Below are 60,948 nucleotides of genomic sequence, written 5' to 3' on the forward strand. Positions count from 1 at the left end.
GGGCAGCCTGGGACCCACCCCTCGCCCTGCTGGTGGGAGGCAGGTGGGTGAAGGAGACAGCCCTGGGATGTGACGGCAGCTGCCCGGCCCCGCCCAGCCCCGCCTCTGTGCTGGGAGCGACCGAGGTGACCACGGCCTGGCCAGAACCCCCTCTAAGGCCACGCCCAGGTCACTGCGTGTCTCACTCGCCCGGCAGGGAAGGGCTCGGGGCACAGGCAGCAAAAGTTCGTTGTTTCCAAACTTTCTAGAATAGGATTAGAGGGAATCTCCACCTTCTTTTTCTCTAGATTAATTTTATTTATTTATTGAAAGGCAGAGTGACAGAGAGAGACAGAAACAGAAAGAGATCTCCCAGCACCCCCCAAATGACCACAGCAGCCGGGGCTGGGCCAGGCCGAAGCCAGGAGCTCCATCCGGGTCTCCCACGTGGGTGCAGGGACGCCAGCGCTTGGGCATCTTCCGACGCCATCCCAGGTGCGTCAGCAGGGAGCTGGATCGGAAGTGGAGCAGCCGGGACTCGAACCTGTGCTCTGATCCAGGATCCGGTGTCGCAGGGGGAGGCTTAGCCCTCAGCGCCACAGCGCCGGCCCCAGCTTCCGCTCTGTAGGTTTTCTGGGTAGCACGTTGCCGACCTGTGTGCCAGCTCTCTGGGTCTCTCCTAGTGACCTCTGTCGGCCGCAGGGACAGGCCTTTCACAGCCATGGCCGAGCCGTCCAGGGTCCCCGAAGCCCGGCTCACGCACCCCTCCTCTGCCTGGGTGTCCCGGTGTCCCCGCACGTTTGCTAATGGCTTAGCTATGGTTGACACCTTGCCTCACTCACGCGTGCTGAGGAGGGGGCCTGCTCCCTGCTCCCCTCCAGCCACGGGTATCTGCCTCCCCTCGGCGAGCCCCGCCCCTCCCCGCCACCCCGCAGCCTGCACGCCACCCCTCCTCCCCACAGGCCTCCCGGTCCCTTCCCAGCCGGGACACCAGCCCATGTTCCATGCAATCAGGACACCACAGCCAGCGGCCCCAGCGTGGGGGGTCCCTGTGCCCCTGCCGTGGACCCCAGACCTCGCGGCTGCTGGCCGGGGCGCCAGCCTGGGCAGCTCCGGGCACCTCCAGTCTCCCTGCTCTGTGTCTCCCTTTCCCCGCCGCCGCCCCAGCCTCCATCAGCCCCTGAGCACAGGGGACCAGCCCTGCCGTCCCCTCCCCGGCCCTGTGGCTGCTGTTTGCTCAGCAGAGTTTCGGGGTGCTGTGTTCCCCAAATCCCTGACATCGGGAGCACCCTCCCTCTGCACCCAGGAACCCCTGCAGGGCGGCCGGGAGGGACCGGGCACGGAGCTGTGTGATGCCCGGCTCCCCAGGTTCCGGCTGCGTGGCCCTCTGTGCCGAGGACGCGGGTAATGCTAACCGCGTTCTCACCAACCAGAGGACGCACACAGAACAGCCCAGGCGGCACCGCGGGCCGTGCCTGCACAGAGACCGTGTGTCCCGGCACCTGCTGCTCCTGTCACCGCTTCACTGATGGGCACTGGTGGCCGTCACTGCGACACAGGAGGGCCGGGTCAGAGCACCCTGGAGACCCCATCTCCTGCTGCTCCTGTCTCTCCATGAGTAAGACGTCCGCCCCCGGCCCCCGGCCCTGCGTGGCCCAGCCTGCACGGCTCTCCCCTCTCCCTTGCCTGTCCACATCCAGTGAGAGCCAGGCCCCCTCCCCTGAGGCCAGGCAGGCCTGTGTCCTCTGCGCCGTGCCCGGGGGAGTCTCCCACGGGTCCCCTACCCCACATCCCAGAATACTGTGCAGAGTCCCCTCCACGGGGGAGCCAGCAGGTGCGGGGGAGGGGGGACAGCGGGCCTCTGAGCTCCGGGGATGGCCAAGCCCTCCCCCAAAACCCCATGCAGGGCGCCTGCAAACCCAGGGGCCTGGTGTCGGGCCGGGCGCCCGGTGCCGCTGGTGGGCACCCTGTCACCCCTCAGCCGAGGCGCTGGGGCACTGGAAGCCGCCGGAGCCGCGGTGCAGGGGCCGCTGCCCGCAGGCGACCTTGGCTTTCTGGAGGGGGGCACAGGACAGCCCGGCAGCAGAGGGGGCCACAGAGCGACAGCCACAAGCCAAGGCGAGCGGCCTCGGGCGGAGCCGGGACCACAGCCAGTGACGACACAGCATGAGGAGGGGTCCGAGGGAGACCCCTGCCCCTGCCCACCCCACCGCCATCTGCCAGGCTGACGCTTCTTCCTGCTCTCAGCTGAGACCCGGAGCTGAGCTCCCGCTGTGGCCGTGCACCTCCCTCAGCCTTAGTTTTCCCATCTGTGAAATTGGTTCAAGGCCTTGTGGTCCGGGAGAGGTCGGGGGTGCAGGGGGCTCGAGTCCTCACCCCGCCATGGCCTGCGTGGGACCCTGGGGTGGCCTCCCCAGGGGACGAGGCCACAGCCGCCTGCGGCCAACCACAGCCGTCCCCTCCCTCCCAGCAGGTGCCAGCACAGGTGACGGAGACACTTTAATCAGCGCGCCACGTCTGTGGCCACGTCTGCAGCCACGTCTGCAGCCACGTGACCACATCAAGAGCCAGGAGCCCAGGGCGCGGCCGGAGCGCTAGTACTTGAGCAGCCAGCGCGGCCTGTGTGAGCTCAGAGACGCAAAGTAGGACCACCACCATGGCTTGCCCCCTGCAGCCGGCTGCCTACGCGCCCCAAGGGGCTCGAGGCCGGGCTCTGTAGGCTCCCCCCAAGGGCCAGCGCCGTCCAGCGGGTCTCGGGGCCCGGCCCTGGCTCTCCGCGCCCCAAGAAGGCCCTGTTTGGACCCCAGCCCCAGGGGCTGCAGGATGAAGTCCACGCGGCCAGCTTTCCTCATGCGGAGCGGGATGGTGACCTTCTTGATGACCTTGGAGTAGCCGGGCGCCTGGGCGATGACGATGTGGGAGCCCGGGGGCAGCAGCCTCCAGTAGTCACCGTCGGGGGCTGGGGGCGAACAGAATAAAAGGACCCTCGCCGGGGCCGCGGACACGGGGTGGGGGAGGCCAGCAGGGGCCCAGGCGGGGACTTCTGCTCCTCTCTGCACCTGCCTGGGTGGTCTCCCTGCCTGTTCCCTCAACCAGACTCCTACCCACACCTCAGAGCCCTGCCTAGGGCTGCCTCTGCTCTGAAGACCCCACTGAGCAGCCCCAGCCCCACTCCCCCCCAGACCCCTCACTCCCGAGGGCAGCCGGAGCCGGGGCTGGGCACGGGACGCGCCGTTCATCCACGGGGCGAGGACGCTGGGGTATGAACAAGGGGCTCAGGGGCAGGTGAGACCCGAGAGGGAGGTGGCTCCCAGGTGTTCAGAGCAGGGCCAGGCGGGAGCCGGCTCCTCCCCAGCACGTGGCTGCCTCCCAGTGAGCACCGAGCACCCAGCACCAGGAACAGGCTCCTCCCCAACACGTGGCTGCCTCCCAGTGAGCACCGAGCACCTAGCACCAGGAACAGACTCCTCCCCGACACATGGCTGCCTCCCAGTGAGCACCGAGCACCTAACACCAGGAACAGGCTCCTCCCCGGCACGTGGCTGCCTCCTGGCGAGCACTGAGCACCTAGCACCAGGAACAGGCTCCTCCCCGACACGTGGCTGCCTCCCAGTGAACACTGAGCACCTAGCACCAGGAACAGGCTCCTCCCCGACACGTGTCTGCCTCCCAGTGAACACTGAGCACCTAGCACCAGGAACAGGCTCCTCCCCGGCACGTGGCTGCCTCCTGGCGAGCACTGAGCACCTAGCACCAGGAACAGGCTCCTCCCCGACACGTGGCTGCCTCCCAGTGAGCACCGAGCACCTAGCACCAGGAACAGGCTCCTCCCCGACACGTGGCTGCCTCCCAGTGAGCACTGAGCACCTAGCACCAGGAACAGGCTCCTCCCCGACACGTGGCTGCCTCCTGGGAAGCACTGAACACTGGGAGTGGCTCACCTGTGGTGATGTCATGTCGGATGCCCTTGACTGAGATGCGGGCGTTCTTGACTGGCTTGCCAAATTTGTCCATCACCACGCCCTTGATGCCACGGTGCACCTGCAGACAGGGAGGAGGCGTGGAGCCGGTGCCAGCTGCCGGGCGGTTTTGAGCAGGGCACTCCCCGCTCTGTGCCTCCATTTCCCCAGGTGGCAGGCCACGCCCTCCCGATCCACCCCACGCGTCCCGGGTGTGCAGGGACCCCACGTTCTGCCCGACTCGGCTCCTGGCCCCCAGTGTCCCTGTCATGACTTCTCAGCTCCCGCCCCCCTTTCCGGCTGCAGAGAGGACACAGGGGACAGCCTGCACTCTGGCGACAGCCCTGGCACCGGGTGAGCTGCCCTGGCCCTCAGCGTGTATCCCTGTCTGCACACGTCCTGCGATTCCACACCCCCGGGACTTTCCACAGAGCAGCCCCCCACAGAGCCACCTGCTCCAGGACAGCCTTGAAGAGACAGTGACCAGCCCGACTGCCCTCGCTCCATCCAGCAAAAACAGCACGGGCGCCGAGGTTGGAGGGGACCGGGACCCCTGGGTGAGGGGACGCAGAGCGGCAAGGCGACCCCCTGCAAGCCGGCATGAGTGTCCAGCCACGCGAGGGACACAGATGGGTTTGCTGCTTCCCAAGTCAGAGCACGGGGCAGACCGGGAGTGCAGCGGGAGGGGTGTCGCTCTGGGGCCGGCGCTGTGACACAGCCGGTTAGCGCCGCCTGCGACAGCGACTTCCCACACAAGTGCAGACTGGAATCCCGGCTGCGCCACTTCCTGTCCAGCTCCCTGCTAATGCACCCGGAAAGCAGCGGCTCCCGGCCACCACCGTGGGAGACCCGGATGAAGCGCCTGGCTTCACCCTGGCCCGGCGCCAGCTGTTCCAGCCATTTGGGGAGTGACACGTGTCTCCCCTTCCGCCCTCTCTCTGTAACTCTGCCTTTGAAATAAATATTTAAAAATAGATGAAATTTTTTAAAAATATAAAAGTAGCAGCCACTTGGGACGCCCACCCCTCACCTCGGAGCGGCTGGGTTGGGTCCTGGCTCTCATTCCAATGTCCTGCTGCCCTCCGAAGCATCAGTACTCGGGCCCCTGCCTCCCACCTGGGAGACCTGGGTGGAGTCCCTGGCTCCCGGCTTTGCCCTGGCCCAGCCCTGGCTGTGGAGTGAGCCAGCGGATGGAAGATCAATCCATCGGTCCATCAATCAGTCCATCTATCTCTGCCTTTCAAAATAAGCGCAAATACTCTTTTTAATCGAAGCTGGAAGCAAGCGTTGAAGCCGAAGAGACTTCTCACCCTGCTCATCTTCACACGGACACAGCCACAAAAACCCCAGGGAGCGCAGAGCCGGGGGCCCAGGGCGCGGCCGGACCACCGCCAACTCCGCCCTCCCGCGGGGGTCTGTTCTTCTCCAGGGCAAACACAGACTCCACCCAGGGCCCGTGGGCAGTTTGCTGCTTTGCTCCTCTGCTTCCCACACCATCAAATGGGCGCCAGTAGAGCGCCAGCCCCCCAAAAGCTTGCGTGGGGCCGAAGGGGTGGGGCAACAAGGACCCCGGCCGCCCCGCCCCTCCGTGGCTCCTCCGCCTGTCCGTTCAGAGCCCCCTCGCCGGCTCCCTTCAGGGCCTTCTACACTCAGCCCGCCCTCTTCCTCCAGGCAGCCCTCCCTGGTGTCCATCCAGGTCAGCTCCGGGCTCCGCTCTCCCAGGCACGCCGCGTGCAGGGTTTTGGCCATCCGCGCTCGGGCGCCGCAGGGTCATCTCCGTGCGCAGCAGGAGCCGGGGAGGAGATGGCCGCCCCGCCCCCGACACCCGCCCAGGCCTGCTGAGCGTCACCGCGGGAGGGACTTCAATTGGCCCCGACAGGCGCGATGCTTATCAGAGGGCAGCGCCCGGTGGTCCTGGGGCGGCGTCTCGGAGCCAGGGCGCGTGCTGCCGGCGGCCTGTGCGCCATTAAATCTTCATCTCCCAAGACTTCACGAGCAATATCCACGGAGGAATCCCAGACGCACGGAAGGCTCCTCGGGACTCATCTCCACCAGACGGCCATAAAACTGCACGCGAGCCAGGGCCTGGCCCAAGGAGCGTGGGCCACCGGCACAGCCGCGGGAAGGGACTCCAGCCGCGCCACAGGCCTGGGGAAGCTCTGCCTGGCCCTGGCAGCTTCCAGAACGTTCTAGCAGCAGGAGCTCACACACAGGACAGGCAGCCTGGGGCTCGGGCTCTGAGACGCCGCCGGGCCACCTCCCTGATCCTCTGTCGCCCCTGAGCCCTGGGGGTGAACGGGCAGCCCCCATGCGCCCGCGTGACGCCCCGCGCGCTGACCTGCACCTGCACAGCAGGCAGAGTCTTCAAGACGCCTGGGAGAAGCAGCAGACGCCTGCACTCCCCAGCATCTCCACCTCTGACCGCACACGAGCCCTCAGCACCCTACCGCACCCCCCCCCCGGGGAGGCCACACACACCCCGGGCATCGGCGCCTGGGGACTGGGGCTCAGACCCCACTCCCCGCCCACCTGCCTGCTCCCCGGGGGGGGGGGCCGCAGCTGCCCTCAGCCAGGCCACGGCCCACCCCTGCACAGCGCCCTACCCGTCGCCACGGCCACGCCCCTCGCTCTGGCCCCCGGGGCCCCGCCCTCTGCTCAGCTCTCCCGTTGCCCGGCTTCTCCCACTCCTTTAAGACAAAGCCCAGGAGCTAGCTCCTCCAGGGAGGGCTGGGCCGGGGCGGGGCAGGGACCCCCCCCCCCCCCGGCTCACCATCTCCACGAAGCTCAGCAGTGACTCCTTGTTGTGCTGCCACAGCGTGTACAGGGCCTCCTCGGGCGGGAACTTCACGCAGCCCAGCTCCACCGTGATCTCAAAGCAGTTGCTGTGCAGGTAGTTGAAGTCGGACATGCCTGCGGCACGGAGGCGAGCCCGTCAGGCCCCGCTGCCCCTCTCCCCGCGGAGCCAGGCGTGGTCTCGAATCCCCCCTTCCCGGGGCGTGGGGCGCTGGACGTCTGCGGGTCGGGCGTCGTAGTCCCTGTCCTCACCGCACGGAGCAGTGGGCGAGGCGCAGGCCTCAGCACCCACCCTCGGCATTCCCACGGGAGGGGTGGGGGCGCAGCCGCACGGCGAGCCCCACCCTGTCCTCTGACCTGACCCGATTGCTCCTGGGGGGCTGGCAGCAGCTGGCACCACACGGGCCCCTGCCCAGGGGGCCCCGAGGACACCAGACTCCCAGGGACGTCCACTGAGCTGGACACTGGGTGGATGAGGCTCTTACTACCCCCATGGGGCAGCTGGGGCTGGGCACCCACGCCGCGTGCAGCCCCCTCCCACTCTGCCAGCTGTGTCTGCTGTGGCCACAGCCACCTCCTCCCCAGGGCAGCTCCTCCCGTGTGGCCGCCTCCGCTCCATTGGGCCCCAGCCCCGCTCGCCGGCCTCTGTGCCTGCCCTGGGTCATGGTGGCTGCGGGACGGGGCCTCTCTCAGCTCAGCTCCCTGGGGCCCTGTGTGAGAGTCAGAAAAACTGCGCCCCCGAGATCTGGGGGAGCGAGGAGCTGCCTTTCGGGGGGTGAGGGGGAGGCTGCAGGTGCGGGGCGTGGCTCTGGGACACGCAGAGGGGGTGCCCCCAGCCGAGGGCACAAGAGGAGTGAGGAGACACAGCCGCAGCCTGAGCCCTGCCCGCCTCGGGCCCTGCACCAGGCCAAGGCCTCCTCGCCCTCGGTCAGTGCTGGGGGTGGGGCACACCCAGGGGTCTGACCCAGCAGGGGCCGCTCTGGGCACCCACGCAGCTCCCCGAGGGCAGCCTTGGCACACAGAGGTTTGGGTGCCGGTGAAGCAGAGGATCCGGGGAAGGCACAGACCCCGCCCCAGGGCCTCCTGTGGGGCTGCTCCGGGCCCAAGAGCGCCCCGGTGTCGGGCACACACAGTGCTAGCACCCCGCATTCTCTGCAGGGTCACGGGGCCTCGTGCTGCCTCCCCCAGCCCACTCAGCCCCTACAGGGCAGGACGGTGGGGTGTGAGAGCTCAGAGAACAAACCCAACACCCCCATGGCCACACCTCCATGACCACACCCTGAGCCACACCCATGACCACACCCCATGGCCACACCTCCATGACCACACCCCGGGCCACACCCATGGTCACACCCCATGGTCACACCTCCATGACCACACCGCAGGCCACACCCATGACCACACCCCATGGCTACGCCTCCACAGCCACACCTCCATGACCATACCCCAGAGCCACACCCATGGCCACACCTCCATGACCACACCCCAGGCCACACCCATGACCACACCCCATGGCTACGCCTCCACAGCCACACCTCCATGACCATACCCCAGAGCCACACCCATGGCCACACCTCCATGGCCACAACCCGAGGGCCACACCCGTGACCACACCCATAATCACACCCAGGGCCACACCCCGGGGCCATACCCCAGGGCCACACCCATAACCACACCCATGACCACACCTCATGGCCACACCTCCATGACCACAACCCCAGGGCCACACCCATGACCACAACCCCAGGGCCACACCCATGACCATACCCTGTGGCTACGCCCCCACAGACATACCTCCATGACCACACCCCAGGCCACGTCCATGACCACACCTCAGGGCCACGCCCATGACACACCCCGGGGCCACACCCATGACACACCTCAGGGCCACGCCCATGACACACCCCTGGCCACACCCATGACCGCACCCCTGGGGCCGCACCCCATGACCACACCCCATGGCACATCCCCATGACCACACCCATGACACACCTCAGGGCCACGCCCATGACACACCCCCGGGGCCACGCCCATGACCGCACCCCAGGGCCACACCCATGGCCGCACCCCAGGCCACGTCCATGACCACACCCCAGGCCACACCCATGACACACCTCAGGGCCACGCCCATGACACACCCCCAGGGCCACACCCATGGCCGCACCCCAGGGCCACGCCCATGACCGCACCCCTGGGGCCGCACCTCCCGTGAAGCTGTACCAGTCAGCCCCGTTGATGATGCTGCCCCGCGTCAGGAAGTTGCCTCCACACCTGTTCTCCGACCTGTCCATCATCATGGGGTGCGCGTCGGCGTAGGCTCTGGCCAGCAGCTTGAACATCTGCCAAGCACGAGCGAGAGGTGTTCCCTTGGCCACAGGACCAGCCTCGCAGAACACCTCGGAGAGGGGCCAGGAGGGGCGGGGCTGCCCAGCCGACGCCTGCGGCACAGGTGCAGCGAGGAGGTCCCGGAGGACAAAGGCCCGGAGGCGGCGGGCCACCTGTGGTGGCTGAGCCCCTGCACGCGTGTGGGCTGTGTCTCGGGGACACTCCTCAGCGGCGCTGGTGGAGGAGGCAGTGTGCCGTGGGGGTGGGGTGGAGGCGGGGCCAGCCGCATTTCCAGGAAGTTTCTCTCCCCACCAGACCTCACTATGAATAACGACCCTGGCTCCTCTGCCCGGCCCGGCGGCAGCTGCCGGATTCACCTGCAGGAAGCCCCTGCCCCGCCCGCCCACGCCTGGACCGCAGGCGTCTCCACCGCCTGGCCCAGGGCTGGGCCTGTCTGCTGTGGCGGGGATCCCGGGGTGCAGGGGCCTCCCCGCCCACACACACCCCTCTGGGGTGGGGTCTCAGCTCTCCACAAGCCCCAGGAGGGCACCGGGTCTGACCAGGTGCTGCAGGGACCCTCCTGCACAGCCTGGGCTCCGTCAGAAAGGGGGACACTGGGTGGGCAGGGCTCGGTGGCAGGGGGCCGCTGTGGCCCAGGGCGAGGGTCTCTCCAAGGCTGGGGTCCCAGGACCTGGCTGGGGGAGGCAGAGGCTGGGTCCAGGTTCTCAGAGGGGAGGCGTTGCGGTGCTGGCCCTGCAGGGGGAAGCTGAGCAGCCAAGCCCAGCACTCCCGTCCTCCGCTCCCCGGGGCTGGCACATCGGGACCCAGGCATGGTCTGCTGTGTGCAGCGGGCCCCCCTCCGGCTGAACCAGGTCACAGGGGCTGCAGGTGCCGCCTGCAGGTGGACAGTGGGGTCTGCTACACACATGCACTGCCCGCCGTGTCTCTCCACCCCCCAGCCCCACTACCCATCTGACAATGGGCCTGCCGGTGGGGCCAGGGTCCCTCTCTGCTGCTCCCCAGGCCTCCCCCCACCCCTGCCCCGTCTGCTGGGCTAAGGCACAGAAGGCAGCTGCTCCGACGGGCCCCAGACCCCGGCGGTGTGAGAGCCGCAGGCTGGGCTCAAGGCGCTCCCCGCCCAGAGCGTGGACACAGGCACACTCGGAGCTGCCGGGAGGGCTGGCGGGGACGGAGGCAGGGACCCAGGGGCACTGGCCCGAGGACCCCACCTGCTCGCTCCTGCCTGTGGGGCCCGTGGCAGGCTGCAGCCACGCCAGTGCCTGGGGTGTGGGCAACAGGGCAGGATTCCAGAGCAGGGACAGGTGCCGTCCCCAGCCTTGGATCTCGGCTGGAGGTGGCGGAAGTGGGGGGGAGGGGGGTCCTTGGACGCCCCACCAGCCAGCCCCTCCCGTCTGCGTCTCTCCTGGGACGCTCAGGCTTCCACAGAGACCACCGCAGCTGTGGAGCCGCAGGGTCATCGACCCGCGACTGATGGCTGGTGGGGGTGGGGGTGGGGGTGGGGGCGTTTGCTCTGGCTCTGGTGGGACGCATTGAGGTGAGCTGCCCCGGCCCTGGGCGTCTGTGGAGGGGCTCCTGCCGCCAGCGCCTGCCCAGGGAGGGGGCGGGCGACCGCGGGGACAGCAGCACCTGTGCCGACCCTGCCCGAGCTCCAAGCCCAGAGCGAGTGAAAGAATGGGGGGGGGGGCTATGACGGCGCAGCACAAGCACACCAGCGACCCCCGGGCTCTCCTGCGGGCGGGCCTGGTCCAGCCACCCCCCACCCCACTTTCCCCCGGCCACGCCCCTGCCGCGGGGCCGCCCTCTCCCCGGTGTTGGGGCCGGGGTGGGGCCGGGCTGGGGGTCTGCGTGTTGGCTATGGGGAGAGCAGGGGGGGCGGGAGGCCACGGTCGCCCGCGGGGCTGCGAAGGGCAGGGCCAGAATTCCGACCGCGCCCCCTGCGCGGACTCCCGCGGAGCCGCACGTGGTAAACGACGGGGGTGGGGGGTGATGCGGGACCCCGCCGGGGCGCCACGCACGCGGCAGCACTGCCCTCTGCCGGCGGCGCTGGGCACTGCGCCCTCGTCCAGCAGGCAAGGCGGGCACCCGGCCAGGGTGGCAGCCCCAGGCTCCCAAATGGGGACAGGTGGGTGGGCCGGGGAGCTCAGGGCAGGGGCGGGCTGGAGGCCTCCGGGGCAGGGGGCGTGGAACAGGGCGTGGAGAGGCTGGGGGCACAGGGACTCCTGCCCAGCGCCCACCCCCGCCCTCCCCACGGGCTCACCTTCTCGTCGGGCGTGGGGGAAAACATCTTTTCCTCGTGGGGGTGCTTGGACAGGTCGAAGGGGTAGGACACCACCAGGTCGCCCCCGTGGAGGCTGGCCGACAGCACGAAGGGCGCCGTGCGCATCCACTTCATTATGGCCTTCGTCTCGGGCGCCACCTGCCAGGGGCGGGGCCGCCCTCAGCACTCAATGCCCACCAGGAACCCCTCCCTGGCCTCCCGGGCTGTCACCTCGTCCCAGCAGCCTTCCAGGGCCCTCAGAGGCTGGGATGCCTGTTCCGGACTGTCCTCGGTCCCTGCACTGAGCCAGTGACACAGCTGCAGGTGCACCAGCCCCTGGGACGGGCAGCTCCTTGGGGGAGAGCCCCTGGCCCACCCCGTGCACAGGCTGGGGGAGGCGTACTCGGATGGACAGAGCACCATGGGGCTAGCCAGAGGCGGGGGCCACCTGCCCGGGGCTGGGTGTTTTCCACGCTATTCCCCAAACCCCACTGGAGCCCGCGAGGAGCTGCCCCCACTTCACAGACTGGAAATTTGGGCTTAGAGGAGCCGGGGGACCCCTGGGAGGCCCACAGAGGGGCTGGCCCTGAGCCCGGCGACGCCTACCTTACCCCACCAGTAGTGCTGCGGGATGGGGATGTGGTCAGTGCGGGAGCCGCGGGTCGCCGCCAGCCGGTAGTACTCGGACGTCAGGTCCGGGAAGTTGCGGTTCAAGTCCAGGTTCTGTGCGTTCTGCCTCCCACTCGTCCATCCATTGTAGCCTGCACCCTGGACGACAGGTCAGCCCGGCCAGGGTCAGCGCCCAGACTGAGGCTTGGCATGGCCGCCGGTCAGAGCTGGGCTCCAGCCTCCCTCTGGCTCTGAGCCGCGAGCTCGCTCGTGTCTGCCAGCCCCTCCTCCACCCCCTTCCTCCCTCCCTCCCACCTGCCCCCCTGCCACCTCACAAGGGTCACCCACGCTGCCCTCCGCACCTGCCTGCGCTCTGGTCCAGGACACGCCCGTGGGGGCTTCCCTGACCCCCGCAGCAGCCCAGTCACCTGCCCCTCTCCTCCCTCGCAGGCGCCACTTGCGTGATTCACCGTAATTCACCGCACCCGGCAGGGCTGCTGGCGGCCTCCCCGCCCCCCAAGCTGGTGCTGCTGCCTGTGGAACCCAACCTCCCGGCACAGGTGCCACGGTCGCCGCTAATAAAACCGGGAGCAGGTGAGCGAGCGTGGAGGGCGGCAGACCACGCCCTCCGGGCTGCCAGGCGCCCACCTCAGCAGCCGCCACCTCGTAGCCGTCGGGGTTCATGGAGGGCAGCAGGTGGATGCGGGTGGTGTTGAGCAGCCGCTGGACGCGGGCGTTGCCCAGCAGGTACTCGTTGCACAGGTACTGCGCCAGGTACAGCAGCATCTCCCGGCCCGCCACCTCGTTGCCATGGATGTTGCCAATGAGCTTCACCTCAGGCTCCACTGGGGGAGGGACGGAGACACGGGGGTCAGCGCAGAGCCCTGGGGCCCAGGGGCTCGAGGCCGCCTCAGCGAGGATGCCCAGGCGTGCCGGGCTTGTTCACGCTCATTCCTTGGGGCCCTGCCACCCGCGTGGGAGACCAGCATGGAGCTCCTGGCTCCTGGCTCTGGCGTGGTCCAGCCCCAGCTCTGTGGGTGTTTGGGGAGTGTGTATGTGTGTGTGTGAGAGAGGGAGTGTGTGTGTGTCTCCATCTCTATCATTCTGCTTTTCAAATAAATAAATAAATAAATCTTTAAAAAATAATAATAAGGTATGCTATCTCTGGTCCATGTGAATTTCATTGGCAGCCACATCTCACATTTGAGTAACAAGTCAAGATACACATTGGTACTTAGCTGGAAGTAACCCTCAATGGATGGGTGGACAGGTGGATGGACAGATGGGAGGGAGGGACTGGTGGGGGAGTGAATAGATGGATGGAGGAATGGGTGGGTGGGCTGGTGGCTGGATGGATTGGTGGGTAGATGGATGGATGGGTGGGTGGATGGGTGGATAGATCGGTGGGTGGATGGACTGGTGGGTGGACGGATGGTTTAGTGGACGGGTGGGTGAACAGATAGAGATGTGGGTGGGTAGATAGGTGGGTGGACGGGTGGACAGATGGACAGAGATGTGGATGGATGGGTGCATTGTTAGGTAGATCAATGGATTTGTAGATGGAAGGGTGGGTGGGTGGGTGGACAGATGGATGGAGACGTGGACGGGTGGGTACATGGATTCGGAGCCTGTTAGGCTTGCTGCTGTGGCGTGGGCACGTCAGCCCTCCCGAGTCACACACTTCCCTCGTGGAGAAGGCATCGCCCCGACTGCGTGCAGTCCAGTAGCCTTCGGCCCTGGGAGTGGAAGCCACGTCCCTCAGTCTTCCCAGTCCGAGGCTTTGCATCTCACACGCAGATGCTGCGGGTCCACGCACGATCGGAGAGCCCCGGCCATCAGCCCCAAACATCCAGAGCTGGGGGGCCCTGGAGACCCCTGTCGCCAGATGACCCCAACCCCTGCTGGGAGATAACACCACTGACCCCTGGGTTCCCAGTGTCCACACTACGGGCCCAGGGCGGTGAGGACGGGCTGAGGCGACCTGCCAGCCACGAGGTGCTGTGTGTGCCCGGGAGTGGATGTGGCTTTTTAAATGGAAAACGGCTTCAGTCCCCGAGGAGTCCCGGAGCTCAGAGCAAAAACCACCAGGTCTGCACTTGGTGGGGCAGGCACCAGGCCCGGCGCCGTGTGCCTCCGGCACCCGGGGCTCAGCGCTCCGGGAGCGTCGCGACCGCGGCTCTGCCCCTCCCGGGAGGCGCCCTCCTCCCTCTGCCCTCCCCCCACCCCGACTCCCTGCGTCTGTGCGGATTGTCCATCCGCTCCAGCCCTGCTCTGCCCTGGCGGGACAGCCTGGTCTCCCCAGCCCAAAGGCTACCGGGTGTCAGGCTGTCCCCGGGACGCCCGCCCGCCCGCCTTACTCAGCTCGTGCTGGCCCGGGCGGCTGGAGAACTCGATGACCAGCAGCTCCTTGCCCTCGAAGCTGCGGCCGATGCTGTAGGTCTTGGCCACGTGGGCGCAGCGGGCTGCCGTCCGCCGCAGCACCCGCACCATCTGGGCGTAGGAGTGGTGGGCGAAGCGGATGAAGGTGGGCGGCAGGCCCGAGGGCGGTGCCTCCTCGGGCTCCAGGGCACCTGGGGAAGCGTGGGGGGGGGGGTGCTGGGGTCAGCTGGGCGGGGCTGCCACGTGCTCCCCTATGGCCGGAGCTGCCCGCTGCCCGCTGCCCGCGGCCTCTGCCACCTCCTGGGCCCACCTGGCCACTGGCAGCGCCCTCGCCCCCTTCGTCCGCGGCACTGCAGCCGCCTGGGAGTGGGGCCTCCCTGCCAAACCCCATCTCTGTTTGGAGCTAAAACGCCCCAGAGCAACGGCCCCAGCAACAAAGGGGCGTGGGGCCACGCTTCCGGAACACAGAGCAGCACGAAGCGCAGGAGGGGGCCCCCTGGACGCTCGGCCCTGGGGCCGGCCGGCGGGCTCTGAGCCGTCTCCGCGTCTGGCTGGCAGTAGCCACGTCCGCGTTCTGCCGGGGGGCCTGGCAGCACTGGGAGAGGCCCCGCCCTGTGACTGCTGCCCCGTGCCGGCCGGCCACGGTGACTGAAGGGCAGGATGGAGAGAGGGCAGCTCCTAAGCCGGCGGCTTTTCCACCTGCTCCCTAGAGCAGCGGCCTCCGGGGACTGAGGCCCGGCTAGCGCACGGCAAGGACCCGGCTCTTGTCCCCGCGCCTCCGGTGCCCTGCTGATCAGATGCTGATGGGAAAGAGAGCAGGCGAAAGCAGCAATATGGTGACAGAAATGCCCGGAGTAACCTCCAACGCCGGTTCCCCCCCCACCCCACGCAGACACCACCCACCCACCCCCGCACCTGCGTGGGAGCCAGGAGCAGTCCGAGGGCTGGAGGCTCTGAGGGGAGCTGGGATCAGCCTGAGCCCACCCCCCCATGGCTCTGCCCCCCAGAGCAGTCTCATTCCGCTGGCCCCCCGAGTCCCAGCGCGGAGCCCAGTGTTGTGTGGACCCAGCCATGCACCTGCAGTGAATGACCTGGGGCCATCGGCCCTGGCTCCCCCCACACAAGGCAGGGGTCTGAGCCCCTCTCCACCACAGTGGGGGTCTCACATCCTGGGAAGCCCCCCGGGACCTGGCTCCTGGCGCTGTCCCGTGCGGCACACGCTGCTAGATTTCTGTTTAAACTCACAGGGAAACAGGGGGCCTGGGTCCTGCTGGCCACACTGCAGGTGCTCAGGGGCCACACGTGCCGACCATGGCTGCTGCCGTGGCCCCAGCACACAGGCAGCCCCCTGGCCTCTGGACGCCTCCTCCTCACTGCCTGTGTGCGCAGTGGCCCCCGGGGGCTGGAGGGACACAAGGGGCTCCCCCACAGCACTGCCCCCAGGTGCCTCAGGACCCCTAGGCACAGCTCCCAGGACCAAGGCCCAGGGTGCCCTGGGCCTGCCCATTCCACCCCCAGCCCTCTGTGCCCCCGAGGAGGCAAATCTGTCTCGGGGCAGCCCTCGCACGGTCCCCAGAGCCTCCTGCCCGGGCCTCTGGGGCAGCTCCTGCCCACCCTGGGCCGGGCCCCAGCCCACGCCCAGCAGCTTCCTGAGGGAGCCTGGCTGGGGCCGGTCCGGGCCAGCCTCGCCCACTCCCACTGTGCCCTGAGCCCACGTGGAGGCGCCCTCTGACCCACGCCTTCCTCTGCATCCAGCGAGGGGGCGCCCGGCCTGCCCAGGTCCCTGCGTCTGGCCCCCCTGCCGGGCCCCCCCTACCCCGCAGCGCCTGCAGGGGGTCGTGGCAGCCCTCGTCCTCGTCCGCAAAGTAGTGGCGGCAGTCGAGGAAGTATGGCCAGGCCATGTCGATGGCGTCGAAGGCCGGCTGGCAGCTCTCCCGCAGCGCCTCGCACACGCGCCTGCAGGGCCTGCGCGCCCGGCCGCCCTCGCACGGGGGCGCCAGCACGGCGCAGCCCAGCAGCCGCAGCTCGGGGTTGCACTGGCCCTCCAGCAGGTGGTGCAGGACGCTCAGCAGGATGTACTCGGAGCTGGCCTCCACCGCCTCCCGCGACCGGTGCTCCAGCAGGGTGGGCAGAGCCGTCCGGTTGTAGGCGGCGTCGGCGCAGGTCCTCAGCTGCAGGTCCACGCAGGTGGCTGAGGGGGGCAGGCAGGGGCAGCGGTCACTCCCGGCCAGGGCACCCACGGTCGGCCAGGGCACCAGGGCCTGCGAGAGACACCGGAGGAGGCTCCTGCGCCTGATCCTGAGTGGGCAAACGGGCGCAGGAGAGCCGGCCTGGGCTAGGGGGCGGGGAGGAGGCCGGCTGGGCCGCAGCCACAGGTGCACGGCCCCTGGAGACTCCGCCCCCAGGCGAAACCCTGCCCGGGACACGGCCACCTCTGCGTGGGGAGTCTGGCCCCTGGCGATGGGCGGGAAAAGGCAGCAGGGCTTGGGGGGCGGGGTCCCCAGGCCCCCACACCAGGGCAGGCTCCGCCTCTCCCAGCTCCAGAGGCCCCTGGCTCCATGCCCGTAGCTGTGCCCCAGGGAGCAGGGGCAGAGCCCGGAGGGGACAGCCGGAGGGGACAGCCGGAGGTGGACCCTGTGCCCCTGGGTCTCCTTGGAGCTGAGTGACGGGCCCTGTCACTCGTGCCCACCTTGGGAACGCCAGCCCTCTAGCGGGCTCGGGAGGGCACGTGGGGGTGGGGAGGGGTGCACCACTCGGGAGACACACGGGGGCCGGTACCTACCGCTGTCTGCAGCCCGCGGCCTGCGGCACTCACCTGCGGAGGACACGGCACCGCGTTAGGGACGCGCAGCCCTGCGCCCACTCACCCGTGCCCCTGCCACCATGGCGGCTCCCCCTGTCCCTGCAGGCACCTCCCTTCTCAGGCGAGGGGCTGAGCGGCTGGGGGCTCCCAGCGCTGGGGGCGCAGCACAGGGCCCCCCATCCTGCCCTGGGGACATGAAGCCCCTCCACGGTGGCGCCCAGCTCCAGGCAGCCCAGTCCCGGCCCCAACCTCCCGCGGCTCTGACCCCCACAAAGCCCCCTCCAAGGCCCAGGCGCGTGCAGGGCCCAGCCTCAGAGCCACCGCCCAGCTGCCGGCCACGGGCGGGGACGACGGGGACCAAAGAAAGGGCAGCAGGAGGCTGGGAGGGGCTTGGGGGCTCCAGCAGCCGGGGCTGGGGAAACCCCTCATCCTGAGCCCACTGGACACCCTGCCAGGCCACGTAGCCTGGAAGGCGGCCCCCCAGGTGGGGACAGAGCTGCAGCGGCCCCAGGTCTGCCCTGCTGGCCACACAGCTCCCGCTCCTGAGCCTTCCTGGTGCTCGGTTCCCCCGTGGAGGGGGCAGCCACAGCCCCCAGCCCCCGCACCAGCCAATTCCCCGAGCCTCAGGCGAGGACTGTGCCTCTGTTTCCTTGCAGGTCTGCTGGACGGGGAGCTGGCGTGGTGCCGGGTGGCCAGGGTGTGCCCGGTGAGCAGGGGCAGGGGCTGCCCATCGGACAGGTGCACCTGGGCAGCCGGGACCAGCACAGGTGGGAGACAGAGGGAGGGGCTGTCACCGAGCAGCACACACCAGGGCCGACCACGCCCCTGGCTCCAGGGGCTGCAAGCCGGGCTCTGAGGGAGCGCGCATCGGCCTCGCCCAGCTCCGGGTGGTCTGGGAGTCCCTCAGCTGTGGCCGCAGCCCTCCGACTGTCACAGGACCCCCCCCAAGTGTCCATCTACGTCCAGTTCTGTCCCAGGCATCACGCTCGGGGCCTGCCCTAACCCAGGTGACCCCGTCTTCTACAAAAACTCCGTCTCCAAGGAAGCTCAGGGCCACGGGCTCCAGACCTGCCACCTCGGAACCGCCGGGAGTGCGAAAGGCAGACCTGGAGGGTATAAAACCAGGCTGGACACGGCCGCCCCCACTGGGGGACCCCGAGGCCAAGTGTCATCACCCCATCCTAAGACAAGGGAAATCGCCTGGCTTTAACTGAATGACACATTAGCCTGCGCTGCCAGGAATAGGCCACAAGGTGGCAGCAGTTCTCCGCCCTCCCGAGCCCACAGCAGAATGAACCCAGACAGGGCAGGACATCACACAGCACAGAGGAGTCGGAGCTTGAACCCAGAGCCCGGGCCCCAGGCTCCCGCCAGCCAAGGGAGGAGGCCGAGGGCAGAGGGAGCGTCCAGGCCGGCCCTGAGCTCCTGGGGTGGCAGCTTTCGGGCACAGGGGCTGGACACTGCCTGCCGGCCTTGCCTGCGCCGGCTATGGTCTGGATACGGGACTCAGCTTGTACCCCCGTCTGCAAGGAGAGACCACGGGCTGGGGCCGCGGCCACACTCAGCACCAGCCGGGCCAGTGGCCCACCTGCTGGGTGAGGACAGGGCAGGTCAGGGGAAGCTCCCTGGAGGGGACGGCACGGTCTCCGACAAGCACGTGGTTCTAGGATTTCCTAGGATCTTTGGGGGGGGGGAGTTGCAGGGAGGGGGCGTCCATCAGTGACCCACACGCGTGAACATGCATGCAACACGCACGCACGCACACACGGCCATGCACCTGCCTGGCCTGGGCTCCTCTGCAAAGCCCCGGCTGAAGGATGGCGAGCAAGAGCGGCCGCGGCTCCTGCGCGTGGAGCCTTCGGTTCCCGGCACAGCTGCGGGGCCGGTGCCGGCCGAGGGGCTCCGAGGGGCTGGATCTGACCCTGCTGGGCCCTCGCATCCCAGAGCCCCACCCCCGGCCTCCAGGGGAGCGGGGTGCCACCGGCCGCGGGGACCCTCTCAGCGAGCCCTCGCACACGGGCACAAGCCCCCACCAGGCACAGCACCCCTCCCCATCCCCCACTTCCGGGACGGCGTCCACACCGCAGCCCCTAGCGGACGGGCGGAGCGGAAAGTTGGCGGCTGCCAAGGCCTCCCCATTCCTGGAAGGACCCAGGGCCGCGCTGGCCTCTCCCCTAGCCCTGGCCCGGCACCTGCTGGCTGGGACCTCGCCACAGGGGTGCCCCCTCCTGCTGCTCCCCGTCCTGCAAAGGACCTTGCCCCTGGCCCCCCCAGAGTCCCTCCACTGCGCCCTGGCCGGGGGTCCCATCTCCCTGCACGTGCAGAGCCCGACGCCCCCTCCCGGGCAAAGGCTCCTCCACCAGCCACGACCACAAGCCCACTCTGGGTCCCCAGCGCCACGTCCTACCCCCAGTGGGCGCGGGGCAGGGGGCCTCACCGGCAGGGTCCTGGGCAGGCTGGCACCCCGGCTGGAGGGCGGCCACGGCGGCAGCCAGGACGGCCAGGAGCAGCATGGTGGGCGCGGCGGCCGGCGAGGGCCCAGTGATGTGGCACTCGGGCCGCCCGGCTCTGCGCGCGCTCCGGCTCCCGCCCCCAGCGCAGGGGGGGGCCTGGGCGAGGGCGCGGAGTCGGGTTACAGCGGGCAGCACCAGACACCACCGCGAAGGGATGCAGCTGGGGGCGTGGGAGAGCAGATAAGCAGGGCGGCCCCCTCCCCGCCGCCCCTTCTCCAGGGCGGGGACCGCCCCCGCCGCCAGCTCGGGGTCCCGCCCACCGCCCACAAGCCGCGTGAACTCCCACGGACTGGCCTCGGTCTTGGCAGATGAGGGCGGGAGGGAGCGTGCCCCCAGCGTGGACACAGGGGGAGGTCTCTGTGTGGGAAGTTGGTGGGGCGGGGAGACCACAGGGGCCAGGCCCCCTCCGGGTTTTGCTGGCGGTGGGACCCAGCCCTTGGTCTGCTCTGGGGAGCCGGAGACCCTCCCACCGCCCATGCCTGTGTCGCCCAGGGCCACCGGGACCCAGGATCTCAGCCCCCAGGTGAGGAAGACGGCCCCCAGGCCCCTCCCGGGGAAGGGCCACCTGGTGCCCGTCCAGGTGTGCACACAGCTGCCCGCCAGCCAGAGTGCACCTGCAGGCAGCAGGCCCCGCGTCATTACCCACAGCCTGCACCGCCGAGCCCCTGCACCAGGTGCCCCTCTGCCAGGTGAGGCCCAGGGACGGCAGCGGGGGGCGGGGAGGGGTGTCCCAGCTCCTGCCCCCTCCCCGGGCCTGAGCCGGCCCACACCGCAGGAGGGCGGAGCTCAGGTCAAGCCCTCCCTCTGCCCCCTCCCCCGCCGGCTGTGCTCCTGTGCCAGGCGGCCACCCACAGGGGCACCCGAGGTTTGCGGGCCCCCTGCCTCCACCCCAGGGGCCGGCGGGGCTGGCGCTGGGAGCCCAGAGCTCCAGAGAGCTCTGCCTTCCTGGTGATCAGGTTTCCAGTCCTGGAGAAGGAGAGCAGCTCTGAGTAAGTTGTTTACTGGGCCACCGGGCACTTGGGACCTGACGCTGTTTTGCAACACGTCTAAGCTCACGTGAAAAGTATTTTTTTAATTAAAAAAAAGAGAGAGAGAGAGAGAGAGAGACCAGGGCCTAAGGCAAAGACAGCCGCGAGAGTGAGCCCCGCGGGCAGGCAGCACAGTGCGGGGAGAGGGTCTCGAGGCCCACGCAGGGGGGGCCGGAACCCCCTGCAGGGGCCTGTGCCACAGTGTTCTAGAAAGTTCCATGTGGGGGCAGGCTAAGCCACCATCTGCAGCACCAGCATCCCATAGGGGCGCCAGTTTGAGTCTCAGATCCAGCCCAGCTCCCTGTTAATGCACCTGGGAAGGCAGTGGAGGACGGGCCAAGTGCCTGGGCCCCTGCACCTGCGTGGGAGACCCCAAGGAAGCTCCTGGCTCCTGGCTTCAGCCTGGCCCAGCCCAGCCATTGCAGCCATTTGGGGAGTGCATCAGCGGAAGGAAGATTCTCTCTCTCTCTCTCTCTCTCTCTCTGCCTCTCAAATACATAACTACATTTTAAAAAGAAAGAAAATCCCACGGGGGCTCTTGGGGACGCGAGCAGGAGAGGAGGCAGCTGCCGTCCGCCGTAAGCCGGGTTGTCACCGCAGGTTTTATCCCGGCAAGGGCGTGGGGGCCCGGCCCAGGCCTGGCCCCGGGGTGGAGAGAGGCTGCAGCGAGGAGGCCACGCGTGGGCTCTGGGGCCCCCACTGCTTCCCGGGTGCTCCTCGCCTTCCCCGGGGAGCACGGGGGTCAGTGCTGACCACCTCCTGACTGCTGGCCTACGGTCACCACGCCTCCCTCATGCGAGCAGGGCTGGGTGACCTGCGAGCAGCCCCCGGGGTGCCTCTTGGGGACAGGCGCTGGGGAACCAGCCGAGCCGTGCCCGGGTATTGGGGAAGGAATTCATCGAGCAGCTCCCGTGGGGTCTGCTTGGTGCCAAGCATGCTGCGTGGCCACATGTGCAGGAGAGGCCGTGGGCGAGGTCAGGGCAGTGTGTGTGGGACCCGTGCAGGGCCCTGGCCAGGAGCACAGGGGGACAGGAGGGACGGGGCAGGGCAGAGAGCGGGGGTCGGGGTCACTGTTAACCAGGCCGGAGCCACGGGCGCCCCCTGGGTCCCCTTCCTGGCACCGGTGGGACCCCCATGGGCACAAGGCCCCTCACAGCCCCTCTGGGAAGTGGTGGGGGAAGGGCCCGGAGACAGAGTCCAGTCCCGGGAGCCAGGAGGCCAAGGCTGGAGCCCCCTACCCCAGCCGCTCCTCCCCACCACCCCTGCCAATCCCCGCCCCAACACCCGCCACGCCCTTCTCCCCCCCACCCCCACCCCACCCCCGGCACCTCGACCACATCCCCAGCCACTCGCTGTTCAGGGGACTCCAAGTGGCAGCTCTGGGGCAGGACCAGAGCCCCAACCACTGGGCTCCCCGGCCAGGCAGGCAGAAGTCATCCTCTGTGCCCGGAAGCCTTCGTGGGCAGGACATGGTGGCATGGCGCCAAGGGGTCAGCAGCCGACCAGCCGAGGGCCAGGCCCCTGCGGAGGGCGCCCCAGTGGTGACGAAGGCCCGGCTCCGGCGACAGTGACGGCGCCCACGCAAACAGGAACTTGTGTTCATGGGTGGAAGTTTCTGGAAGCAGATGTCCTGAGACCCTGCACGATCGGGGAGAGCTGGGAGCCACGGCCACATGGTGAGGGCTCGGGCCTGGCGGCCTGCCCGTGCTGTAACCACCTCCACCCTGCAGCCCACAGAATCCAGCTCGGAGAAGCCAGGGAGCCTCCCCAGCCCGGCCCGGCCCGGCCCGGGCCTCTCACTCGTGTCTGTGCTGAGGTCGGCTCAGACCCGGAAGGGGAAGGGACCAGGCTCAGAACAGGAGGAATGGGCGGGGGAGGGGCGGGCCAGTAGTGGCCATTCTGCTTCCTGTCTCCCGCTGGCAGAGGGGTCAGAGGTCACGGCTTTGACTCAGGGCGCTCAGAAGGCCGGGGTGTCCCCTGGGGAGGACGATGGGGGCTTGCACAGTTTGGCTGGGTCACTCAGCAGTTGGGGGACCACCTGCTGGGCACCCACAAACAGCTGGGGCACCTGAGCCCTCCCTCTCAGCACAGCCAATCCGGGGGAGACAGGGGCCAGCAGGCAGCCCCCCAACACTACAGTGAGGACAGGGAGAGGCCGCACGGGGACCCTGCTTTCATTAAAAGGCTGGGGGGGCGGAGTCAGAGGGGAGCGCGGCCGTCTGGGTCGGAGTTGGTGCAAATGCAGGCCCCCCCCGCACACCTGTGTGCACACACACACATGCACACGCGCACACACACACACACACACAAGCCCGACACAGGAACCAGCAGCACATCACAGCTGAGTGCACCAGGGCACGGCACAGTTTGAGCTAAAAGGTAAAAGCCCGACCCCAGGTGACCCAACCTCCTCAGGGCCAGGACCACCGACTCTCAGGGCCACCGCCGTCAGCAGGTCCTTCCGGGGACCACCCAGGGCCACCAAAGAGCCCCAGTCATCCCGGAGGATTGCACGGTGGGAGCAGGGGCCTCACACAGGGCTCCCCACCGCCGGCCGCCCCAGGCGGTTCTCACCCGATAGGCGCCGGGACCAAGCTCTCCAGGGCAGCGGAAGGGAGCCGCGGCACTGCCCGGGGCCTCCAGCCCAGGTCCAGGAGATGTGGTGGCCTCAGGCTGCCCAAGTGACCTTGAAACCTCCCGGGCTTGGGAAGAGCTGGACGCTGGGTCACACAGACCCCACTCTGGCCGTGCCTAGTCTCCGTCTCCCCATCCGTGGGATGGGACGGGGCGGGGGCCGATGACACCTCCATCCCAGGGTCAGGAGCTGAGGCCCCGGGCCTCGGGTGTGGAGAAGGGGCCCTGCAGGTGTCAGCGTCCTTCGCTCCCCCAGTCAGGAGACCCCCGAGGTCTGCCCCACTGCTGCTGAGCCCCCTCAGCTCCTGGGCAGGGGACCCACCTGCTCTGGACATGGGACAGCACAGACGGCAAGGACCCACTGATGCTGGCTGCCCGGCAGCCTCTTCTGCCCACTGGGGTGGCGCCGGCCCAGGCTGGGGAGACAGAGGACAGGAGTGTGGGGAGGGGCAGAGCCTGAGCCCAGAGCCCAGGGGGCCGGTGAGGGTGGGCACAGGACAGGGTAGGGTCAGGAAGAAGCTCCAGCTACTGGAGGTGGGGACAGGACCAGAGCAAGGACGCCGGAAGTGCTGGGTTTGGTTTTCGAAATTGAAAGTTGGCTCCGAGGGCGGAGGACACTACGTGAGGCCCCTGCCTGAGGGGCGGGGCTTGGATCCTCAGGGAGGCGGCTGTCACCAGGACCGCATGAGCAGAACAACGCCTGGTGGGTCCCAGAGGAGGCACCTTGGGGTGAGGACCCCAGCTGGAGATTCCGGGCACTGACGCGCGCCCAGCAGTGAGCAGACAGCTCAGGGCGCGGGCAGGGGGCACCTCCCCAAGACGTGAGACCCTGGTCACGGCAAGGACCCAGGGTCAGCAGCAGACAGATACCCAGGAGGGCTCCGACCTGCGCCCCGAATCGGGAAGCTCTGCAGAAGGCCTGGGGTGGCCCAGACCTCGCAGCTCAGGCCAAGGCCGCCCGTGCATGGGCACTAACCAAGACGGGGGTGAGGGAGCCGTGAGGAAGCCCCCAAGTGGGCGAATGTCCGGGGCGGGGGCAGCGACAGTGACAGCGCCCACAGGGTCTTGCCAGGCAGCTGCACAGGGTCACGGTGCAGCCCAGGGCCTGGGGTGCAGGTCGACCGGCAGCGCCAGCGCCCGCATGGTGCCGAGGTCGAGGCGGCCACAGTGGCCGTGTGCTGCCCACAGCACCTGGAGAGAAGTGAGGCGGGGCTCAGAGCTGCAGGGGAGTGGCGCGTGGAACCTGTGGTTAAGCCTGAGGGGCGGAGCCAGAGAAGGTGCTGCTGTGGCCCGGCCACGGCAAGGCCAGCGGCTGTGCCCACGCAAAGGCCAGGAGCAGGTGGGCGTCGCAGGAAGCCCACAGCCCTGCGGGGAACCTCCCTGGATGCCAGGAAGCCGGCGACGTGAAGGGCGTGTCGCCAGCGGCCAGCAGCAGGTGGCCCGGAGACAAGTCCATCAGGAAGACGCCCGAGGCCAGTGGGGCGGCAGCGACACGGCCAGCGCCAGGGCCAACAGCCCTGCCGGGAGACCCATGACACTAGGGACGCGGCGGGTGCGCCTCCGACAGGCAGCGGCGGGGGCCGCGCTCAGGGCTTGGCTCCCGGCGCAGGCCGGGGAAAGCGCAGCGGCCGAGCGGACGGGCCCGCAGCTTCCCGCAGATCCAGATCTTGTGGGCAGCGCCCAGGGCAGCGCGCGCCAAGCGGCAGCAGGCGCAGGGTCCCGGGCGCCCAGCCAGGCGCGCTGCGCTGCGGGGCCGGAGCGGCCTGCGGCGGCGCTGTCCAGGGTGCTGAGCGCGCTCGCCGTCCTCGCGCCCCCCGCGCCCGGCTCCCGCGGCTGAGCGCGGCGCGAGGGCACGTGGCGCGGAGTTGGCGGTCTCTAGCTGCTTGCCTGGTGCTCCCGTTCCTGCTCGTCACGTGGCGGGACGGATCCGCCCCCGTGCTCGCGACCCGGCCGGTCCCGCAGGGGTCACACTCAGCCCGAGCCTCCCGCAGGGACGCATCCGCGGTCAAGGTGCCTGCGAGCCGGCTGATTCCTCCGCTCAGGCCTCGTCCCTCTTCTTCCCAACGCTGGCACCAGCCCGGAGGGTCTGTGGCTGGGGCAGCTGGGCCAGGGCAGAGGGAACCCCCCGGGAGCCAGAGACAAAGCATAGTGGCCTCCGGCTTGCACAAGGGCTGGTCAACCCTGAGGAACCAAGAAGGGCAGCAGGAAGTGGGAATGAGGCTGGGAACGGGGCAGGGAGCAGAGGTCAACCCAGAGGGAAAGGGGAGGGGCTGCCTGGGGGTGGGCAGCAGGTGAAACACGGCCGGCCGGCCTGGGAGCCAGGGCTGTGCCCTTCCGCCTGGCTCCGGTGGCTCTGTCAATCTTCCCCCCTCGGCTGTCCCCACTCAGTGAGCTCGCTCCCCGTGGCTGCGTGGCAGGGCGAGGGTAAGTGAAGGGGCCTGGGACCTGTTGGTTCCAGAAAGCTTTGTCTTTCTCTCCCACGGCGCAGCACCGACGTGGCACCCTTGGCCCAAGGCAGCAAGGACCAGAGAGAGGGCGGGTTGCGGGGGCGCCGTCGGCTGGACTGCTGGAGCTGGCCCTGAACCCAGCCACGTGGCCTGGGCAGACACTGGACCTTCCTGGGCCTCGCGTCCTCACCTGTGAGGTGGGAGTTCAGTAGAAACGGCACCAGCCTCGCCCGGCTGGGGTTGGGGTTCAAGTGACGCGGATCCGTGCGGTGCTCAGCAGGGCCCGCACGCACTGAGCTCTCGGAGACACGCCCGCCTTCGCCGGAGCCCCACTGCTTCACCGGGGAAGATGCGGCACGGCCGAGCGTCCCTGCCAAGGCCACAGAAAAAAACGTCAGGACAGCCCCAAGCCGGCCCCCAGGGGCCCCGCCACCTGCTCTCAAACCCGAGAGTTTTCCCCAAGTCTGTGTTGCAATGTCAGAATCTTCCCGACTTCCCAGAGCAGACACAGCCGTGCAGCAGAGGCAGAGGAGGGAGCGGCATGCGTGTGCGCATGTATGCACGGCACGCGTACATGTGTGCATGTACACGTGTGTGGGTGTATGCATATCAGTGTGTTGCATGTATACCTGTGTGTGCATGTGTGTGCATGTGTGTGCCTTGTGCACGCCCACACGTGGTCCCCGCAGCCCCAGGCTGCAGGGCAGTGGGGCCCTGCTGGGAAGCATGGATGTGGCCGGGCTGTGAATTCCCTCCTTAGCCGAGCTCTGCCTTTAACCGTTCCCTGCAGCCCTGAGCCCAGTCCTCAGCCCGCGTGGGCCGTGGCCGGAGAAGATTCCTTTGTGACTTCCAACTTCCTCAAGGCCACTTGTGGAATTCTTTTTAAGATTTATTTATTTATTTGAAAGAGTTACACAGAGAGAGGGAGAGAGGGAGGGAGGGAGGGGGGAGGGAGAGAATCTTCCATCTTCTGGTTCACTCCCCAGATGGCTACAATGGCCCAGGCTGGGCCAGGATGGAGCCAGGAGCTTCTCCCAGGTCTCCCACGTGGGTGCAGGGGTCCAAGCACTCGGGCCACCCTCCGCTGCCTTCCCAGGTTGTTAGCAGAGAGCTGGATGGGAGTGGAGCAGGCAGGACTCAAACTGGCGCCCGTATGGGATGCCGGCGCTGCAGGCGGCGGCTTTACCGCTGTGCCCCAACGCCGGCCCTGTGGAATTTTCAAACAAGCCTTGTGGTTCTGGCGTGTGACTCCCTGCTCGACCCAGGGCTCCAAAGGCAGACACGCGTGTGCAGGTGCACGCACGCCTCACACACACACTCAGGGCTGAGGGCCGCGTGCTGCTCAGGGCAGTTTTGCGAGTTCTCCTTAAGCTCGGCCGCACCCCCGTTGGCCCCAGGATCCCCACGCGGCTGGGAGAGCCGTCCTCCCCCAGGGGCTCTGAGGTCACGCCCTCACCCTCAGCTGCCTTACACCTGCTTCTGTGAGGCCCGGTCCCTCCGCGGCTGCTGGCCTGGTCTCTGGCCTCCGGGTCAGGGCAGGGCTCCTGTCCAGTGAGAGGGACATTCAGTGACCCTCAGGGTGTCAGAGGTATGGTGGGAAAGATGGGGAGGGCCTCCACCACCGTGACAGCGGGTCAGACCCAGCGCCGACCCTCAGGCTGTGGGCTCATGGGGGCCAGGCACTGTCACCGTCATCTTTCCAGGCTCACCAAGGCCATTCGCGCCTGCCAAATCCCCCTGGGCCTGCCCCCAGTGTCCCCCAAGAATCTGCCCCTCCCACAAGCTGGGACCCCATGTCTTTCCCCCCACCACGAAACTCCTGGCTCCCTTGGCGGGTCACAGGCGCCCAGGGCCTCCCAGCTCCCGCCCTGCTGAGGTGAGAGCCCACACCCCACTCCCTGGCCGCCGTCTCCCCCTTGGTTGCGAGTGGCTCAATGTTGGAACACGCGCCTCGTCCATCCAGCAGCCAGTGGGGGGCCAGGGGCTCTCCACGGAGCAGGGCGGGGCAGCAAGGCACCCGGGTTCTGAGAGTCCCCCGTGGGAGTCAGCAACACAAGGCTGGGGCCGACCCCCAGCCACAGGACACGTGCCGGCCACGGCGGGCAGCTCTGCCGCAGGCTGGAGAAACAGCCTCTCACCCAGCCCCGGCCCCGGCCCTGGTTTCCAGGCCCTGATGGTCACTCGCCTGCCTCCCCCAGACCTTCCAGGCACTGAGGGCACGCACAGAGGCTGCTGCTCCCGCCCCATCCCCCAGCCCAGCTGAGGACCCACCACCCTCCTCACATGCCCCAGCCCCACCCTCTGCACCCAGCTGTGCCTGCGTGGCCACCATGGCTGCCCTCAGTTTGCAGAGAGCTCACAGCAGGGGGCAGCGCAGTGAGCACCGCCCCCCACGTCTGGACGGGAGACCCCAGCAGGGCAGGGGTGGAGGGCGGGCTCCGGGCAGGCGGGTGTCCTGGGCGCCCTCCTGGACGGCCAGGGCGGGCAGCGGCCGAGGGTCTTGGGGCTTCTTGCATATTCTCGGAGAGGCAGGGGGTCTGGGGGGCCCCGTCCTCCTGGCTTCCCACTGCCGAGGGAGCGACTAGCAGCCTCGCCCAGCGCCGGAACAGCCCTTCCGAGCTCGGCCGCTGCCGCCGTGTGCAGCCCCGGTCAGGCTCCCAAATCCACGCCTCGGCACCCGGGACCAAGCTAACCGTGAGACTTGAACTCTCAGTGTCGTGAATTCCAAGACAAAGTACAGAGACTCCGAAAAAGAAGCCGTGGAAAGCCCTGGCTGGAAGGAAGGCGCGAGGGGAGACGCGGGTGGACACTGGGAGGGGGCGTGGTTTCCGCGAGCCCCTGGCCGTGTGGAGGGTGGGGCCAGGGTCCATGCAGAGCACCTGCGGGGGGTCCCCTACGGCGCCGGCCGCGTCCACAGAAGCCACGCACAGGGTCCGCCGCGCACAGGGCCTGCAGTCCCGCAGGGGCGGGGGAGGGGCGGGCCCACGCCTGCACCCCGGGGCCGCTCCACGGCCACCTCACCAGCCCTGGGGCTCAGCTTGGCCTCCCACAGCTGGGCCTGGCCCGGGCAGCAGCCGGCGCCCTCCCCCGCCGCGGCCTCTCTCGAGGGAGACAGGAACTGGACCCGCCCAGCTGCCAGGCCTCCCTCCTGGGCCAGCACCAGAAAGCTTGGTCCCTTTGAAACTTGGAATAGCTGGGATTCCACAGGCGCCCTCCTGAACTTTCCAGAAACTCTGGCTGCGCCGCGCATTCCTGGGCCTGCCGTGGAATGCGGCTGCCTGTGCGGCTCCGGCTCCCTGCTGCCCGTGGCCGGGAGCCACCGGGGGCCGCATTCCCTGGACCCGGAGTCCCCGGGGAACCTCAGCCAGAGCGCCATCTGGGCCTCCCACGTGGCTGGCGGAGCCTGAGCTGTCACTGCTGCCTCCCAGAGTGGGCAGGAAGCCGGGACTGGGAGCGGAGCCAGGCTCCCCCCTGGGGCACCCCGATACAGGATGCGGGCGTCCCCGGGGGCAACCCCTGCCCTCGGCCCACAGGTTCCGGGAGGCCCAGTGGAAGGGGCTCCATGGTGTGGATCCTGAGTCCCGCGTCACCCAGAAAGCACCCCTCCAGGAAGGCCCTGACCAGCACCCGAGGCCCCGGAGGCTCTTCGGGAGTGCCCCGAGCCCAGGCGCCCACCTCGCCCGGGTCTGGTCCCAGGCCGCGGCTCGGGTCCTTCTGTGTAAGCACAGAAACCCCAAGTCAGCTGTGAAGTGGACCCGTCCCCCTGGCTCCCACGGCCGCGGGGGCTGCCTGGGCCCGGGCGGTTGCCGACTAAAACGCAGCCGCACAGCCTCGGTCTGCCGAGGGGTCCTCGCCGCAGTCACCCTGCGGGGCGAGGGTCGCCCCAGGAGGAGGAGGAGGCGGGGCACCAGGTCCTGGCCAGCGCTGCCCCACCCCTCCCAGAGCGCCCTCTTCACCGTGGGAGGAGCCCCGGCACAGACACCGCCACGCTGCCGAGGGCGTCCCCGCGGGCCCTGAACACCTCTGCAGATTCGGCCGAGCACCCTCTCCAGCCCCCAGGGCAGCCCTGAGCCTGGAGCGAGGTGGAGCTGCGGCACACAGGTCCCCCCTGGGGCTGCCCTGCACTGCCATCACGCACCAGGGTCGCGGCCGGGCGGCTCAGCTGCACTTCCAGGCCCTCGGCCTCCTCTCACCCTGAACGTCAAAATCGTGAGTGCCGGCCCGGGAACGGCCCAGCAACCCCGTCATGTGGCTTCACCAGGCCGTGCAGCCGCGCGACGGGAACCCAGGTGCGCAGGGTGGAGGCCCTGCCCCTGTGCCCAGCCGCCATCTCAGAACCGAGAGAGGCCGAGCCAGCCCCAGCGTCACGGCAGGGCCGACGCCAGCCACAGCCGTGCCCACCTCTGCTCAGCCAAGCCCCACTGCCCGCTTCCCAGAGGGCCCAGTGTCGGGCAGAGCCGCATCCATGCCCTCATCTCCCTGAGCCTCGTCTGCACACAGAGCCTAACACGGCACTCACCAGGGGGATGTCGTGGCGGTCCCACAGGGCCTGCTGTGATTGGAGGGATTGCCATGGGTGGTCCCACAGGGCCTGCTGTGATTGGGGGATTGCCATGGGTGGTCCCACAGGGCCTGCTGTGATTGGAGGGATTGCCATGGGTGTTCCCACAGGGCCTGCTGTGATTGGGGGGATTGCCATGGGCGGTCCCACAGGGTCTGCTGTGATTGGGGGGATCGCCATGGGCGGTCCCACAGGGCCTGCTGTGATTGGGGGGATCGCCATGGGCGGTCCCACAGGGCCTGCTGTGATTGGAGGGATTGCCATGGGTGGTCCCACAGGGCCTGCTGTGATTGGAGGGATTGTCACGGAGTTATCACAGGATCCACTGTGATTGGAGGCTCGGTCTGGGGCAGTTCCTGGTCCACCTGAAGTTGGGCCGCTGGGGTGGGCTCTCAGGGGAGCTGTGGGGCCCCAGCAACTTTGCTTCCTGACTTGAATGTGGCTGCTTCGGGCCCCCTCCACGTGGTGCTCACCAGACGCCAGGGCCGAGCCAGCTCCACCGATGCCAGGGCCGAGCCAGCTCCACCGGACGCCAGGGCCGAGCCAGCTCCACCGGACGCCAGGGCCGAGGCTGGAGGTGCAGCCGCCACACTGCCGGCCGGGCGCGCACAGAATCCCCCACGGGGGCTGGCGGAGGTGGGACCGACCCGGCAGGTTTTGGGGACCATCTCACGGAGGAGACCAGGTGGGAAGACGGCCTCCGCCTCCCCCGGCTTCCCCGCAAAAAGCTCACGGAAAACACATTAGAGGGTAAGTTTATTTTCTTGAAGACTTATTTGTTTATTTGAAAGGCAGAGTTACAAAGAAGCAGAGGCAAAGAGAGAGAGGGAGAGAGAGGGAGAGAGAGGGAGAGAGAGGGAGAGAGAGAGAGAGGGAGGGAGAGAGGGAGGGAGAGAGAGGGAGGGAGAGAGGGAGAGGGAGAGAGGGAGAGAGAGAGGGAGAGAGAGGGAGAGAGGGGGAGAGAGGGAGAGAGAGAGAGAACTCTTCCATCCGCTGGTTCACTCCCCAGCTGCCCACAGCATCCAGGCAGCAGTGGGGAGCAGCAGGTGGTCCAGGAGCCGGCGCCCACCCAGGCGTCTGTGGGCTGCATGGGCAGAGGCCGGAAGTGGAGGGGATGGGGCGAGCCCAGGCGCTCTGACCGCTCAGTCCTCACTCAGCCAGCCTTGCAGTCCTGGGCCCCCGCGGCCCTCCCGCAGCCGGGGCGCCCCGCCCGGGTCCTCCAGCGCTGTTGGCTGACCAGCACGCGGCGGGCCCAGGCCTCCAGCCATTCCCGCGCCCGCCTCCCCTGCTTCACGCACTTCAGTGGCTTCTGCTGGGGAAGCCACCCACCGGCTCCTCGGCTTCCTCTGCGGGGAGTTTCTAACCCGCAGACCCCAAGTCTCCATCAGGTGCGGGCCGGGGGCGGGGATGCGTGGGCGGGGCTTGCACGGGTTTCAGCAGCGGGGGCGGAGCTGCACGGGCCGGGCAGGGCTTGGGCGGGGGGCTGCGGGGGCCACAGCGGCGGGGTGCGGGGCCAACTCCAGAGGGTTTGCTTCTGTGAGCACCTCACTGCTCCATCTTCCCTTCCCATCTCCTGGGCCCCACCCAGCCCGGGCACTTCCGTCTCCAAGGCTCACGGGATGGTAGGCAGGAAACTGAGGCCCGAGAAACGGGGTGCACTCAGGGTCACCCCCAACCTCACCAGACCCGGACACGTGACAGCCCAACGCTGCCCCCGGCTGCCCGAGAAGACGGCACAGGGCCCCCCGCAGCCCTGTCTGCTCTGCCCCTGCCCACTCCCGGGGGCGGCCTGGGGGCCCAGAGAGCCCGGCTGGAGCTGGGACGGGCAGAACTGCCGGCTCAGCAAGGGGACTTTCCGGCAAGGATTCCTGCGCACAGCTCAGTTCTTGGAAGTTGCTTCCTGCCGCTGGCCCACGGAGCGGGAGCCCTTCCAGGTTCCAGGCACCCGCCCCCGGCCTCCTGCCAGACTGTGCCTCGTGCAGGCCCAGCGGGCGTGGGCTGCCGCTGACGTGGCCGCACCGGCCCTGGCTGCCCCGGGCTGCACAGGGAGCAGAGCGAGCCCCTCCCCCTCCCTCGCCTCGAAAAGCCTTCCTGGCACTGGGGGGGGGGGGATGGTTCTCGCCATCCCCGCCGAGGGCAAGCGAATTTCAGAATCTAAAACCTCAGAAACAAACCCCTGGTCTGCGGGAGGCTCCTGTCAGTCTGCGTAGACGGGGGCGGGGGCGCGGGGGGCTCACGTGCTGCTCGGAGCCACACACACACACACACACCCCGGTGGCCAGCCCAGGACGCGTGGTGAGGACGCCACCTGCTCTCCCGGGGCCGGACGGTGAGCTGACTACTGCACGGTCGTCCTGCACGCCACGCGCTCCTCAGGGTCAGACTGGCGGGAAGAGACCGGGCTTCCCGGGAGGAGGGGCAGGTGACACTGGGAGGAGGCCGCGTTGTCACAGGGGTGCACCCCAGCCAGAGTCGCTGGGAACCTCGTCCAGGAGGTCACTCGCCCGGCACACTGCAGTCCTGCGCTCAGAGTCTGGTTAAACCAAAGGAAGGCGAGGTGAGAGGGGAGGGAGGGAGGGTGGTGGACAGATGGGCGGGTGATGGACGGATGGTCGGTGGACAGATGGACGAGGGACAGATGGATGATGGACGGGTGGTGGACAGGTAGATGGTGGTGATGGGTGGAAGGGTGGATGTACGGATGACTGACAGGTGGGTAGGCAGATGATGGATGGGTGGGTGGGTGGGGAGGTGGATGATGGATAAGGTCGATGCACGGATGAGTGATGGACAGATGGCGGACGGGTAGTGGACAGATGGACAGATGCATGATGGACAGATGCGTGGACGGGTAGTGGACAGATGGATGGATGCATGATGGACAGATGCGTGGATGGGAAGTGGACGGATGGACGGATGTGTGATGGACAGGTGCATGGACAGGCGGTGGACGGATGGCGGACAGGTGGTGGACAGATGGACGGATACGTGATGGACAGATGCGTGGATGGGCAGTGGACAGATGGACGGATGCGTGATGGACAGATGCGTGGATGGGTGGTAGACAGGTGGTGGACAGATGGACGGATACGTGATGGACAGATGCATGGACGGGCAGTGGATGGATGGACGGATGCGTGATGGACAGATGCGTGGACGGGCGGTGGATGGATGGACGGATGCGTGATGGACAGATGCGTGGACGGGCAGTGGATGGATGGACGGATACGTGATGGACAGATGCATGGACGGGCAGTGGATGGATGGACGGATGCGTGATGGACAGATGCGTGGACGGGCGGTGGACGGATGGCGGGTGCCCGTTCCTCCCTGCGCCACGGGCTGGGGCAGGGCTGACCCGAGCGGGTGCCGTCTCCCTGGCAGCTGTGCAGCCCGACTCTGCTGGTCCCTGAGGAGCCCACGCATCCCTCCACTTCCCCGTGCAGGAGCACACGGCCCGAGCTCCGTGGGGCCCCCAGGAAACACCGCAGCAGCCGCAGCCCTGCCCCGGGCCCCGTGGGTCCTCTGTGGGTCCCAGGAGCAGCCCTCCCAGCCCTGCTAAGTGGACAGGGAGCAGAGGAAGTGGGCAGTGGATGCTACACCTGGCCAAAGAGGACGGGACCCCTGCCCAGCTGTGCTGGTGGGGGGGGCAGGACCCCGAGCCGCCCCTAGGGGCACAGGCGTCCGTGGAGGCTGCCCCCCCAAAGCGTCCTCACATCCAGACGTGGCTCAGAATCGCTTGGACCTGCACACGCCCAGACCTACGGAATCACCATCTGCCCGGGTGCGGCCAGCAGAGGGCACCTTCACAGGGGCCCGGGGGCCGGGGGTGGAGCCCCTGGGAGCTCATGGAGAGGTGAACTCTGCCCCCCCCAGAGCTACCTGGCACCAGGCTCGGCAGCAGGTGCTGGCGATGGCCCTGTGCGGGGGCTGCCGCTCCAGTGGGCCCTGCCGCTCCAGTGGGCCCCGCGGCGGGGGTTGGCTCAGAACGCCCCTGCACATCAGCTCTGCCCCCGCAGCCCACCCCCAGGGTTCTCCTCTGCAGCAAGTGGTGGGCATGGCCTCGAGATGGCCCGCCCCTCCAGGTCGCAGCCCGACCTGTCTACAGCCCCCAGACTTGGGGGAGATGGCCCTGGGAGGCCATGTGCAGCTCGCCGGAGGACAGCCACAGCTTCCTGGGGTCTCCGCTCCGGTTTCCACGGCAGCCCCAGTGTCGAGCGGCCCAGGGGCCCTCCAGGGCTGGGCCGGCCCGGGGCTCTGCGGGAAGGGGATGGCGGGTGGAGGAGGCCCATGGGGGACGTGGGGCAGGCACCTGCTTCCCAGGGGCTGGCCCACTGCACAGGTGAGCAGACAGGCTCAGGGGCAGGGAGGCAGGCGTCATGCTGTGGGCGCGGCGACGGAGATGGCACAGCCGGCCCTGAGCGTTCGTGGGGGACCAGCATGCGAGTCCCCGCAACCCCACGGCCATGAGCGGGGTCAGCCGGCCCCCCCACCCCCGTCCGGCCCAGGCATTCCCCGGTATCCACGCTGCGTGCAGGGGTCACTGGGGGCCACGCCTTGGTGGCCTGGCTGTGGAGTATGTGGGAGGGGCTCTCAGAGGCCACCATCTTTCCACGTCCGTGGCTGCCTTTGGACCCACAGGGAGGTGGCAGAGGGACACGAGGGCTGAGGGAACGGCCCCCCTGGCTGCTGCCAGCCGCTGTGCTCGCGGTGGGCAGCTGTGGTGGTGCTGGGCTCTGGGTTTGGGGCGGGGGGCGGGCGTGTTGCAGACCCTGCAGGCCCAGCCCAGGTGGCCCAGCTGGCGCAGACACGGCCTCAGGTTGTGCCAGGCCTCGGCTGCATCCTTGACCCGTGCCAGGTGGGATCCGGAGAGGAAGCTCCGTCCAGGCTGGTCGGGTGGTAACCCCACGGGCGCCGCCGGCCCTGCGGCTGACATGGCCCCGAGCCCCTCATGGCCGCAGGGCCCAGCCGAGCGAGGGGCGCTTCCGTGGGCAGCACAGGCCCAGAGCTGCGGCTGCCGCCCACGTACGGCCTCCTTCCCGCGGCCCAGCCAGCCGGGGCAGCCAGCCCTGCGCACACAGCACTTGGCAGGGCCGCGCCTGGCCTGAGGGGAACCCTGGACCGGGGGAGGGGACCCCAGCGCCAAGCACAGGCCAAAACAAAGGTTAAGTTAGGTTAACTCGGCCGAGCCAGGATGAGCGCTGGCTCCAGGCTCGGCTGTCGCCTCCCAGGCACGTGGGGCTGGCTGAGGTTCCTGCCGTGTGTGTGTGCATGCGTGTGCATGAGCGTGTGCACGTGTGTGTGCATCCGTGCACGCGTGTGTGGTGAAGGCGCCGTTCCAGGCCCAGGGACTTCTGGGTGACTTTCTGGGTGAGTGGGCTTTAGCAGGAATGCTGCCCCCCAGCTTCAGCCCCTGGCACAGACGCCGTTTCCACACCGGGAGTCCCGGCAGGGCCGTGGGGCGCCGGCGAGGGTGCTGTGCCGCCCGCCCGTGCCTGCCCACCTCAGAGGCCCCTGGGCACGGCGTCAGGGCCAGGGAGGGCACTGCTCCAGCTCCGGGGCTGCGGCCTGCTGTGTGGTCCTGGGCAGGCGTCTCGGTGTCCCGGTGTCCCGGCTGTGGAAGAGGGGACAGCCAGGACACCCAGCCCTCGGCAGCCCGTGCAGCTGAGGGCGGCGGCTTCGCGCCTCCTCCCATTCCTGTCCGCCGCCGGCCCACGGGCCTCTCCAGGGACACGGAGGAAGCGTGGGCGGAGGTGGGGGCTCCATCCTCCCGAGCTCTGTGGAGGCGCTGGGGCCACCCTGGGGGCCGCAGTTAGAGAAGCCCTGAGCCGGGACGCTCTGCCCAGGCCGCAGTGCCCAGAAGCGGCCTCCCCAGAGGGCAGGCTCCGCGCGGCCCTGCCAGCTCTGGCGGCTCCAGGATGCCCGCTCCGTCCCCACGTGGCCGCCTCTCTGGCTGTCTGCGGGTCCTCGCTCAGTTTGGGGCCCGGCCCAGCCCCCTGCAGGCCACCGCCACAGCAAAGGCAGGCGTGTGGCTGCTGTCCCCTGTCCCCGCACGCGGAACGGCCAGCTGCAGCAGGTGTGAGATCCACTCCCTCTGAGCAGGGGCCCACAGGCCGGGGACGCCCAGGTCTCAGCCACGGCCAGCGCTGTGTCCCGAGCCAGATCTCCCCCAAGACCCCCGACTTTCCTCTCTGACCCCACCCGTGGGCCGTGCTTCCATCTGTGGGTGCCCGGGGACCTGGAGGGGGTGCTGGCATTGTGCGGGCAGCGGGTGAAGCCGCTGGCCGCGGCCAGTCCAGCTCCCTGGCCTGTGACCTCGCCAGTGTCTGCTGCCCGGGGCAGAGACCGAGTGAGAGCAGGGGACAGCTGCACGGCGCTGCCACCACACTGAGGCCTGGGCCTGAGGCCGAGGCTGGCGGGCTGCACTCCCTGCCGCCCGTGCTACCCAACGCGGGCCGGGCCCTCCTGGGTCCTCAGTTTTCCCATCTGTGTACTGGGAACACTGGCCATGTGGATACCACCCCGGACCAACCAGAAGCCAGGGCAGCCGAGGGAGGCACCTGAGGCTCATAGCCCACCCCTCCCAGGGGGACTCTTCAGGTGGTCCAGGGGGACCCTGGCACCGTCCATGGGCCCTGCCTCCCCTGTGCACCCCATCCCAGCCCCTGCGCCCCCCAAATCCTCATAGGGGTCCTGGCTCCCCCCTTGCCGCCTGGACACGGTCCTGGGTGCCCGCACCACCCATGTGGCAGCCTGGCCACTCAGGGCGTGGACAGCACAGCAGCAGGGGGCAGAGTGAGCACGTGTGACGTCCCCCCCGCATGTCCACACACTGTCCCACACGGCGGGGACGGGGGAAACCCAGGCCCCACTCAGGGTGAGGCCAGCAGTTTGAGGGGACAGACGGTGGGCACTCAGGGCCGGCCTGGGTGTCACGGCTGCCCTGGCACCAGGTGGCTGGGAGGCCATGGGGGAGGGGCTCTCACGCACTTGTGCCTGGGGGTGGGGGACCCACACGCTGGCAGAGGCCACGCTGCCTCCCACGGGGGCACCTCTGCCCGGCTGCCTGGCGGCCAGTGGCTCAGCCTCAGGCTGGTGCCACCCTCCCCCCAGTGACCCTCGTGGCCGTCTGTGGGGACCCTCGTCCTGCCTTCAGGGGTGTCCTGGTGCCCCCGCCCCCTTGAACGGCCCCTGGTCTTCTGAGCTCAATGAGAAACCCCAGAGCCCCCTTGGGACTCGCTGGTGGGACGTGGCACCCATCACCCCACTTCCCTCTGGGGCGACCTCTACCCCGGCTCCCCTTCCTGCATGGGGAGCCCCCCTCCTGGGGAGCCCTGGCCACCCCGTTGACGGTGCCGAGGTCCAGCCTGCGAGGCCCCGTCGCTCCCGGCGAGCCTGGGCCTGCACCAGGTTTACTGCTGGGCTGCACCTGCGCCTGCGCCTCTCGCTGCTCCGCCTTCCTCTCGCCTGGTGGCACCCAGCTCTAGGTGTCCGGCTCCGTTTCTAAAAATCGTCCAGGAGCAAAACAAGCCGGCTCCGTGGTGGCACGAGACGGCCAGCGGCCACCACGTCTGACAGCCTCCAGTGGACAGATGGGACCAGCCCGGGCACACCTGCCAGGCACAGGGGATCCCGAGACCCTCGGGCCCAAACCCTGGAAGTTCCCGGCCAGAACCGAGAGGCCCCGTGCCCCGGGAGCCTGCTGTGACAGCGGCCACCACGGGTCCCAAGTTCCACAGTGCGCCTGTGCCGCCAGGCGGTGCCAGGGCTCCCAGGCCGGCCCCGCGCCGCCATCCGGGCACCATACAGGGGCTCTGCGGCCGTTCTCTTCGCTCCGCTTTTATGTGGAGAACAAAGGGAACAGTAGCAAGGCAGAGCCCAGCAGGCTCCTCGTGCCCAGACAGGCGAAGGAACCGGCAGCTGCGCGGCACCGCCACCAGGGTCGCTGCTTCCGGGGTTGGGATCTCCAGCGCTCGCCGGAGCAGCTGTAACCACGAGGCCTGGGCCCCGCTCCCGAGCTCCCTGTGTGTCGGCTCGGGACACGCCCCGTCTGCCACACGGGACCAGAAAACAAACAGGGGAAAGTGCACGTTTCTAAATTGGTCGACTCAAGCAGACCGGCCGCGGCGTCTGTTTCCCCAGCCGAGGGAAAAGTGGGTAAACACGTCCAGGAGCCGGCCCCACGCGCACGGCTGATGCGGAAAGAAAAACTCGGGAACTGGGGCGGCCACGGGCCTCCTGCTCCCCCCAGGGCTGGCACAGCCGGGTCCGGAGCCAGAACGCGGCTGAGCTCTGTGCCAGGCTGGAGCGGGCCTGCGGTGCTCACCGTCCTCGGGGCCCCCTCAGCACCCCTTTGCCGAGCCGGGCACCGGGGCCAACAGGGCTGCGGGCGGGGCCGCATGCGCAGGTGTGACCTCAGCGGCTGAGCGAGCGGGTGACGCGGCTCCCGCGGGGGCGCCCGGGACGGCGACCGTGGGTGCTGACGCCTGCTTCATGAGGGGTCGGCCGTCAGCCAAACATCAGCTGACCTTGAGCTGCGGCAGTGGGAATGCGACCCACGTTGCTTAAAGGTTTTTCTGAAAAGGGAGCTATTTATGCGGGACCTCTTTTAAAAACATGTTATTTATTTGAAAGCCAGAGTTACACAGAGGAGAGGCGGGGGGGGGGGGGTGTCCATCCGCTGGTTCACTCCCCAACTGGCGCCCGGCACGGTGGCACAGTGACACGGCTGCTCTGGTCCCCGCGAGGGGCGAGCCCCACCTGGGCCGGCTTTCAGACACAGAGGCCACAGTGGCTTCCAGAAACCGCACTTCGAGCGAGCCCAGCCCGCCTGGGGTCCCAGGAACCGCGGCCTCATCTCCAGGGCTCAGGAGCCACTTCCATGCCGAGCCGGGTGGGATGGGGAGCGGGGAAGCCGGTCTGGACGAGACAGCTCCGGGCTCGGCCGCCCCGGCCAGGCCACTGCTCACACGGAGCGAACAGCTCACGGAAGCTGCTGCTTCTTCTTGGGGGTCAGGGGTGGCCGCAGCTCCCCGGGCCCGTGGGCAAACGGGCAGCGGTGGGCGGGCAGCACACAGCCATCGGGGTGGTGAGCGAAAAACCAGCAGATGCGCGTCTTGCAGGCATCCGGCCGCCTCTCCTGCGGCCTCTCTTCCCGCCAGTCTCGGAAGTGCACCCTGCCGTTCACGACTGCGGGGGAGAGCAGACAGCCGGGAGTCACCCCGACACAGCTACGCAAGGAGGGGCCTGGGGCCGTGCCTGGGGCGGGGGGCCAGATCCCAGGCAGGGAGGGGCTCGCGCACACCCACGGCACAGGAAGAAGGCTGGAGGCCAGGGCCTGGCTGCCCGGGCGCGGCAGCGTCGTGGGGAAGGTGCCGCCAGGCCCCGGCTCTGGCTGGGTTCAGTGTCGTCTGAGGTTCGGCGTGCTCCTGACCCCTGGCTCACTCCCCAGGACCCCAACAGCCGGGGCCAGGCCACGTGGAAGCTGCGACTCTGCTCGGTCCCCACGTGGGGACAAGGACCCGAGGACCTGAGCAGTCACCTGCTCTCCCGGAGTGCTGGACTCCCGACAGGCCACGCGGGGCCCGGCCGCCAGGTTAACCAGCAGCTCAATCCCCGCCCCAGGACTACCATCTTCCTACCTAGGAGAGGGAGATGGGAGGAGGGAGGGGGCACAGTCCCCAGACGGCCACAACAGCCAGGGCCGGCCAGGCTGCGGCCAGCAGCCGGAACTCCACGCTGGCCTCTCACACGGGTGGCAGGGGCCCAGGCATCCAGACCATCCCTGCCCTCCCAGAAGGCACACTTGCAGGGAGCCGGATGGGAAGTGGAGCAGCCGGGACTCAAACCAGCGCTGCGCTCCACGGGCTGCGTCTGTCGTCCCCCGCCCCCGCCGGCCTCCCGCACCTCACAGCCGGAAGCAGAGGCGCAAGCTCAGAGAGGCGCCGGGCTACACTCGGGGGCACACGAGGGGCCCCCAGAACTCCCACACCAAGCCTGGTCCTGGTCGGCCCCCAACAGGCGGAGGCGCCATGTCTCAGTCTGGGAACCTACATGATGGTCTGGGGCGTTCCCGCAGCCCCAGGAGCATGCCCGCCCCTGGGGGCCCGGCACCCAGATGCCGAGGAACCCCCCGCCTGGCCTGGGGCTCTGGCACGCTCCAGAGACGGCAGGAGAGCAGGGGGCTCGCTAACGCCAAGGATGGCCCAGCCCCTCCCCCACAGCCCACAGCTCCTGGGCGCCCGTGCTGCAGGGCCAGGGAGGATCGGGTTGGCGGAGGGATGGCCCATGCCCCCCCCACGCCAGAGGACCACCCAGAGTCTCCCTGCAGCTCTGTAAGCCAGCACCACAGGGATGAGACGCACGCCTCCCCGGCCGTGTGTCCGGACCTCAGCCACAGCGCCCGGGCAACTGGCTGAGGCCAAGCACAGCCCCGAGGGAGCGGCCAGCGGAGGGGCACCAGTCCCACCAGTCCCGGGGCCAGATGGGGACACCCGGGCGGCTGCCAGCCGGCGCCAACAGGGGTCTCCTAGGGTCCCGCGGAGCTCACTCGCAGCCCCCCACGGGGCCTGGCCCAGAGGTTTCCCTCGCACTCACCGCACCCCGCCCCCCAGGGTGGCCGTGCTGGCTCAGAAGCAACCGCGTGCCCCCCCCCCACGAGACCCAGACCCCTCCTCAGACTCCTAACACCTCCTGCCCCAGACACACCGACGCCCGGGCACACTGGCAGGGGAAGAAGGCTGGTGAAACCAAACCCCACGTGTGCCCAGGCCAGCGAGGCGGAGAGGCCCCGGGCGCGGGCCGGGCTCAGCGGATGGGGGGCTCTGTGGTGGGGGCGAGACGCCGGGCCGCTGCCCCAGCGGGGACTCAGCCCGGGGGCCCAGCCCCTCCACATGGGCCCTGCCTCGGCCTCCGTCCTGTGTCCACCCGGAGCTGCTGGCGCCCGCAGCACCCACCAGGCTCCTACAGCAGGGTCACCCAGAGGCCGCCCAGGACACGGGGCCGCCCAAGGCAGTGGGTGTGCGGGTGCAGCCTGTGCTTCCTCCCCCGCCCACACACGGCCGTGCGCGCACACCTGTCCTCTCCCGCTCTCTCTCACACAGAGTGTGCACACCTGTCCACACACACACACACACACACACGGGGCAGAGTGTGCACACCTGTCCCCTCTCTCTCACACACACACACGGGGCAGGGTGTGCACACCTGTCCTCTCTCTCTCACACACACACACACGGGGCAGTGGGTGCACACTGTTCTCACACACACCCAGTCTCACACATGGAGTGGCACATGCACACCTATTCTATACACATGGCGGTACACAGCACTCACACGCAGTGGAGCACACACCCCTGCCCTCACACACACAGGACACCTGTGTTCAGAGCTCCAGGAAGCTCATGTCACAGCCCTGGACGCCCGTGTCACACACAGGACACCCGTGTCGCAGCCCCTGCATGCCCATGTCAGAGGCCCAGCACGCCCATGTCACACCCAGGATGCCCGTGTCAGAGCCCCAGGATGCCCGTGTCTGTCACAGCCCCAGCACGCCCGTGTCTGCACCGTGCATCCCAGCCGCTCTGCTTCCCACCCACTCCCTGCTGTGGCACTGGGGAGGCAGTGGAAGACGCTCCATGTGCCTGGGCCCCTGCCCCCGCGTGGAGACCCGACACCTCGCTCCTGGCTCGGCCTGGACCACTACAGCTGTTGCGGGCCTCTGGGGGGCAAACCACTGGATGGAAGCGCTATCACTTTGCCTTTCAAATAAATCACTGTTAAAACACAGAAAGTGGAACCATTCGAGGCTGGCGCTGTGGCACAGCAGGGAGAGCTGCCACCTGCAGTGCCAGCAACCCAAGTGGACGCCAGTTCACGTCACGGCTGCTCCACTTCTGATCCAGCTCTCTGCTGTGGCCCGGAGTGCAGTGGAGGACGGCCCAAGTGCTTGGGCCCTGCACCCCATGGAGACCAGGAGAAGCACCTGGCTCCTGGCTTCAGATCACCCATTGCGGCCATCTGGGGAGTGAACCAGTGGATAGAAGACCTCTCTCTCTCTCTCTGCCTCTCAAATAAATAAACCTTTAAAAAAATAAAAGGAAAGTGACTACTCTAAGACACAGTTTTACATAATTGCAAGAGAGGAAAGCCAGAGGGCTGTGTTCCAAGGGTGCCGTGATGGCATGGGGGGCCCAGGTGCGTGAGGGCGCAGGTGCGCAGCACAGATGTCATGCTGACGGGGGAGGGCCCAGGTGCGCGAGGGCGCAGGTGCGCAGCACAGATGTCATGCTGACGGGGAGGGCCCAGGTGCGTGAGGGCGCAGGTGCACGGGCCCGGTGCCGTGCTGACGGGGAGGGCCCAGGTGCGCGAAGGCGCAGGTGCACAGCACAGATGTCATGCTGACGGGGGAGGGCCCAGGTGCGCGAGGGCGCAGGTGCACGGGCCCGGTGCCGTGCTGACGGGGAGGGCCCAGGTGCGCGGCGCAGCGTCTTACCTTCGAACACCTGGTGGCTGTTCCGCAGCAGCGTCTGCAGGCCCCCACACTCGCGCTTCAGCCTCTGCAGCGTCTCCGTGTCCAGCGCACGGGCGACTTCGGCCAGGGCACGGCTCTCTGTGGAGATGCGGGGTCCCCCCAGCACAGGAAGCTGAGCAACCATGAACCGCCCGGCACGAGTTGCCTCTGCTCTAAACGCCCATCTGGGCACCGCGTGCTTTCACGGAGCTTAGCCCACGCCCACCACGGCCACGGCCAGGCAGGCGCCGGGAGCACAGTGGCGCTGCCGGCTCGGGGGCTGCACGCCCCTCCCCCTGGTGACCCAAAGGACACGGCTGTGCCAGGCGAAGGTCTCACTGGATAGGAGGGGAGGAAGGCCAGAGCAGCGTGGGGACCCTGCAGGGCCCGGGCCTCCGCATGTCGGCAGCACGTGGAGACACAACGGCGCCACAGCGGGCACAGAGGTCTACATGGCTCACAGAGGTCTACACGGCTCACAGAGGTCTACACAGCTCACAGAGGTCTACACGGCTCACAAAGGTCTACACGGCTCACAAAGGTCTACACAGCGGGCACAGAGGTCTACACGGCTCACAAAGGTGTCTACACAGCGGGCACAGAGGTCTACACGGCTCACAGAGGTCTACATGGCTCACAAAGGCATCTACACGGCTCACAGAGGTCTACACAGCAGGCAGGTTCTGCACACGGCCCCACAGCGGGCACAGTGTCTCCTGCACCTACACTTTCCACTCTGAGGACCCGCACGCGTTTCTGAATGCTCATCGGTAACCCTGGTGACAATGAGGTCGGCTCATTAGCAAAACCCCAGTAAGTGAGCTGGAAACCGGTGCCGAGAGAACCTGCTCGAACCCCCACCTGCCCCTCCAGCCCCACCCCCACGGCAGCGGAGACCCACCCAGGCCCTGTCCACGTCTCCCAAAGCCCAGCAGCCCACAGGTCCACGGGGCGCCTCGCCCCCGTCAAGTCCGAGGTTCAAAAAGAACGACGCCTGCCCAGCACCCCCTGCCCACCTGCGGCTCTGGAGGCGGACAGAGCCCGGTGAGCAGGCTGGGCGGGTGGGTGGGCTCTGACGCGACCCCCAGCGGCCAAGGGGTCATGAGGCCACCTCCACCCCTTCCTTCAGAGCACGGATGGGGACACACGGGCTCCCCACAGGGCAGCTCCGCCTGCAGCCACACCGTGTGCCCGGCCGTGAAGGGCCAAGTGCACCAGGGTCTCCAGGGTTCAGAGCTTCCAGCTCCTCTCGGCCCCCAGGACCCCGGCCCTGCTTTGTCCCTGTGCTGACGCTGCCCCCCAGGACCCCGCCCCCAGGGCCCCCACCCCCTGCTTTGCTCCTGTTCTGACCCCGCCCCCCGCTTTGCCCCTGTGCTGAGACCCGGGCCTCAGGCTCCCTCCTCGGTACTCTGGCCCCAAGGAGCCTCCTGTCAGTGGGACAGCCCAGAGCCCAGCCCCCGGTCAGTGCCACCTTGGCCAAATGCCCGTGCCTGGGCCCTGCGGGGGCGTTTCTGAGTGGACGCTGTCAGGTGTGTCCTGGGAGGACAGGAGGATCTGCCGCGGTGCCCACAGGTGAGACCAGCGGGCTCGGTGCAGGAGGAGCCCTGAGCGGGAACCTGTGGCCAGGCCCAGGTGAGGACGCAGGGCAGGCAGGAAAGGTCGCCGCCCCTCCCTGATCTGCGCCCCTGAAGGGCCGGCCCGTGGGAGTCGCCCGCAGGCTGGGCAGGCAGAGGGCAGGCAGAGGGCTGAGGGCTGGGTCTCCCCGCCCCCTCCCAGAGGCAAGCCTGCGGCCATCCCCACAGCGCCCTCTGGCGGCCGACGCCGGCATCGCTGTGGGACGGAGCCTTGGATGGGAAGCGCGAACAAAAGAGCCACCTGCGGGCGGCGCTATGCTAAGGCTGGGAGCCCCCACTGTGAGCGCCACCAGGGCCCTGTCCCCTGCTGTGAGCGCCACCAGGGCCCTGTCCCCTGCTCCCTGAGAGCCACCAGGGCCCTGTCCCCTGCTGTGAGAGCCACCAGGGCCCTGTCCCCTGCTGTGAGCGCCACCAGGGCCCTGTCCCCTGCTGTGAGCGCCACCAGGGCCCTGTCCCCTGCTCCCTGAGAAGCACCAGGGCCCTGTCCCCTGCTGTGAGAGCCACCAGGGCCCTGTCCCCTGCTGTGAGCGCCACCAGGGCCCTGTCCCCTGCTGATCACGGGCATTCTCGTGTCTTGGGGGTTTCAGAGAACGACCCGGCAGTCTCCCAGGGATCTCACCGCGCACGTGGGGCCCTGGCCCTTCCTGCTTCCTGTGGGGCCATGGAAGCCCTGAACCTGAACACCTTGTAGGGCCCCTCAGGGCCACACCACCCTCACGCTGCCTTGGCCTTCCTCCCTGGTGCCCCGAGGTCCACGTGCGCTCACAGACAGCTCAGGCCACGCAGCGAGCACGCGTGGGCAGGGCCAGACACTCACCTCCTCCGTCCCAGGCTTGCACAGCCCCGCTCCGGGCGCCTCCGGGGCTCAGCGGCCTGCCCCGTAGCAGCAGGCCGGCCACCTGCAGGACCACGCGGTCGAGGAAGGCGCGGGGGAGGCCGGCGCAGTTCCGCACGGGCTCGGCCTTCTCTCTGGGCTGGAAGCCAGGCAGCCAGGGCCCTCCCGCCTCCCCGGCTCCGCGGCCGTCAGGGTGAGCAGTGCCGCGGGCAGCCGGGGAGGGCGGGCCCTGCCTGCTGCGGATGTAGCGGGCCCGCTGCTCGTCCAGCTCGGCTTCCGCGGCGGCCGGGTAGGTCCGGGACCGCCCGACGAGGCAGACCTGCGCCGAGGGGGGCAGTTAGCGGGGCGGGGGCTGCCGGACGAGCACCACCAGAGCTCCTGACGCCTCTCGCGAGAAAGCCCTCACCTGAAAAATGCCCACTGCGCCTAGAGCTCTACGTCCGAAACGCACCAAGTCTGCGTTCCTTAACTAACGCTTTAAAAATTATAAAAAGGAATTTTATACAAAATGTTTTCTTCAAGGAAAATTCACTTCACTTAAAAAAAAGTTACCACTATAAGTGACTTAAAAATAATAAACAAAAAAACCCCACCACAGTAAAAACCTACAAACCCCATCGCTCAGCCCCTCCGTCAGCCCACCAGCACCGCCCTGCTCTGGTCCCCCAGGGTGCGGGGGCGGGGCACGGTGCGGGCCCTGCCAGAGCGAGCGAGGTCGGGCGGGCCAGGGCGCCCCGCGCAGCACTGGGCGGGCACAGCGGGCCGGGCCGTGCTCCTCCCTTCCTTCTCAGGGCCTGCAAGCGAGCATGCGCTGATCCGTCCCCGGGGAGCAAGGCCCGGCCCACGGTGCATCAAACACCCTGCTCACGACTCCCTCTCTGGGCAGGAACGGCCCAGCCGGAGAGCGCTGATGGAGGGGGGTTCTCACCGCCGTGGCACCGTGCCACAATACAGCCCGGCTGACACCTGCCATGTGTGGCCCTGTGCTGTGTCCCCTGTGCTGGGGGCAGAGAGCGTGCTGGCCACACCGGCATCCGACAGCCACACCACATGGCCCCAAGGAAACGGGCCCGGGCAGCCGTGGCGGTGCCGGAGGTTGGGCAGCTGCCTGGGGTGTCGCCCACCATGGTGGCACATGCCAGATCAAGTCGCAGCTGCTCTGCTTCCGAGCCCCCTCCCCGCTAACGCCACGGGAGACCTGGATGGAGTTCCAGGACCCTGGCTTCCGTACGCGGCCACTCGGGGAGTGAACCAATGGGTAGAAGATCTGTGTCTCCTTGTCTGTCCCTCTGCCTTTGAACAATAAAAAATGTGCAATCTCCTTTAATAAAAAAAAAAAAAAAAAAAAAAGCAAACAGGAAAGCGGAGGCTGACGGAGACGACGCGGTGAACGGCCCATGACAACAGCACCAGCCCGCCGAGCCCGCCTTCCCACCCGGCCCCCACCTGGACACTTCCCAGCGGATAACCCAGGGGCAGTCCGGGCTCGAGGGCGGGGACACACCCTCCGCAGGCCGGCCCGCCCCACCCCGCGCGGCAGCCTCACGCACCCTCTTGGTGGAGGGAATCCTCAGGCAGTCTTCCTGCACGTGGAAGCCGCAGGCCACGCCCACCTCCCGCACGAAGTCCAGGTACTCCCGGTACTGCGTCTTCCGGCTCTGCCGGCGGCGGTACTTGCCGGCGAAGTCGAAGAAGCAGCAGGGCAGGACGAAGAAGCGGCAGTCATAGGAGGACCTGCAAGGGCGGCGGGCAGCGGGCAGCCGCTGGCCAGCAAGGGCCACAGGACCCCGGGGATGGCGCCGTCTCCCCCGCCGAACCTGCCCGTTCATCCGTACCCTGGGACTCGGAGTCCTCTGGGACTCGGCTCGGCAAAGCCTGTGTCAGAGGCAGACACACACAGACCGAGTGGAGACAGCCCGGGGGCCTGCACGGTGGCACGGCAGGCTAAGCCTCCGCCTGTGGCGCCAGCATCCCACAGGGCGGTGGTTCAAGTCCTGACTGCTCCACTTCTGACCCAGCTCCCTGGGAGTCCTTGGGCCCTGCACCCACATGGGAGACCCGCAGGAAGCCCCTGACTCCTGGCTTTGGCCTGCTCCAGCCCTGGACGTTGTAGCCGTCTAGGGAGTGAACAGTGGATGGAAAGCCCCCCCACCCCGTATTTCTGCCTTTCAAATAAATAAGTAAATCTTAAACAAGGAAAAATTTAAGTTATAGATAACATTTATTAAAAAAAAAAAAAAGGAAAAAGAAAAAAGGCTGAGCCCTGGGCGGCATTGTTGGCTGCGAGGTCCCAGGCGCCAGTGACCCGCCCAGTGCGGAGTGGGCAGGAGACCCCGCCTGGTGTGGAACGGGCAGCGCTGAGGCCTCCCACAGTGAGGGGATGCTGCCCTGTGGTAGGGTCCGCCCGTGGGGACACGTGCTGCCGCCACGACAGTCCCTGCTGTCACCAGAGACACCTCCCAACCCTGTGGCAGCCACGAGCCCACAGGAGACACCTCCCAGCCCGCAGCAGCCATGAGCCCCCAGGAGACACCTCCCAGCCCGCGGCAGCCACGAGCCCCCAGGAGACACCTCCCAGCCCGCGGCAGCCATGAGCCCACAGGAGACACCTCCCAGCCCGCGGCAGCCACGAGCCCCCAGGAGACACCTCCCAGCCCGCGGCAGCCACGAGCCCACAGGAGACACCTCCCAGCCCGCAGCAGCCATGAGCCCCCAGGAGACACCTCCCAGCCCGCGGCAGCCACGAGCCCACAGGAGACACCTCCCAGCCCGCGGCAGCCATGAGCCCCCAGGAGACACCTCCCAGCCCGCGACAGCCACGAGCCCACAGGAGACACCTCCCAGCCCGCGGCAGCCATGAGCCCCCAGGAGACACCTCCCAGCCCGCGGCAGCCACGAGCCCCCAGGAGACACCTCCCAGCCCGCGACAGCCACGAGCCCACAGGAGACACCTCCCAGCCCGCGGCAGCCACGAGCCCCCAGGAGACACCTCCCAGCCCGCGGCAGCCACGAGCCCCCAGGAGACACCTCCCAGCCCGCGGCAGCCATGAGCCACAGGCCCGTGCGTCCTCACGCTCGCCAGGAGCAGAGGACAGAGTCAGATACCAGCAAGAGGCCGCGCTGACACCCACACGCACTGCCGTCAGCAACTCAAGGGGAAAGCCCCACCCGGCACGCCGGCACCCCGCGTGGGTGCCAGCCCCAGTGTCAACCCGGCTCTCTGCAAACGGCCTGGGCAGGCAGCCGAGGACGGCTCAAGCGCTTGGGGCCCTGCGCCCGTGTAGGAAACCAAGACGGCGCTGGGTCCTGGCTGGGGGCGGGGGCGGCCTTAGCTGCTGTGGCCTCTGGGGATGCAGGATCGCGGTCTATGCCTCCTGCTCTCTCTACTGCTCCACCCTCCAAATAAGTGAGTAAAGCTTTGGAACAAACAGCCGGAGTTCACCCGCGCGCTCACCGGCGGCTGCCGTCGTGGGCCGCGCGGCGCGGACGGACGCGCGCTCTGCCACTCACCTGGCCGCGATGACGGGGATCCACGGCGTGAGCTCGTCGGAGTGGTTGCCGAGGAGCCAGTCGGTGCCGGGGAAGAGGGTCGCGTCGCTCGGCGTGATGGCGGCTTCCTGAGCGACACACGGGACGGGCACGCTGCGGCACCGCCTGCTGCACAGCCCCCACCCCACACCACTGCGGCCGCCCGCGTCGGCAAACGGCAGCCCCCTTCAGGGACACGGCCGGAGAAATGCGCCGCACTTTGCCAAGCCTCATCTCCCCGACAGCAAACGACGTGGGTGCACGGCCACGGCGGGACGGGCAGAGCGCGGAGGAGACGGCGCCAGGCGGCGAGCCCGAGGCTGACTCGGAGGCCCTCCCGCCCACACCCCACGGTCCGCAGCGATGCCAGCCAGGGAAGACGGCGGCAGGGCACCGCGCCTGGCAACCTCCGTGCCAGCCAGGACGGCTTGCTGTCAGCCAAGCACTCGGAGGGGCACAACAGTCTTCCGACAACTGGCCGGCATCCACAGACGTGGTGGGGACAGGGGACCCCCACGGCCGCTCACAATCCAGCTCCTGTGAGAGCCGTGGAGGGGGTCCTGGGGACTGGGGAGGGGCCAGAGCAGGGCCCCCGGGCTAGGCCGGTGCGTGCAAGGTCACGGGCACATACAGGGGCCTCTGCCCCTCGACTCCAGTCCTGCATTGCAGCAGGTGCGCTCCCCCATCCGCAGGGCCGCTGGCACTCGGGAAGCCCCGCCCCACAGCCGCACACAGGCACTTAGTCCCACTCTCCACCTGGCTCGTGGGTGGCTGGATGTGGTACAACAGACGCTGCACAACCACCCGTGGTGCCATCCTGCCAGGAGCAGGCTGAACAAAGCCCCAGCTGCTCAATGAGAAAGCTCCACCCGGCACTGCGGACATAGCGCGCTGCCACGCTCCTGCTCCGCATGGAGCTTCCTGCGGCCGCCACAGCGTGGCCACGATAAGCAGCGGCTCTGTGGCGCGGCCTGGCCTGCACCTGTTCGTGGAGGCGGGGAGGAGCGCGCCGCGGGCCACCACCCGCTCTGCCCTGGCCCTCGCATGCTGACGGCAAAGCTGCGGGGTCACGAGCCGGCAGGGTGTGGCCAAGCCGAGGCAGGGCTAGGCAACTTCTGCCCTAGGCGGCTGCACCCACGGCTGCCCCTGGGCTCCAGGCAGCCCGGGCACTTGCGGAGGGAGCGGGGGCAGCCGGCACGGCGCGTCCTCCGCCCCCGAGGCAGCCGTCCCACTCCCACGCAGAGGCAGTGGACAGCAGCAGCTCCGTCCGGGGGCCACCCCCCCTCGCCTGGGACCCTCCTCACTTCACAGCGAGTGTTTCTGCCCCAGGGACCCGCACAGAGCCACGCGCCCCCGGGAGAAGCCTGTACCTCCAACCGCGTCTGTGGTCCGTACTGCTCCCAGATCTTTCTCCTCCGGACGTCGATCCCTCTGCCCGGATGCTGTAAGTTGGGATCCCAGGTTAGCGCTGCATTGTGATGAGCCGGCAAGGACGCCGAGTGCCCGCCAGGCGCCGCCAGCGCACCTGTGCCAGAGGCCCCGGGCATCCGTGCCGGCACAGGCCCAGCTCCGCGGCCTGCGGACAGGCAGGTCAGAGCCTGGGTCACCAGCAGGCACCAGGGGCTGGGAAAGGGAGTGGACGGCGCACAGGGCCCTTGGTCTGGGAACGGTCCCGAGCCAGTGCCCCAGGGACGCGGCCTAGGGGTGAGCCCATCTCGGCTCAATCCGGGCAGGCTGCCGGCCCCCTGCACCAAGGCCACGCCCCCAGCTGTCCCGGACGACCACGCCTCCTGACGCCCAGGGGTCTCCGCGTCAGCAGCAGGGTTGCAGCCCCCGACACGCTGCTCGCAGGGCCGTGACTACAAACTCTCCCTGCTCCCGGCCCACGCCTGCCTGCGCTGAACGGGAAGACCTCAGGGCCGGGAGCCAGGGCCAGGGCCACGCCGGTCCACGCGGGGGCCTCCCTGCGGGTCACTGCTCCCTTCAGCCAGATCCTGAAGCTTCAGGAGGGAGCCCCGCCCTGCAATGCTGGGTTCCGGAGGAAACCTGCCCCCCAGCACTCGTCTGCGGGGCCCCTTCCTGAGGCCACACGTGGTGTCCTGTGACCCCCAGGCTGACGAGGTCGCCGCTGTCCCTGGAGTTCATGTGCGCCTGCTCACAGAGCAACGTGTCTGGGAGGCTGAATGCCGCAGGTCCAGCCACCTGCTTGCAACGGTGGCACCCGTCCAGGTGTGCCGATCAACCTCGGCTGCTCCACGTCCCGCCAGCTCCCTGCTATGGCCTGGGAAAGCAGCGAAGGACGGCCCAGGAGCTCGGGCCCTGCACCCGCGTGGGAGACCAGGAAGAAGCTCCTGGCTCCTGGCTTCGGCCTGGCGCAGCCCTGGCTGTTGCTGCTATTTGGGGAGTGACCCAGAGGATGGACGACCAGCGGCGCCTTACCCCCTCGTTGCTGAGGATGTGGGCCAGCAGGCCGTTCCCGCAGCCCAGATCCACGAAGGACTGCTTGGCCACCACGCCCCTCTCCGCTCTCTCCTCCTCCCACAGGATCTAAGCAGAGAGGAGACAAAACCGCGTCAGCCGGGGTTCTCCCTGCTCCAGAGGGGCTCGGCACACCCCGCCGGGGCCTGGGTGAGAGGCCTTGCCGGGGCTCCTGCCTCGAGGGAGCAGTGTGCGGGCAGGCAGCACGGACCCGGGCTCCGGCCCTGACCGCGGCCACCGAGGCTCCCTGTGTGCCCCAGATCCACGCCCGCGGGGTCTGGGGCAGGGCTCCAGGGCTGGCATCCGCTGGTTCACGCTGTTTCTACATCCTTTAAGTTCTGCAAACTCGGATAATAAGAAATTCACTTTTAAACAGTGCGAGAATTACAAGCTGAAAAATAACTGGAGGGGCCGGCGCTGTGGCCCAGTAGGCTAAGCCTCTGCCTGCAGCGCCAGCATCCCATATGGGTACAGGTTCCAGTCCTGGCTGCTCCACTTCCCATCCAGCTCCCTGCTAATGACTTGGGAAAGCAGAAGATGGCCAAGTGCTTGGGCCCCTGCACCCACATGGGAGACCCGGAGGAAGCTCCTGGCTCCTGATCAGCGCAGCTCTGGTCACTGTGGCCATCTGGGGAGTGAACCAGCGGGTGGAAGACACCTCTCCCTCTCTCTCTCTCTCCTCTCTGTCTGTAACTCTACCTCTCAAATAAATAAATGAGTCTTTAAAGAAAAATTGGAGACTATCTGCTACAAACATTTGCTAGGTAAGAAAATCAAGAGTGTTAAGTTAGAGGGCGTGCCCACGCCTAGCTGGCTAGCAAGCAAGGGGGGACAACTCTAGAATCACCGGAGGCCGGGCTGGACGGCGCGTGCGCCTTGGTGGGGACAGACAACCGGACTCGGCTGACACCTGCAGCCCCAGCTGCCTGACTCCAAGCTGCCCCTCACCAGCATGGCAGCGGCAGGCAGGGCCACACGGCACAGGCACACAGGGCTGTGGCACTGCCAGCCGCAGGCCTGGGGACCGCTCCTCACCCGCCCAGGCCGCGCCGCTCACACGCATGCGCTCTTACCAGCAGGTACGTGGCAATGGCCACATCTTCGTAGACGAACTTCTCGGGATCCGTGACTTCCGGCCACACCTGGAACGTTTTCAAGAGCACACGTAAGTTGTTCCATCTCCCCACCGCTGCACAACACTCAGTTTTCCCCAAACCCAGAGTAAACCGGAATCATCCTGCAGGGAGACACACAGCTCATCACCAAGGGCATGAACTCATGGCTGGTCTCGCCTGGCGCAGGCTACACAGATAGCCATTACACTGCTTGTGTGTGACAGTACAGCTCACACACACATCACAAAGCGAGATTTTGGGGCCGGCCCTGTGGTGCCGGCATCCCATATGGGTGCCAGTTCGGTCCCAGCCGCTCCACTCCCTATCCAGCTCCCTGCTATGGCCTGGGAAAGCAGCAGAAGATGGCCCAAGTGCTTGGGTCCCTGCACCTGCATGGAAGACCTGGAAGAAGCTCCTGGCTTCAGCCTGGCCCAGCCCTCACCATTGCAGCCAATTGGGGAGTGACCCAGCGGATGGAAGATCCCTCTCTCTCTGTAAACTAACTTTCAAAAAAATAAATAAATCTTAAAAAAAAAAAAAAAAAAAAAAGGTGCTCAGGAGAGGCCAGAGGCCACCGGATCACCAGAGGGCACTGCTGAGCGACAGGGAAACAATGGCCGGTGAGGGGCCCAGGACTGGGCTCGGGAGACCAGCGCTCAGCGACCGGGGCCTGGTGCTGCCTGTGTCCCCCTCCAGCCAACAGGGCCCTGTGCTTCCTGACTCGGGAACACACACACCTGCACGGGGGAGGAGGGGCACACACACCTGCACTGGGGGAGGGGGGCACACACACACCTGCACGGGGGAGGGGAGGGGGCACACACACCTGCACGGGGGGGAGGGGCACACACACCTGCATGGGGGAGGAGGGGCACACACACCTGCACGGGGGAGGAGGGGCACACACACACCTGCACTGGGGGAGGGGGGCACACACACCTGCACGGGGGAGGGGCACACACACACCTGTACGGGGGAGGGGGGAGGGGAGCACACATCCCTGCACGGGGGAGGAGGGGCACACACACCTGCATGGGGGAGGAGGGGAGGGGAACACACACACCTGCACGGGGGAGGGGGGCACACACACCTGCACGGGGGGAGGAGGGGCACACACACCTGCACGGGGGAGGGGAGGGGGCACACACACCTGCACGGGGGAGGAGGGGGCACACACACGTGCACGGGGGAGGGGAGGAGGGGCACACACCCCTGCACGGGGGAGGGGAGGGGGCACACACCTGCACGGGGGAGGGGAGGGGGCACACACACCTGCACGGGGGAGGGGAGGGGGCACACACACCTGCACGGGGGAGGGGAGGGGGCACACACACCTGCACGGGGGAGGAGGGGGCACACACACGTGCACGGGGGAGGGGAGGAGGGGCACACACCCCTGCACGGGGGAGGGGAGGGGGCACACACCTGCACGGGGGAGGGGGGGCACACACACCTGCACGGGGGAGGGGAGGGGCACACACACACCTGCACGGGGGAGGGGGGCACACACACCTGCACGGGGGAGGGGAGGGGGCACACACACACCTGCACGGGGGAGGGGAGGGGGCACACACACCTGCACGGGGGAGGAGGGGCACACACACCTGCACGGGGGAGGGGAGGAGGGGCACACACACCTGCACGGGGGAGGGGAGGAGGGGCACACACACCTGCACAGGGGAGGGGAGGGGGCACACACACCTGCACGGGGGAGGGGAGGGGGCACACACACCTGCACGGGGGAGGGGAGGAGGGGCACACACACCTGCACGGGGGAGGGGAGGAGGGGCACACACCTGCACGGGGGAGGAGGGGGCACACACACGTGCACGGGGGAGGGGAGGGGGCACACACCTGCACGGGGGAGGGGAGGAGGGGCACACACACCTGCACGGGGGAGGGGAGGAGGGGGCACACACCTGCACGGGGGAGGGGAGGGAGCACACACCTGCACGGGGGAGGGGAGGAGGGGCACACACACCTGCACGGGGGAGGGGAGGAGGGGGCACACACACACCTGCACTGGGGGAGGGGAGGAGGGGGCACACACACCTGCACGGGGGAGGGGAGGAGGGGCACACACACCTGCACGGGGGAGGGGAGGGGGCACACACACCTGCACGGGGGAGGGGAGGGGGCACACACACCTGCACGGGGGAGGGGAGGGGGCACACACACCTGCACGGGGGAGGGGAGGGGGCACACACACACCTGCACGGGGGAGGGGAGGAGGGGGCACACACACCTGCACGGGGGAGGGGAGGGGGCACACACACCTGCACGGGGGAGGGGAGGGGGCACACACACCTGCACGGGGGAGGGGAGGGGCACACACACACCTGCACGGGGGAGGGGAGGAGGGGCACACACACCTGCACGGGGGAGGGGAGGAGGGGCACACACCTGCACGGGGGAGGGGAGGAGGGGGCACACACCTGCACGGGGGAGGGGAGGAGGGGCACACACACCTGCACGGGGGAGGGGAGGAGGGGGCACACACCTGCACGGGGGAGGGGAGGAGGGGCACACACACCTGCACGGGGGAGGGGAGGAGGGGGCACACACACACCTGCACTGGGGGAGGGGAGGAGGGGGCACACACCTGCACGGGGGAGGGGAGGGGGCACACACCTGCACGGGGGAGGGGAGGAGGGGCACACACACCTGCACGGGGGAGGGGAGGAGGGGGCACACACACACCTGCACTGGGGGAGGGGAGGAGGGGGCACACACCTGCACGGGGGAGGAGGGGGCACACACACACACCTGCACTGGGGGAGGGGAGGAGGAGGGGCACACACACCCCTGCACGGGGGGAGGGGAGGAGGGGCACACACACCTGCACGGGGGAGGGGAGGAGGGGCACACACACCTGCACGGGGGAGGGGAGGAGGGGGCACACACACACCTGCACGGGGGGGGGGGAGGGGAGGGGCACACACACGTGCACGGGGGAGGGGCTCAGGCCAGAGGCCTCACTGAGGCTGACCCTTGCACTCCCAGTGCCGTGCACTGGCTCCTTCAGAACCGGGTTTTTAAAGCTGGACAAAGCAGCAGTACTTCTGGAAGACTGAACAGTTAACAAGGACGTGCCGGACCCGGCGGCCGGGATCTGGGAGACAGGGGCCGCGTCACCTCGGGCGCACAGGGCAGCAGCGACCGCCGAGGCCCGGCTGAGCTGTGGCTTCTGTGGCTGTCACCACACCAGTTAGAGGAATGCACTGTGCAATCTGAGCCTTGTGGAAGCACGTCCCTCCGTACGCGGGCAGTAACCCATTCAGCGTCCTATCCCTGCTGGCCAGCGGCCTCCGCTCTCTTGGGAAAACCACCGCTCAGCAGGTGCGCCCAGGCCCTTGCTGTGGGTGCCCCGAGCACACCCAAGGCAGCCACGCGGGGAGCCGCCGCCTGCACCTACGCCCCACCAGGAAGCTCCCAGCGCCGCAGCCTGGCCAGGGTGAGCGGGGCGGGGTCACCTTGACCAGGCCTCTGTACTTCTCCTTCAGGGCCTGGTAGGTGCGGCTGTACTGCTCCACGGGGACGAGCGACAGGGTGGCGCTGAAGTCACTCTTCCTGCTCTGCGCAGACCACCGGGCCAGCCGGGCGGGCAGCTCCTCTCCCAGCCAGCTGGGGCTGGGCTGGACCACCCCGTCTGCATGCCACCTCTCTGGACAGAAAATCAAAACAGATATGAACCTTTAAAAGTAAGAGAGAGGTGAGTAAGCGGGTGACTTCCACTTGAGTTTAGATTACACGTTTACCCACCAAACAGAAGCTCGGGCGACCCACACGAGCGCGGGATTCTAGACACATCTGCCAAGCAGGAGGAGCCCTGTCCTGTAAACCCGGCTCAAAACGCAGCGAGTGAGACCCCGCGTGAGGCCCACACGAGCAGGACGGAGCACGCGTGCGCTGCTCCGCGCACACGCCGGCCAGATTCTAACTCCTGCTTATGGCACGCTCAGGGTGCGGCCCCAGCGCTGCCGCGGCTCAGTTCTCGGGAATGAACGCGCTGACGGGGCGGCCCCCTCACCGTGGTGCAGAGGGCGCAGCCCCCGTGGCAGACCATGACCTAGCTACAGGGCTGGCGGCAGGCCCGTGGAGGGGACAGGGTCAGCTGAGGTCCTCCGTGGGGAAGGGCCCCGAGAGCAGGCCCCGCCCTGACCCGGGCTCTGCACACGCACGGCCCTGCCCTGCCCCGCCCCGGGCTCTGCACACGCACGGCCCCGCCCCGCCCCGCCCCGCCCCGGGCTCTGCACACGCCCGGCCCCGCCCCGCCCCGCCCCGCCCCGGGCTCTGCAGCAAGCTCACCAGGCCCTCTTCCTGGGCACAGCTGGGAGGCAGGTGAGAGCCTGGCTCCAGGCTCTCCGTCCCAGACGTTGCCCCAGCCTGGGTCAGAGCCCAGGAGCAGGCGGGGGAGGGCGCCCACCTTCGGCCTCTGGCCCAGCCGCCTCCCGACCCTGAGGCTGGCCGGCCTACTGCAGGCCCAGCCCTGAGCCGGGCAGTGCCCACGCTCTGCCCACAGGGCCTGTCCTGCTCGTCCCTGGCCAGCTCTCTCCTCAGCCACTAGGGCTCTCTGCCGATGTTCCCGCCCCCAGCCACTTGGCCGGAGCCAGCACAGCCAGCCTCGGGCCCGCCTGGGCGCCCCTCCAGCACTGCCAGGTCCTGGGCGCCGACCCATCTCCCGCCAAACCCCGGGCCGGGAAAGCCAGGTGCGAAGGTGCCGCCGGGTGTCCCTTCCATTTGTGCCCACACAGGATGCGAGGCGCCTGGCCCCGAGGGGCAGTGGCCAGGCCGGGGGCGGCGGGGACGCAGCTGGAAACGCCAGCCTGGACAGACAAGAGCAGCCAGGTTCACATGGCCGGGCAGGAGTCCCCACGGCTGGCGTCTGCTCTCACCCTGCCTCGGGGTGGGTCCCAGGGCAGGCCAGCGTCCCCGGTCCCCGCCTGCCCAGTCCTCAGGGCCAATGGCGGGAGAGACAGCGGGTCCCTCAGAGACACAGGGACTCCTCAACCCATTTCCTGGGCGGCACGACTGAGGTCACGGCATCCAAGACCGCACTGCTGACGGGGAGAGCCGGGCGCCTGACTCCAAAGCCCACTCTTCCTCCCGCCTCCCTCTGCTTCCCAGGAAGCCCCTCCCAGGGAGACAGACAGGACCCCCAGACTGGCCCAGAAGTGCCAGCCACGCGCATCAGCGAGGCCCTTCCCGGCTCTGGGCTGAGAACTACGGCAGGGGAACCGACGACACGCCGGGCTCTGCACCGGCCCCAAGCCAGAGATCGGGACGCCTGTCAACCCCGAGCACGCCGCGCCCACGGCAGGACAGGCGTCACAGGGCCCCGCGGGGCCCCCAGACCCTCAGCCTGCCGCCGGCCCGAGTGACCGCCCCGGCGAGTGTCCGCGGGGCCCCCAGACCCTCAGCCGGCCGCCGGCCCGAGTGACCGTCCCGGCGAGTGTCCGCGGGGCCCCCAGACCCTCAGCCTGCCGCCGGCCCGAGTGACCGCCCCGGCGAGTGTCCGCGGGGCCCCCAGACCCTCAGCCTGCCGCCGGCCCGAGTGACCGCCCCGGCGAGTGTCCGCGGGGCCCCCAGACCCTCAGCCTGCCGCCGGCCCGAGTGACCGTCCCGGCGAGTGTCCGCGGGGCCCCCAGACCCTCAGCCTGCCGCCGGCCCGAGTGACCGTCCCGGCGAGTGTCCGCGGGGCCCCCAGACCCTCAGCCTGCCGCCGGCCCGAGTGACCGCCCCGGCGAGTGTCCGCGGGGCCCCGGGGCAGGAGCAGGCGTGGCGCCAGGTCTCACCAGGCCTCTTCGCTCTGGCTGAGCTCAACTCGATACACGTTGCCCGTCTGCACCCTCGGGCTCCCCTCGTCTTCCTCCTCCAAGGGCAGGAAAGTCACGGCTCCGTGCAGGACATCTGTGGGGCGCACAGGACGGCGTCAGCCGCCCGCGGACACGAGCCACGCCGGCAGCTCTCCCGGAGCCGGCCCCGGCCCTCGGCGGTCACCTCGCCAGCAGGGACCCTTCCTGCCTCACTCACGGCTGCAGCCCGGGCCCGGGGTGAACCACGACCCCCGGGAAGAGCCGGCGACGGGCCCTGCTCCGGCCGGGGGCCCCGCAGCTGAGCCTGGCCTTCGTGGCAGCTGGGTCTGGGAAAGCAGGCGTCTCTCCCAGCCCTCCTAGGCCAGGGCTGCAGGGCGCGGGGAGGGCGCGTCACTCCCTGCTTAACACAAAAAGCAGCCGGCCAGCTGGCTCTCAGCTCCCCGACCCCGTGTCCCGCGAGCGCCCCCGGACCCCCAAGCCCTACCGCGTCCCGGGAGCGGCCTCACCTTGCACGACCACCTCTCTCCGCGGAGCAGGGGGCGGGCGACGCGGGCCTGCTTTGGGGACCAGCGTCCTGAGCACCAGCTCGACGTCCAGCGGCGCCTCTGGCCGCGACCCCGCAGCCGAGCGGCTGAGAAAGGCCAGTAGGTCCGCACGGCAGCCGGCCAGGCCCGCGGAAAAATCGTCCCAGAGCGAACCCAGGGCCGCGGCGGCGTCGTCCCAGCCCGCGGGCCCGCGGGGCCGCCCGGAGTCCCCGGCTAGCGGTCCTCGCGCGCGCCGGCCCCCGGGCCCCTCGGGGTCGCGGCCCACCGCGGCCGGCTCCTCCGGCCTGGGACCCGCGCCCCGGTCGGGGGAGCCCCGCTCCTCCTCGGCCCGGCTGCCCGCCGCGCCCCGCTCCTCCGGCTCGGGGCCTGCGCTCGGCCGCAGGCCACAGGCCTCGGCCCGGGGCAGGACGGCGCTCCGGCGCGCCTCCACACGGGCGCCGCACAGCCGCTTGTTGACCACCTGCGGCCTCTCCAGCCACACGGCCACGGCCTCCCAGAAGCCCCCCGGGAGCCGCGCGCCGGGGTCCGGCACCGCCACACGGCCCACCTCCCGAGCCATGGTGCCAGGTGACCCGGGCCGGCCCCGGCGCGCCGCGATGACGCAGCCCGGCGACGCGGCGCGATGACGTCAGGGAGGGCCGGAAGTGGCCGTGGCGGGACGCAGGCTCCTGACTTCCGGTTCCCCTGGCCCGCGCGTTTTAACCTCTTCCGTTTGTTTGACCGTCTCGGGGTGCGTCCGAAGCGCGCGGGCTTGCGTCTCGGAGGCGGCGAGGCTGTGGACTCGGGGTCGTCGCGGAGGGCAGGGCGCCGCCGCTGGACGGCGCGGCCCCGCGCCCACCTCCCTGGTCACGCGCCCGGGAGGCCACTGCCCCCGCGCCCGGCTGCCCGCTCACGCGCCCGGGGAGGCGGCGGCCCTGCTCACGCGCCCGGCTGCCTGCTCACGCGCCCGGGGAGGCGGCGGCCACGGCCCCGCGCCCACCTCCCTGCTCACGCGCCCGGGGAGGCCACGGCCCCGCGCCCACCTCCCTGCTCACGCGCCCGGGGAGGCGGCGGCCCCCGCGCCCGGCTGCCCGCTCACGCGCCCACCTCCCCGCCTCCCGCGTGCGGACCCGGGTGCGGCGCCCGGCGCCTGGCTCCGTTCCTGGGAGGCGCCTGTCCCTCTGCCTTTAAAGGGAATGCAGACAAGCGTTCCAGAAGCGGCCGGTGCTGCGGGTTAGGTGTCGCCGACCTTCCCCGGCGGAGAGCCGCCTGGGCCCGCCGCGCCCCGGCTGGCCTCCCTCCCCGAGCTCCGAGCGCGGCTGCCAGGACTGGCCGTGCGTTGCCCCTCGTGGCTGACCCACAGCACGGGCCGGGGAGCACAGGCGGACGCTGTGGGGTCGCGGAGCTGAGCGCTGGGCCCATGTGCGCTGCCGGGGGGCTCTGGGGAGACCCTCGTCCCTGCTCCTGCGGCCCCCAGTCGCCAGCAGCCCAGCACCCCTGGCCCCTCAGTGTCCTCCCTGTGTCTCCTGGAGTCTGTTCCAACAAGGACACCGCTCATCACCCGGTGTGACCTCTCCTGAGCCTGACCGGGCGTGCGGAGACCACGCAGAACAGCCTGGCTGTGCACAGGTGCTTGGCCAGGACGATCGCACGGAGCTGGACCGCGCTCTGCCAGGAGGATGCAGGCTGGCAGTGGGGCACGGGAGAGACGGGCCGGGCACCCCCAGGGTGCCCCTTCCCTTAAACCCAGGGCCGGGGTCTCCCAGGTAAACAGCCTGTATAAACCCTCCAGGGAGTCCGGGCCTCGGGCTTCTCCCGGCTGCCCACGTACCTGCCACTGGCGGTGTCGCCAAGCCAAGGACAAGGTTTCACCGGGGCGCGGCGTGCTGTGGGGCTGGCGCTACACCGGACGTCACTCCTGCTCATCGGCGCGGCCTGGGGTCAAAGGGCTTTGGGTTTTTTCCCGTTCACCCCGAGACCCAAGTTGCGCAATCCCAACGGCGGCAAGCCAAGGAGTCCACGCGGGTTTCTCGGCTACAGCAAAAGCAAACATCCCGGGTTCCCCAGGCCTGTGCCCTCACGCCGCCCGCCCTGCCCGTGGGCCGCCCGGGGCTGTGCTGTGGCCGGCTGCAGGCAGCAGGAGTCCTGCAGTGAACCTGGCCGTGGCCATGAGGGAGGAGCCCGAAGCCAGGGGCCGGG

At 68.8% G+C, this 60,948-nt stretch overlaps 2 protein-coding genes and 1 long non-coding RNA gene across 10 annotated transcripts; all 3 read right to left on the minus strand.

Moving 5' to 3' along the window:
* Positions 1–2,465: 2,465 nt before the first annotated feature.
* CPZ (carboxypeptidase Z) lies at positions 2,466–19,824 on the minus strand. 2 transcript variants are annotated; one of them, XM_070069539.2, is made up of 11 exons: positions 19,563–19,822; positions 17,105–17,137; positions 16,139–16,513; positions 14,301–14,513; positions 12,592–12,788; positions 11,941–12,102; positions 11,335–11,493; positions 8,935–9,070; positions 6,709–6,848; positions 3,921–4,020; positions 2,466–2,938 (listed from the first exon to the last, which is right to left on the minus strand). In XM_070069539.2, the coding sequence occupies exons 1-11, from the start codon at positions 19,636–19,638 to the stop codon at positions 2,574–2,576; spliced, it is 1,956 nt and encodes a 651-aa protein (XP_069925640.1). In that variant the 5' UTR covers positions 19,639–19,822; the 3' UTR covers positions 2,466–2,573. The 2 variants fall into 2 exon arrangements, with proteins under 2 accessions (XP_069925640.1, XP_069925641.2); XM_070069540.2 differs by lacking the exons at positions 16,139–16,513; positions 17,105–17,137 and having other exon boundaries at positions 19,563–19,824.
* Positions 19,825–26,627: 6,803 nt separating this feature from the next.
* On the minus strand, positions 26,628–30,340 carry LOC149127665 (uncharacterized). Of its 4 annotated transcripts, none has more exons than XR_016229566.1 (3): positions 30,267–30,340; positions 27,219–27,291; positions 26,628–26,954 (listed from the first exon to the last, which is right to left on the minus strand). It is a non-coding gene; the product is annotated as an uncharacterized LOC149127665 (long non-coding RNA). The 4 variants fall into 4 exon arrangements; XR_016229569.1 differs by having other exon boundaries at positions 27,204–27,291; XR_016229567.1 differs by lacking the exon at positions 30,267–30,340 and adding an exon at positions 30,149–30,257.
* An 8,571-nt stretch (positions 30,341–38,911) lies between these two features.
* On the minus strand, positions 38,912–59,381 carry TRMT44 (tRNA methyltransferase 44 homolog). 4 transcript variants are annotated; one of them, XM_089326889.1, is made up of 11 exons: positions 58,732–59,381; positions 58,205–58,319; positions 55,883–56,102; positions 52,368–52,436; positions 51,256–51,363; positions 50,187–50,258; positions 48,799–48,905; positions 46,839–47,163; positions 45,271–45,607; positions 42,802–42,918; positions 38,912–39,497 (listed from the first exon to the last, which is right to left on the minus strand). In XM_089326889.1, the coding sequence occupies exons 1-11, from the start codon at positions 59,327–59,329 to the stop codon at positions 39,292–39,294; spliced, it is 2,274 nt and encodes a 757-aa protein (XP_089183015.1). In that variant the 5' UTR covers positions 59,330–59,381; the 3' UTR covers positions 38,912–39,291. The 4 variants fall into 4 exon arrangements, with proteins under 4 accessions (XP_089183015.1, XP_069925642.1, XP_069925643.1 ...); XM_070069541.2 differs by having other exon boundaries at positions 46,839–47,022; positions 58,732–59,380; XM_070069542.2 differs by lacking the exon at positions 58,205–58,319 and having other exon boundaries at positions 46,839–47,022; positions 55,883–56,073.
* Between the last annotated feature and the right edge of the window lie 1,567 nt (positions 59,382–60,948).

This window comes from Oryctolagus cuniculus, chromosome 2 (assembly GCF_051225735.1).
Source record: "Oryctolagus cuniculus isolate XC-2025 breed Fujian yellow rabbit chromosome 2, ASM5122573v1, whole genome shotgun sequence".
Lineage (NCBI taxonomy): Eukaryota > Metazoa > Chordata > Mammalia > Lagomorpha > Leporidae > Oryctolagus > Oryctolagus cuniculus.

Coding starts and splice junctions, on each gene's coding strand:
- TRMT44 (XM_089326889.1), bottom strand. CDS start 59,329: ATGGCTCGGGAGGTGGGCCGTGTGGCGGTGCCGGACCCCGGCGCGCGG. Junction 52,437..55,882: donor AGTACAGAGGCCTGGTCAAG/GTGACCCCGCCC, acceptor AAAACGTTCCAG/GTGTGGCCGGAAGTCACGGA. Junction 50,259..51,255: donor ACATCCTCAGCAACGAGGGG/GTAAGGCGCCGC, acceptor CCCAACTTACAG/CATCCGGGCAGAGGGATCGA.
- CPZ (XM_070069539.2), bottom strand. CDS start 19,638: ATGCTGCTCCTGGCCGTCCTGGCTGCCGCCGTGGCCGCCCTCCAGCCG. Junction 9,071..11,334: donor CCCCCACGCCCGACGAGAAG/GTGAGCCCGTGG, acceptor CGTGCTTGGCAG/ATGTTCAAGCTGCTGGCCAG. Junction 4,021..6,708: donor TGCTGAGCTTCGTGGAGATG/GTGAGCCGGGGG, acceptor CCCTGTCTGCAG/GTGCACCGTGGCATCAAGGG.